Here is a 67,206-nt window from a genome sequence, read left to right on the forward strand (position 1 = left end):
GGATAACACGCAGTGCACTGGTCCTAGCTGAATAGCCATGATTTGTAATGTATGTATTTGGCTAGAAGAAGACAGTAGAGGGCAGCACTGCAGCAATGTGGCTACCATACCTCCTCAAATCACTGAGGTGACAGTTCCTCCTTTGTACATCATCCTTTTACAGTTCCATACAGCACACACACACAGCCTGGGAACTAATTACATATGTATATGTTACAGACAAAAGTATAAATTCTAGGTATTTTATACAATGCCTATGTAAGCTGTATAATGTCAAGTTAATCTATATAATGCCTGGACTGTTTTAGTTGTAGTAAGAAATAGACATATCCTATGGAAAAATTCTGATATCCATTGCACCCTTTGTATGCAAATTCCAAAATCAACTCACCTGAGGCCTGTTCCTGATCACTATACAAACTTGGGAGACAGGCTGTGAGAATCTTAGAACTGCAATACTGTTTGGAAACACTAAACTAACTCCAGCACTACCACAACCCTAACCCTCTACACCAAGTCAATACCCACATTGGTAAAACAGACCCTGTCTCTGACAAAGGACGACTTAAATAATGTGAGTCTATTTGAACATGACATACAGCTGACTGGAAGACAAACTGCCTATCTCCTTAAATTGCACAGAATATGAGTTGGGAATGCGAATTCAGAGCAGGATGCAGTAGATATCAATTTTCATGAAATAGTCTTGTGTTTTTTTTTTATAGAATATGTCTTTCATATATAGCAGCTTTTATAACTTACTCAACTAGCAGAACTGTGGATGTTTTATGTCAGGATGCGGAAGAATTTGTCCCTGCTGATTCTCCACTTCTCCTACCAGTGCTGATAACACAGGAGAGTGGTAAATCAAACAGCGCTGTGTTTTTTTGTAACACATGTTCTTATTTGGCAGATATGATGTTTAGTGCTTGTATTAGAAACTAAAATAGCAGTATTACATCTCTTCTTCTAGTTCCTGCCTGCACACGTCTGCTAGTAAGGGGAGCAGGTTATTTCTTTGTAGTGCAGATTAGTTTGCTTTTGTGGAAAGGGAATTGTATTGTCTAGAAATGGCCACACCACAAACAAGGTATAAGAAGAGGCATCATTTTTTTACTTTTTTTTTTTTCAATATCACACCCCTAAAGCCAGGGCCCAACAAGGTACAAAGGAAAGAAACTTAAAAAAAACCCCTTTACTTTAAATCCTCCTCTGCCACCGCACTTAAACCACTTCTGCCCACAGCCCACTGAGTTCCTAGCTCTGCGGTCCACTCTGGTACACCCCCAGACCTGCAACAGCTTTCCAACAGGTATGACTTAGTATGTAACACTAGGCAGCAGAAATGGCTCAGCATATTATACAAGGCTCTAGATATGCCCTGCTAGTTATTGACTGAACTGAAAACTGTAGCACAAGCATATGCAATCATCCCCAGTTCAATGAACATATACAAGGCACAATTTGTAAGGCAAAATTATGAGCTGCGTAAAAAATATGCGTTTCCATACTGCACATGCGCAGGAAAAATGCATTCGCATACGTCAGTATGGAGATTTTGTAGCATTTTCCACTTACGACACCTTACATTTTGAGAGGTAAAGCGCTGGAGGGAATGGGTGGCCAAGACTAGGCAGCATTCAACAAGGGCATGTTCACATAATTGTGACTGAAGTACAACTGGACACATCAATACACCTGTCAGGAGGCGTATGTCCTGTGAGGGCTGGTTCAATGAGACCCAATGATGAGGATTACAATCAGCAGCACTATCCAGGCTGATTGCTTATTGACCGCTATTGCTGATGTTATATGAAGTTTCGACCACCTATTCACATTATTTAATTGATATTTCCATTTCTAGTGAAGAAAGGAAGTCTCGCATATGATTTTTAAAGAGGAAAACAACTGATATTCATATTTAATGTAATTTGTATTTGAGTTTGAATTAATTAGATTATATTTGGTAAATGTGACTTTCATAATAATGAAAGTCACAACACTATTCTCTCCTGTGTGTATGGCTCTTCATTACATTATGATGTTGGGTACAAATATGGTAAATTAACTTTCACATTTACTTCTAACACTGTCAAGCCATATTTATACACTATCTCTATACTTTAACTACACTGTCGTGGGGGTGTAAGTACACACACTTCTCATTTCTGATGTAAACCTATGCTAGTGATGTAGAGCAGGACGAATCTTTAATGCATGTAAATGTCCTTTTCATATGTGCATCTACCTCATGTTCGGGGTGCAAGTACATCCAACTCTGCATGAGCCCCTTAATGTGTAAAAGCAAACAACTGCTGGTTCTGCAGAATGCTAATCTGACCGTTACAGGACTACCACAATAGTATTTTATGAGCTGATGAAAATGTTTGTTTTGGAGGCAGTTCCTGCAGGAAATTGTGTGTGTCTATAAAGCCCACACTGGTGTCTCCTTTTTCCAGGACTGTGTATTGTTTTGACAGATGGGAGACTCGCACATGCAGGGCAGGCTGTGGTAAGACAGAGGAAGAAGCTGTGAAACACAGAGTTAAATGGAGGGGGCAGCAGTGGCATAGTCTGTAACATGGAGAAGGGAGGCAAAGGAAGAGGCTGCCGCATGCAAATGTGGAGACTGTCACATGTGGAAGGTTGTAGGAGATAGTGGGAGAGGCTGTCACATGTGGAAGGTTGTGGGAGATAGTGGGAGAGGCTGTCACATGTGGAAGGTTGTGGGAGATAGTGGGAAATGCTGTCACATGGGGAAGGACTGGGAGACAGAAGATTAGGCTATCACACGCAGCAGTAGAGGCAGTGGGTAGGCTGTCACATGTAGGAGGAGGGGTAGACAGAAGGAGAGGCTGTTACATGGGAAGTGGCAGCCACACGCGGACAGGCAGACAGGGAGAAGCTTTCATGTGTGGAGGGAAGGGAGTGAGAGACAGAGGGAGAGGCTTTCTCCCATGGATGAAGAAGCAGTTACATGAGGAGAGGGACAGAGGAGGAGACAGCCATATGTGGAGGGGTGGTAAGGAGACAGAGATTGTCACAAACTGAGGGTGAGACAGAGGGAGAGGTTGCAACACACAGAGGGGAGGGAGAAAACGTTACATATTGAGGGGCAGACAGTAGGAAAGGCTAGTGGGCAGGGGTCTGGTGGCCGGTAATCTCTGTTACCCCAAAATTGTGGGCATACTGATGGGTTAGCTGGTGGCGGGGCACCCTGTGTGAGCACCCATCCTCACCATGATATGGTAAAAAGTTGGTGAAAAAAGTGGTGGGCAAACTAGTGAGCTGCCTGGTAAGTGGGGTATCCTGTGCTGAGCGCTCTTCATCCCCAGACAGCCAAAAAGCAAAGCTGGTGAGTTGCTGGCAGATAGAGAACTCTATCCTAAAGTATTCTTCTTCCCATGACAGCCCAACAGCATAAGCAAAAGTGGGATGGTGGGCTGGTGGGCTATCCAGAGGGTGGAGCACACTGTGCTACACAAGTTTTCTTTCAATGGCCTGGATGGTGGACAAGTGGGTAGGCCGTTGGAGCAGGCGCCCTCCTGCCGCTCTTACTGCATTCTGTCAGTCCTTCCCACCAGGCCACATACTAAAAAGTATCTGCTTTGTCAAGAGATCACTGGAGATAGACCAGGAACGGTTTATTAACAACATAAGGCTGGTATGCGCTTAACAGAAGAGAGGAGAGCATGACAACCAGAGACCTGGGACTGAGGGGAGGAGGTTCTCGTATCCCCTGATAATCTAGGAAGCATTTAAGGGACCGACTTCCACAAGAGCAAAGTACATCATGAGCAGGCCCGGCGCTCCCATTAGGCAACGTTAGGCAGTTGCCTAGGGCGCCGGGCTCTGAAGGGCGCCACAGGATTAAAAAGCAGGTATACTTTATACTGTAAAACTGTGCGGCGACCGCGGGCATACCTTCCACGGCCGCCGCACAGCTATGGATCACCATCGCCGCAACGGCCCCCTACAACAGCTCATGGGGCGGGTGCACCTCCGTCTCCTCCACTCCCCCTCCCCTCACTGACTGTCGGGCGTGACATCATCATCAGGGCCCGACAGTGTCAGTGAGGGACGGGACCCTGCAGAGAGGAGCAGCGTTATGGAGTATGAGGTAAGGAAAGTCCTGGGGGTGGCTATTTTGGGGGTGGGTGGCGGATTTATTTTGGAGGGGGGGCGGATTTCAAAATTGCGCCTAGGGCGCCGGGGATCCTAGCACCGGCCCTGATCATGAGAGAGAGAATATGAGTGAAATGGGACTGATTTGAGGGAGAAAGTACTTCAGAATGTGACAGGATGATGGATAGGAGAGATCAGTCAGGGGGAATATAAAGCAATGACTCACAATATAACAGCATGACTGAGAGACACAACATCTGATTGAGTGACCCAGTGACATCCTGCTGTATACAGAGAGGCAGCAAACATGTGAAATGTTACCACTTCAGAGGAGGGGTGAGCAGGTCTGAGAGAACACTATCCAGTATAGGTCAGGAACCAAACAGGTGAATAGTCATGCCCACAAGTAAAGGTTATGTTACCTAATTAAGAATTATCAGATTTTTGCCATGTTGAGTATTGAATTTTATGGTAATTTACTATAGAAGTCATGCCAGGACAGCGCATTAGACAGGAGGCTATCCCGGCAATGACTCTTTTCTAATGACTTCGGATTCTGACCCAAAGTCTTTACTGTGTATGCGCAGTTTCCATTTGCATTAAACAGTGCAGGTTAGAGCAGCAACGCTGCTGGAGAGGGATCTGAAGATCCCTCTGCTGTAATGCTCTCCCTATAGGCTTGAATCACTAACGCCATCTTCAAATGGCGAAACCATCCGGGTCTTGATAAAATTACTCACTCCATAGTCCCCATTGAGTATTATGGGAACTGCGTTATAATGTGCTACTTTGCCTAATGCAGGAGTTATTCAATATCTCCTGCATTAGGCTTTTCTTAAATCAACATTTTACTTAAAAATGTCTAAATGATGCAGAAAAAATAGTTCCCGCATAGTCTAGAGCTTCATAAATAGGCCCCATAGTCCTAAATCGCATGTGTGTGGGACCCTTTGTTCACTTATGTCCAGAGCCAAGAGCTAGCTAGGGCAGAGAAGAAAGCCCAGGTAAGCAGGGCCGGTGCATTGTTTCTTGGCACCCTAGTCAAACAATCACCCAGCCCAACCTCCCCGCCGAATACCCACACTTTACTTTTGTAAAAAAAACTAACCACCGTTTCCAAATGTTAGATTTCAAAACAAAGCAAAAAAACAACCAAAATCTTATGACAATAAGCTGGAAACAGCCCCACCCCTCTCCCCACACATTACACAAATGCCTCCTTCCCTCACATTACAGTATTACCACTGCCACCCCTCTACCTACACATTACATGCAGGCTGACAAATTTTAACACAGCAGTGCCACGTCATCCCCCTCATAGTCATTAAATCCTTTAGCCTTATCATAACAACCCCATCAACATCATTGACCTCTTTATAATCATTAACTCCCTCAACACCATAATTAATTTACACCAACATCATAAAAAAAAAAAAGATTTTTGTACTTACGTTAAATCTCTTTCTCTGATTCCATCTGGGGGACACTGGTACCATGGGGTTGTATGAGGGCGCATGGAGTTGGCACTTAAATAGTTAACAACTAAGTGTGCTGCTGACTCCTCCCCTCTGCAACCCCACAGACCTCAGTAATACTAAAGTCCCAAGAAAAGGGCTCAACAACTAACTGTAGAAAAGCAAAAGGGAAGGAACGCAGTGTCCCCCAGATGGAATCGGAGAAAGAGATTAAACGTAAGTACAAAAATCTTCTTTTCTCCTTCATCCACTCTGGGGGACACTGCTACCATGGGGACCTTCTAAAGTAGCCCCTAAGGAAGGGAAATCTCTGGTCTATTAGCCCGCAAAACACTGTGGCCGAAACTGGCGCACGCAGACGCAAAATTGCTGAACTGGCAAAACCTCGTAAAGGTATGAACTGAGGACCAGGTCGCCGCTCTACCCAGCTGATCTGCAGATGCTCCATGGCGAGCAGCCCAGTAAGCTCCCACCGCACAGGTAGAGTGCACCGTGAGAATCTAATGCACAGGTAGTTTTATACACACATAAGCAAGCTTAATCATAGATCTAATCCGACGAGCAATGGTCTGCTTGGTGGACAGCCAACCTCTCCTATGAAGTTCGTAAAGAACAAAAAGAAAGTCAGTCCTGCAACCAGCAGAAGTCCTGTCCACATAAACCCATAAAGCCCGGACCACGTCCAGACTAACAGAGGAAAAAGGCGCATTATCTTCTCTAAAGACCGGAACCACTATCTCATGATTTAAATAAAAAACAGGAACCACCCTAGGCAAGAAAATAGGTACGGTCCTATGAACCGTCCTTTTCTCATGGAACACCAGATAAAGAACCTTACGGGACAAGGCTCCAAGCTCCTACACACGTTGAGTAGATCCATTTTCGAATGAAGGCCGTTGAAGAACCTCAATAACAAGTTTCAAATCCCACGGGGCTAATGGAGGAACATTGGGAGAGCCAACCGAGCCAATTCGGTGCCACCAAAATGATCGTCAAACCTTCCAACAGTACTCGACCTTAGAACCCGCGGAATCATCGGAATCGGTGAAAAGTGATATCCTGAACAGGAGTCCCACCTCATGGACATTAACTCCACCACCACAGCCAGAGAAACTATGGTTCTTGCGCAGAATTTTGGAACCTAGTGATTGTGTCTGGATGCCATCAGAACCAGATCTGGCAGGCCCCATTTCCAGACTAACTCCTGAAACACCTGAGGATGCAGTTCCCATTCTCCCAGAAGAATTGCATGCCTGCTGAGATAATCCGCTTTTAGTTGTTCACTCCGGGAATAAACACTGCCGAAATTGCTGGAACAGATGAGGTTGAAAAAAGACACCAGTCCATCAAGTTCAACCTATTTTGGATCTCCTGTGATCCTGCACTTATATTTGAAATTGATCCAGAGTAAGCAACCGCCAATCTGTAGAGAAGGTTCTGGAAAACGATCTTCTGAAAAGTGGTGTCCATTATTAATCCTAGAAACCTCATCCTCTGTGAGGGCATCCATTGGGATCTAGAATAATTGATTATCCAACCGTGTTGCTCCAGAATTCAAATAGACAGGGGCAGATGCTAATAGAGAAAAGGACCTAACAAGTCTTTGAGGAGAAAATAGTCCAAATGCAGAATAATGTTTTCTCCCAAGGCACGTAAACGTTCTGCCATTACTGCCATAATCTTTGTGAAAACACTCTGGGCTGTGGAAAGCCAAAGGGAAAAGCCCTGAATTGATAATGGTAGCTTCCAACTGTAAAAAGTAAGGACTGATCCCATCCGAAACTTGTCTACTCGTAGATGTTGGTTTAGCCCCCTTGAGGTGAAGAATGATCGAAATGAACCGTCCTGTTTGGGCACCAAGAACAGGTTTGAACAAAGCCCCTGGTGTTTCTGCCACTCTGGACATGATCCCCAAAATCCAAATATTTTAGGTGGACACCGCCCACAGATATTTGAATAATTGTAGGTGACCCCCTACCTCCGCAGTCGCGAGGAGAGGAAGGTCCCGTCATGCGGATTAGTATTTTTTTTTAGATCTTGGGATTTGGACGCCTTCTGGAGTAAGCATCTCTACCCGTATACGACTGTCCTCGAGTTGCAAGGAGTCTACCGCTATTGGCGGGCTGAACTCACAGGAAAGGATTTCCAAGAACACCTAAAACACGGAGTTCGTGATTTAGGGACATTCACCGGCAGGAATGTATTTTTACCTCCAGTTGCCTGGCTAATCATACTGTCCAGTTCCGGACCAAACATGAAAAGTTTCAGTTAAGCGCGTATATATAGCATTATGTGTTTATATAAATACACATACACATCTCCTAACTCTACAGGGATAAACCCAGAGTTGTACCCAACACAATCCTATGTTAATATATATAACAGAATAATCCTCACAATAGAAGAATCTCAACAATAAGTTGATAACTATGTGAAGGAATTAGTAAATATTCTATTTGTACAGATATGTGTAAGGCAAAACTGATATAAGGTACTCATCCCTCCAGAACCATGTCTAGGGCAGAGTACCTGTAGATAGAAAGCAACCTGTCTGGCAGACACAGTATACTGCTGATAGAGAGCAGCCTGTCAGTTACACACAGTATATACTGCTTATCAGTAACAGTGATACCCGTGGTACCCACAGATAGAGAGCAGCCTGCCAGTCACACACAGTATATACTGCTGATAGAGAGCAGCCTGCCAGTCACACACAGTATATACTGCTGATAGAGAGCAGCCTGCCAGTCACACACAGTATATACTGCTGATAGAGAGCAGCCTGTCAGTCACACATAGTATATACTGCTGATAGAGAGCAGCCAGTCAGTCACACACAGTATATACTGCTGATAGAGAGCAGCCTGTCAGTCACACACAGTATATACTGCGGATAGAGAGCAGCCTGTCAGTGACACACAGTATATACTGCTGATAGAGAGCAGCCTGTCAGCCACAAACAGTATATACTGCTTATCAGTAGCAGTGATACCCGTAGTACCCACAGATAGAAAGCAGCCTGCCAGTTACACACAGAAAATACTGCTGATAGAGAGCAGCCTGTCAGTCACACACAGTATATACTGCTGATAGAGAGCAGCCTGTCAGTCACACACAGTATATAATGCTGATCAGTGCTTGTGAAGTAAAACTGCTCAGGAGTTTCTTCAACTGTCTACTGTCCAGTTCTGTGAATTGGCTTCAAGGAACATACCAATTTGTGAAGGGGGAGCAGTCCTATAGGAAAATGACATGCTCCTCCTCAGTCTTTATATGTAATTATTTAAAAAGAAACAGACAGGTCATAAACAATCACACCACAGAGATAATAGACAGTATAATCACTTTTGTTATGACCCTCGCTAATGCCTCAAAACAGTATGGAAATTAATCTCTGAATAGTAAATTTAATATCTCAATCATTGACTGAACACTCATGTAAAATACTGTCTCCATTAACTTTAGAGCTTCTAGAATAAAACTAAACTGTAGTTAGATATATATAGACAGTTTTCTCTCTATTACCACAAGGAGCCTCATTAACTAGTTATTCCCCAGTGGGGTACTTAGCTGCTGAGGACAGATTCACACTGTGCACAAATGGCCCCCTGGTCTGTTTGACCCACAGGTCATCTGACAGAACATTGTGAACAGGTATAAAATTCTGCACAAGAATTCTAGTTCATGTACAGTAAAATATTTACTAGTTCTGACTCTAGATAATAGCCTCAAAACAGTAATATAAATATCTGAGGTAATATTATTATTATTATTAATATTTATTTATAAGGCGCCACAAGGCATCCGCAGCGCCGCACAGAGACAAACAAAACTACAACACAATGGGAGACAGCACAGTACAGTAAACACAGCAACTCAGTAAGCTCAATGCACAGCTAGAGAGGGCGGGGAAGGGGGAGGGAGGATCTGCAAACGACGGGGCCCAAGAAGGAGGGCGCGGAAGACAGGGAGACCCCCAGGGGGGAGGAGGGAGCGAGAGTGGACGTGGGGTGGAGGACCCTCGAGGAGGAGGGCTAAGTAGCTGGAGAGCAGAGTTAGAAGTGGTGGAAACAGGAGGAGAGATGGCCCTGCTCAGAGGAGCGTACAATCAGCGTACAGCCGCATAGCGTTGTCACTGCCCGCAGTCTGAAGATTATAAGATTCTTTTGTTGGTCTTCTGTTTCTTTTCTTTTTTAAAAATAAAAACGGAACATAGTTCCATTAGAAACCTAAGAGCAAAAAAATGTTAATCAACACTTATCCTCACCTAACATTACTAGAATAGAACAAGAAAAATAATAAATCCTAAACTAAACAGCCAAGCAGTACTAAACACAGCCCAACTCCTTGGGCACTTAAACAAGACTGGGGTCTGTGGGGTTGCAGAGGGGAGGAGTCAGCTGCAAACTTAGTTGTGAACTATTTAAGTGCCAACTCCATGCGTCCTCATACAACCCCATGGTAGCAGTGTCCCCCGAGTGGATGAAGAAGAAATCCCATTTATAATCATTATCCCTTAATTATTAACTCCCTCAACCTCATCAAAACACCCCATTAATGCTCACCTTTATCATTAGCTTCCTCATTCTGTCTAACCCCCTCAACATAAACTTTTTACCAAGTAGATTAAATTCCCTGTCCATCCCCATTTGCAGGGGCAGGCTGGGCCAGTGGGTAGGGGGGCATATGTCCCCCGGGACGGACAGTAGAATTGTACTTTGGGCCACCTGGTGGTCCAGTGGTAATGCGATGGAGACAGCCTTTGCGGTCTGTGCAGGGGCTGTCACATCGTGTAGGGGGCATCATTCATTCACAGAATATTGTACTACAGCTTGTAGTACAATATTCTGTGAATGGATGATGTCCCCGCAGTGAGTACTATGCGATGTGACAGCCCCTGCACAGCCCGCAAAGGCTGTCTCCATCGCATCTCTGTAGCAGCTTCACATCACTGGGTCACGTGACTGCAGTGGTCACATGGTACACAGTGTAGGTGGGCTGATGGAGTTCTGTGGTAGTGTGCAGGTGCTGCAGCATTTCTTTTTGTTCCTGGAGTCTCTCGTGTAGAAAAAAGGTAAGAGGAAGGGGTACTGTGATAGGGGAGCTAGCGTGTGTGAGGGGGGGGTGATTGAAGCTGCAGGGTATAGGGGGACATGTGTGGCTTAAGGTGCTGGGGGCAGGGGGGAGGCATGTGTGGCTAATGGTGCTGGGGTAGAGGGGGGCATGTGTGGCTAATGGTGCCGGGGGCAGAGGGGGGCATGTGTGGTTAAAGGTGCTGGGGGAAGACATGTGTGGGTAAAGGTGCTGGGGCAGAAGGGGGGCATGTGTGGCTAATGGTACTGGGCAGAGGTGGGGTGTGACTAAAGCATGTGGGCAGAAGGGGGAGGCATGTGTGACTAAAGCATGTGGGCATAAAGGGAGGGCCTAATTATAAAACGTGGGTGATATATTGATTTAATGCCGGGGATTGTTAAACTTTTCTAAATTTCATGTACCCATTTTTTGTTTACCAAATAGGGCCTCCAAGGATCCAGACAAGCAGCAACTAAGCTAAAGTAACAAGCAGCCACAAGTGGTGAAAGTGACAAGAACAGGTAGGAGAGAGCAGGACAGTCTGAAAACTGTCCTAAATCTGTTGGGACAGTCCAGAATTTGGGTGACTGTCTCACTTAGGACAGTTGGGAGGTATGTACCGCTTCACGGTGTACTGCTCGTGAAGGCAGAACTGTGTGCACCTAACAGTATTGCACACAGTATTGCCTGTGCATTTGTCTAAAATGATAACCATGCTACATCATAGGAGGTTACACTGTCTAAAGTGCCCAGGCCCCCCAGCTCTGGCCATGGGCATAAAAATATATATATATGGATTAAGCAACACTAAAATAGACTCTTTTTATATAGATAAATATATATTGTACCAAAAACCACCCTTTAAGGATGGGCCGCTACTTATGGGCCAATGCTGTGTGCTTGTCCCTAGGGCTAAAGTCTGCCAGCCCTCCACTTCCCTCTTGCCTATTGCTACTCCGTCCTTCTTGTAATAATCAGAGGGGAACTGATCACATGCCAGTTCCCTTCTGTGTGCTTTCTCTCCCACTGCACACTCTGCAGTCCAGAGATGATACAGCTGCCTGTTAGTGTGACCAGGCAGCTGGGAACAGAAAGTGTCTGTGTTCTGCGTGCCAGCTGCGCTCCTTCACCCATGAGCGCTGGAGAGATTTCTTCTTTATGAGTTGGCGGGTCGCCTCCAAAAGCCTGGCGCCCTATGCAGCTGCCTAAAGCTGCCGAATGCTAGAGCCGGTCCTACAGGTATGGAGGTGCATTACCTACCCATGCACCCCAGGACCACACACAGTAATAGGGGGTTACATATGTAAAGTGTAGAACCCCTATGTGAATGAATGAAGGAATGAAACACATTTAGTTACTAATGACATGTGTTGTGTGCAGTAAATCTGTAAGCATTGCAGCAATGATGACAGTCAGTACCTGGCGAAAGACACTTGGTTATAGGGATAGATATTTATATAAGCATTGTACTTGAATGTTGCTTAGTGAGCTTCTCTTGATAACGGTAATATGAAGTTCTGCCACCTCTTGGTATGTATTTCCTTAACACTCTCCTCCTTAAATTTATCCAAAACATACATCCTTGGGACAGGCCCAAGTTCCATCACACTTGAGGCCTCCCGACACAGACATCTGTTTTAACTTTCTTAATAAATATTTTTCCAGTAAGAGATTTGTAGAGTTACCATTAGTCAAGGCCGGACTGGCCATCTGGCACTTCTGGCATTTGCCAGAAGGGCCGATGGCTTTATGGGCCGGTCCGGTACCCTGCCAAGCGATCATGTGAGTATTTGTATACTCACATGATCGCGGCGCCGGAGCCCCCTGCCCTCACTCTCGAATTTTTATTTGTAACTTTTTTTTTTTTTTAATCCTTTTTTTTGCACAGCAGGGGGGGCGGGGGCATTGGCGCCACGATCATGTGAGTATACAAATACTTACATGATCACGGCGCCGGTGTCCCTCTTCTCCCCCCTCCTGTTTGTACTGAATGTTGGACATTCCTCACTAAACGCCCGACATTCAGTAAGGAACGGCGCACGAAAGAGAAGAAAGAAGAGAGAAAAGAGAAGAAAATAAAATAAAATAAAGATGAAAGAAGGCAATACAGAGGTAAGTAAAAGAGTGGAGGAACACAGAGAGGCACAGGGGGATGAAGAAGGGGGGGAGAGATACGAGGCAGATGAAGAAGTGGGGGGAGAGATAAAAGGCACAGGGTAATGAAGAAAGGGGGGATAAAAGGCACAAGGGGATGAAGAAAGGGAGCGGGAGAGAGATACAAGGCACAGGGGATGAAGAAAGGGAGGAAGCGATAAAAGGCACAGGGGGATGAAGAAAGGGGGGGAGAGAGATAAAAGGCACATGGGGATGAAGAAAGGGGGGATAAAAGACACGGGGATGAAGAAGGGGCGGCAGCATGGCACAGGGTGATGAAGGGCAAAAGCAGCATGGCAGAGTGTGATGAAGGGGGGGAAGCAGCATAGAGGGCGCAGTGCGATCATAAGGGGGCATAGCGTGGTTGTGATGAAGGGGCACAGTAATGTGTGTGCGATGGCACAGGGACCTTTTGGCAATGTACTGTGTGTGAGGTAGATTGTGGCTAATTAATTGGTGGTATTTTGTTTGCGGGCTAATGGTGGGGCAATGTAATAGTGCGAACTATTAATTTAAGGGTTTGGGGGCTATTGAATGTGGGGGTGAGTTTGGGGAGAATGAGGTCTCTATTAAATGTGACTATGAATTTAATGGCAGTGATGGATGTAGGAAATAGGTATATTTATGAAATGTAAATACTATTAATTTATTGCTGGGGCTGTATGTAGGGAGGGAAATAGGTTTATTTATTAAATGGAAATACTATTATTTTAATGTTGGGGCTGGAGTGAGGCCTAATTTTAAAATGTGGGTGCTATATTGATTTAACAGCGGTGCTAGTGGGAGTTTTCTAAATTTCATGTACCCATTTTTTTTTCCAAATAGGGCCCCCAACATTCCAGGATCCAGACAAGCAGCAACTGATCTAAAGACACCAGCAGCCACAAATGGTGACAATGACAAGACAGGTAGCAGAGAGCAGGACTGTCTGCCAACTGTCCTGAATTTGGTGGGTGACTGTCCTGCAGCGGCACACAGTTTTTTCCTGCTCATCAACAGAGATGGGCGTGTATGCTTCAAATGCCAGGGCTGATATTTAGTCCCAGTCCGGCCCTGCCCTTAGTATTGCCCTGGATACAACATACACAGATTTTCTGGTTACATATAAAAGATAAACTAGGCATTACAATTACACATGGTTTTAATATGAAATGACAGATGTTTTAAAATACTTTAGACTAGAGGCAGATTTAACAGATTAGATTGTTCCATGTATGTTGTTCCCAATATGCAAATGTAGACTGGATTGTGTGTTTAGCCAGCGGATAATAAGTGCTGTGCAGGAATAAGAAGTCTGGTCAGTTATTATAGATCACACTTGGGTGCTGTGTATAATAGGGAGAGAAGCAGTTGGCACTATCCAAAAAAAAGTGTTTCTTGAAGGGAATTTAACAGGACAACAGACACAAAAAAATGCTTTTAATTATGTCAGTGGCTCTGAGTGGATTAAGATTTGCTTAAAATGTTTTTTTAAGTAGCCTTAAGTAGTGAGCCAATGTGTTGGCTCACATATACATCTCTCGGGTTCCTCTAGTATATATACCCAGTTCTGTTTTCCCAGTGATATGGCAGGAAAAGGATACCCAGACCACAGTGTCCATTATCACTTTTACTACTTAATATGATCACCATCATCTATTTATTTATATAGCGCCACTAATTCCGCAGAGCTGTACTGTACTGACTCATTCACATCAGTCCCTGCCCCATTGGAGCTTACAGTCTAAATCCCCCAACATACACACACAGACCGAGAGAGACTAAGGGCAATTTAATAGCAGCCAATTAACCTACCAGTATGTTTTTGGAGTGTGGGAAGATACCGGAGCACCCGGAGAAAACCCACGCAAACATGGAGAGAACATACAAACTACACACACTTAAGGCCATGGTCGGGAATTGAACTCATGACCTCAGTGCTGTGAGGCAGTAGTACTAACCATTAAGCCACCATGCTGCCCACTGTGATTGTGATTATGGAGCCACTGCCTAGGTACCTCTTAGCATGCTCACCCTAACTTCATGAAGTTAGGGTGAGCTCCATGGACATCAGGTAGGACTTTCTGCAGGTGAGATTTTGTTTATTGTTGAGCAGCCAGTAACTAATGCATCTTTTTGTCAAGTTTGTGGTTTCTACTGGTTTCAAGATTAATACCATCAAGCATCAAAGGTTATCCCTAAAGCTGATCTGGCCATAGATAGAGGGTTATAATTGGCATGAACTTGATTATTATTTTGGGAATGAGATCCCACACTTCAATACAGGACTGCTGCTTGGATCTCTGACGCCCCACCCCATTTGGGGCTGAACTGCACATGTACTGTTGTCCCACATCCCCCCATTTATTCTGAAATCTGCTTTCTTCTGAGAGGGGACTCGGATATTAAGAGGGCTCATCGCCCACGCTGAAAAAAAAAATGAATTGCAGGTTGGCTCGGCGCCCCGGTAAAAGTAGCGCCCTCCTGGAGCGCTTACCGTGCTTCCCTTCTACCAGCCCTGCTTCTGTATATTAGTTGAATTAAGATCTACTGACAGACACAGTCATTAAGCAGTTGAATTACTGGACTTCGTTGGTTCTTTTATGGGGGTAGTTTTCTCTGATTATTATATCTTTGGTAAGGTTTATTTGAAGAGGAGTAAATCTCCACAACATTAGAGACTACAATCTTGCTAGTAATTTCATCTCTCACTTTTAGACAAGTGAAAGGTGGAAGGTACTGACAGTTTTTCTATTGTGTCCTTAGTGAGCACTGATACAACCATGAGTGTTGACATGTCATCTGCATTGCAAACCATTCCATTTGACTGCCATCATTAGAAACTAAACAAGTTCTAACATAGAGGTTTTTGAGGAGGTAGTTTGCATACATTATTTGGACTTCAGGTATAATGTTTTCCTTGGACACCCCCAGTGGTAAGTCTATGTTTTCAGGAATTCATATGATGGACGGGGATCAATGGGCTTTAATATTTTTTAATATTATTTTCTTCTCTCAAGTCTACAATTTCTCTCTCCAAGCTGCCCATTTTATTCACCATTTGCAGGTTAAAGTCAAGATTTAAGAACCTCCCTGAGGGCTATGAAGTTTGATTGTCAGGCGCCGTGCCCGCTTACTCCCTGAAAGCCAGGGAAGGTCAACCTTCTCTCTCGAGCCGCATGTCCTGTTACTAAGCAACAGGACATCTTCTTCTCCTTGTTGGGCCGGCGCTAGTGCGCCCTATAGCGTCCTCGTTGCCAAGCAACGAGGATGCCGCTTGTGGCTCCTGACGACGGTCAGCTGTTCCTGATCGCCCATTCCACTGTCTACCAATCAGGGCTCCTCTCTATCTAAGTTAGGTTCTGGCACCAGTAGGGTGCCAGAGTATCTAGGTCTTCCTATGCTCCAACGTTCCTGCCTGTTTACCTGCTCTCTGCCTGACCTCCTGTGCACTGACCCGGCTTCCTCTGGTTCTGCTCCTGGATCTCCTTTTGGCCTGGCTGCACTTATTGGAACTGACCCCTGGCTTCCTGACTCTGAATTGTTTTCTCCTTTGGTATCTTGTTTCCCCGCACGGTTTGACCTCTGCCTGTGCGATCACACCAGTTCATCCACCACTTCGCTGATAGCTAACTTGGAGGGCCGCGACATGCACGCCTCTTGCAGCAAACTTCAAACTCCCTTGCGGGGGTCCCTGGCGAAAGTCGGAGGCGTGATAGACTCCGCGCCTCCTAGCTTAGCAGCGCTGATACCAGCAAGTGGCCTTCAGTCCAAATTATTTTCTGACATTGATAATACATTGACAGCTAGTACGACTAAAATATCATTGTCAACTTTAAACAAAGAGACCTACCTCCACTAAATCTTTTCTGGGACCAAATATTGAGAAATGGCCTTTGAATCAGAAATTGTATTGATAAAACAAACGGATGGACAAGATTCTGAAATTGTGTGCCCACTGAGGTAAGGAGAGAGGCCAACTGGAGGATGCTCCATAAAATATTATTACCCAAATAATAATTAATAATTATTATTATTATTATTATTATTATTATTATTATAGCTTCTCTACGATCCCTATCAGACTCCATTTGGATATATCTTTTTTTATTGCTGTTCAGTAGTTCCATTCTGTCTGCCGGACTAAGGATCCAGTAATATGCTGGTAAATTACTCAGACTACCACAGCACTCCTTACCACCAATCCAGGTTTTCCTCACTATGCATGCGTACAATCCATTCAGCCTGTGAATGGAGTTTCATTGCAGAAAGCTCAATGCCAACACACTGGAGAGTTTAAACTTCCACCCACTACCGAGTTATCTTACATCGGGGCTCAGGCAAACTTGCCGTTTGGTCAGGTAAGAGCTGCCGGCCGGATCTTCCAAGTGGCCTCAGTTGTTTATTCTTTGGAATAATAAATTGGTAGTTTGAAGTGTGTATGTGCTCAGGAATTTTTGTGGTACCATTGAATTATTGAATCTCGCAATTGAAGCTTACAGTCGTTGATAGGAAGATCTGACTGGCAACCTTCAATACTGAAATGTACTGATACTGTTATAGTATTTCACTATTCACAAGAGCTTATGTTAGCTACATTATTTTAGGGTTTCTTTTTAATTTTTATTTTATGTATGTGGTATTTTTATGTCTGTTTATGTGTATTTTGTGATTCAGTATTAAATCACTTTCATTAATTGAGGCTTGTGAGATATTGTCCCTGATTATGTGTGTTCGGGACCAATCCATTTTAATTTATTTTTCTCTGTTGCTTTTGAGTGCTTTTTTCTGTGATTTATCTAAGGAGGGTTGTGGGCTCCTGTTTTGCAGCACTTATCCATTCTAAATGTATTTATATTTATTTTTAATTGTGCGCCTTATAGAGGTATTATTTTTATTTTTGCATCAATGTGCCTGATTTCATGAAATGCACATGGAATTTACATATGAATACCATGGCAGCACATGTAGCATCTTCTGGGGGTAGAAGCTGGATGGATCAAGGTACATGAATGAAAATCAAGGGGTAGAGAAGGTGCATTTAGGGGGGCTCTCCCTGTTTAGCGAGGGGGCACAGAGCATTTTTGTAACTCTAGAATGACTTGAATCTAACATGTCTTTGAAGCCCTTGGCCTGTACGTTTAATGGGATACCTTTACACCTAGGCATGCCTTATATAGGAAGCTACATTTTAACCAATGTAACAAACACACAATAGTGGCAGAAAGTATAGACAACCCTTTTATTATGGTTTATTTAAGACATAAATGAAGGCATACTGAGCAGTAGTGTAGGAGAAATGGAAAAGTGGAGAATAATAAAGGGAGTGGTCCTAGTTGGATGGATTAGGAAGTGATGTTTTAACTCTTTCCAACATATCAGAAATATGTCCATCCAGTCAGTACTGCAATCCCACAAAAGATTGGGTGAGTTTCCAAAACTGAAATGTGGGTGTGTACCTGGCGTGTGGCCAGAATATCTGCCCTTTGTAAGTGACCTTCAGTGGCAGAAAACTGACATGGGAGGAGCTTCAGCTGTAATTAAGAGGGGGGGGAGCGCAGATTTAATTTTTAAAAGAGCTGCAGTGAAGTAGAAACCGAATTTGACAGCAGAAAAGAACCGACAGGTCCTGCAGTACTCTGCGCAGTTTTGTGCTTTAGATCTCATGCATTGTTGCATTCTTTGACTGTATAAGTCCGCACCACAACTACTGGGGGACAATACCAGGCATCAACATTTATGTTTAAAAAAAAAATAAAAAATCTTCCTTATGTTACTTTTGAATCTTCCTCTCTTCAATTTAAATGTGTCCCCCCTGGTCCTAGATGTCCCTTTATTTTTAAAAAAATATTGTCTGCCCAATAATGAATACCTTTAATTTATGAATGCATTTATCACATCAGCACTGTTCCATCTCTCCAATAAGTTGTACAGGAGTCAGGCTAACTGTATACAATGTATATTCCCTTCATGCCTCATGTCATGTAAAGCACTACGGAATTTGCTGGCGCTATATAAATAAATGTTGATGATGTCATAAAATTAAATTTGGTAGTTTACTGGTATTTTGATAGTGGGGAAGTATCTTAACAATACATAAGTTAATAAAAATAGCCAAAACTGATGGGTTGTGTGTCCCTGTGGTGTATCTCATGTACTATAGATGATGAGTGCTTTGACACTGGGACCAGGAGTGTAGGTATAGGAGAAGGGAGGGGAAGTTGGCTGGGAGATAGGGCTGATGCCCTTGTCTGCATCCCCTAGAATGTTGCTGCACGAGATAGGAATGAGCCTGTGTATGTCCCATTTGTATCTGAGTGAGAGCCCTTCTGTCACTCTCAGTCAGTAAGTCCACCTGGCTCTCTGCAAGGCTTCATATACCCTTTAAATGTCAAATGAAAGTTTGCATGAGCCACTGGGATGACCAAAACATTACAGCTTATTGCTCTGACCTTATCTGCAAGGCCACTGACCAAACACCAAAATTGTGCCTTAATCGTCTCAGTTAATTTTCCTATTAGTAAACTAAATATAACATGCAGTAATTGCATTAAGAAACTAAACCCAAAGATTCAAATGAGTGTTATTATATACACTGTACACATAGGATCCCATTTTTGTTGAACCTTTCCCCCTCCCTCCTAGCTCCTTCTATCCTCTATCTTAGTGTTTGTTTTATTGGAGCCTGGGGTGTTCTTTTGATCAACTCAATCTCTCTCTGGCACTTGAGTCCTGATTGGCTAAAGGGTTTAGAGGGAAAATCTTTAATTAAGTAGATAATCTCTTCTTAGTAGGTTTGCAGCTCCATTTCTCTACCTCCTTGGTTCTCACTTGGGATCCCTTACTGGTCCTGACTTAAACTTGCAGAAGAACAGCCTTTGCTTTTAGTATCTCAGGATTTTCCAGTCTTGGATTATGTTGTATATTGGCTGCCTCTTGGTCATCTTCCTCCTACTTCCAGTCCATTTTTGCAATTCTTGGTAAGTACCGATGAGCATCAACTGCCACTTAAGCAAATCTTATGGCATGTTAGGATTCACCAATATGTATAAACTCAGAGCACAATCTGAGCATGGCTCACAATCAAAAGTGAAATAACTCTGTTACCAACCAAGTTGTTATAAAACTTTTTACTTGTACGTGTCCATTGTCTTTAGATGTATTATTGATACACAGATACTTTCTGGATGTTTTGGAAACAAAATAAATCAATATTATTAATAATTACAATAACAGTAATAATAAATTATATATATATATATATATATATATATATATATATATATATAATACATCTTTATATTTAGAGGAAATTGTTGTGAGAACTGATTTGCTTACACCTTTCTCACTTCTAGACACTTGCTGGGGTTTTAGCATGTGATGCACGGTCACGAAAGAAAGGAGTCAAAATTTTGTTTCACTATGAAATGTGTTCTTTCATTTATGTTTTATTGTATTTTGCCTGTGCTTGCTATCGAACTCTGGAAATCAGTAGCTAGGATTATACAGGCACTCCGGATGGATTAGATATAATAATAACTTAGAACATATTTCACCAAAACATATATAAAGTACATGAGAAAATAGTTATTGACTAATATGTAGAATTAAACTGACCAAGGTTATAGTTGCTTCATTACTAAACTATTACATTTGATATAGATAGCACCACAATATATTTCAATTCTAGCTTCCCATAACTTTGCGTTTGCGTGACTCCTTGGATTTAGATAAATATATATCTATGATTAAACATTAAACATTTCAAAATAAATGGAAAAAAACAAACACTTAATTGCATTGCATATGGTTTAAAATATTTAGATGACAGTGAATACTCAGAATTATTTTTTTCAACTTCATTTTATTTAAATATTCTTTAAAACACCTTAGTTTATTTTTTTATTATGAAAAACAAAAACATATACATAAAAGTTTGCAGGCAAGTATAAAAAATTCAAATACACAAAACTTAACAACAAACAACAACAGAAATTACAAGTAATAGCAGAATAAAACTATACCGACATCAAGATATGTGGATCATGGACATTTACAAAATAGAATCTAGTTTCTTACACACAAGTTTAATTTATCTCACTATGTCAGAGTGTTATTAGTTATTGACTGTCATGTTTCTTTGTATCTGAGTTGCTAAATATATTCATAATAATTCCTAAGCACATGAATGTTAAACACATTAAACCAAAATGTTTATTTAGCATTTCAATATTTTCAAATTTTCCTATGTTCTCAATATCACTGTGACTTATTTGTGATGTTTATTTTCTTTAAGGACAGATCAACCTTTATGAATTAGTGAATGCAGTTGTATGGCATTAGTATTAGGAAGACATATATAGTATTTTAGAGGAATTGGTGCCTCCTTATTACAGATAATTATGCACAAAAACCCACAACATCTCATAAGTAGTTTAGCTAGTCCTAACCTGCCCTAGCACTGGAAGTTTTTCTTTGTTGATGCCATATTTTACAGCTTAAAATACCAACCCTATCTAGCGAAAACAAACAAAATATGCGCAGAACTTAAAATGATGCATACTTAAATAATACATAGGTAAGTGTACTTTGTCTAAATGACTAGGGCAGTGGATGAATAAAGCTTCTCTAATAAGCTGATTTGTTCTTTCTGACCATTTTGGTCAATTGTGATTGTTTAGAAGGACTCAGTGGCTGTATTGAATCTCTAATGACGGTAATGTCCATGTGGTTGCAATTTGTATCTCAGCATGTACAAAACTGTATTTGGACATGTACAAGGTAAAATGACATACGTAATTGATGGTATATTGCACAGAAGCCCTGCCTAATCATCTGCTCATTCTGTGCTGCCTATGATATAGAGCATAGAAGCCCTGCAGAATCATCTGCTCATGTCTGTACTGCCTATGACCCATTCAATGTGCCGTCCTCCATAGCAACTGTTTACCTTTATACAGTAAAAGAAAATAAAAAGATATTTGGCTAAAAACAAGCCATTTGTAGTAGAAGAAACTGTATTCTATGGGGCGTATTCAATTGTTCAAAGATACCGCCGCGTTAAAACTACTACCGTTATTACGGTAGTAGTTAGCTGGATTTCAGCTCGTGGCTCAGGGAGCCGCGAGCTGAAATCCAGCGAGAAAATTACCGTAGTAACGTTTTTTCTGCGCACTATTACCGTAATAATGCTAATAGTGCGCGGACTGCGGGATTTTTGGCGTTTCCGCCGACAATTGAATACGCCCCTATATGTCTGATGCTATTTTTGCCACATGCGTTGTCTCATTTGAGCTCAGAAATCTGAAGCTTCAACTTAATTTCTTGAAGTATATGAGCAATTATCATAGGATATATTTTGTATCTTAGTCAGGAGACAGAGGATGATAATAAATCACCCAGGGTAATTTCTTTATCTGTCTGCACAGGTCACCATGTTTTTTGTGTAGAGGATTTAAAATGATGTGACCCAGTAATAATAGCGAGGACCACATACCAAAGTCCTTTGACTGAGAATCTCCAGAAAGTTCAGCATTATTATTAGCTTGGAATGTCTGGAAAATGTATAGAATCTCTGAGATGCAATTTCAAACACTCAATTATAATTGGCCTGAAAACCTAAATGATCAGGAATCCACCTTAGGTCAAAAACTGAGCCAACGGCTTCAAACTATGCTCATCTCATTATTGACTCCATGGGTGTGAATTTAGTAGTAAGTTACCTAATGTTTTGGTTTGTTGTGATGTTTATGCATCAGCTGGCACTATTCTCAGTATTCTATCTGGAGAATTTGCCAAACTGGGAAATAGTTTTTTTACCGTTCCAAAGCCTGAAAATGAAAACATAACATTATTGAGGTTGTTTGTTACTAGCGTTTTAGCACTAAAAACAGCATGTTTCTGGGTCCCAAAGATGTTTGTTTTTAATATGAATGAACATGTGTTTACAGGCATACTAATTACTTTAAGTATTTTCCACTGATAAAAGATAAGATTTTCCTCAGTTTACGACAGTCGTAAAAAAAAACAGGCCCTCTTCTGGAAAACCAGATATGAGGTGTCTTCTGCTTTGGTACCTGATGATAACAATCAGATGCTTCCTGGAAATACCTAACACTTCTGTGACCTTTTGTGCTCTTTGCTAAGAGAAGAGTATATGTGATGTTAAATACTTTTCTGGCAAAAAAGTATTATAGGAGTGATACCTTTATTAGCTAACCAAAAAAAAAGATTTATATTTGCTAACTAATCATAGCACAGAGGCCCCTTCACTGAACTAAAATTATAATAAAATAAAGTTTTGCTACACATTCTAAGAGTAGAGTGAAATCATTGCCTGTAAATCAAATAGTAGGTGTGCTACTAAGATGATTCTAAGATGATACAGAACCAAGGAAAACAATATAACTATTACGCAGAAATGGGATAAACATTCTACAGAGAATGATTTGGTTAAGGATGCCCACTAACTCATTCGGCATTCTTTGGAAAGGATCACCAAAACATGGTGATGCTTATTTTAATAGGCAAAATTAAGTATAATTGAAAGCTTGTAATTTTCATCATCTTCATCACCATTTATTTATATAATTTTATTAAATGTTATATATTATATTATTTTCCAATGATGCTCCAAATCTTCATTATGTTTTATTGCTGAGCCAGTAATACTGCAGCTAAATAGTGATGATTTACAAAAAACGTTTTTATCTTGTCTGGCTGAAAAATCTGTGTTTCCACGTGAACATTGATTAATATTTACAGATTGAGTAATACATTTACATTCAGTTACCTATTTATATCATGTTTGCTATTTGTTCCGGGAAAAGTACCCATTTCAGTTTTATATTATTGCCTGTTCTCTGCTTTGATGGCAGCTGCTTTCCAATGTCAGCGGCATTCTATATAAGGGAGGGTGAGTGGAGAGATTCAGCATACAGTCTAGATTAGTAGCCAACATGTGAATATAACATCAAGAGTACCTGTTGGTGCTGTATTGTTGCATGCAAGCACAGCCTACTCGATGCTGTCTAAGCAGACCTCGGTGCATGACATTATAACCAAGTTGTATAGTGATCATGTCATGTTACCTAAAGTCCTTCTGTTTGCTTCTGAAATACTTTTAAAAAATATTAATATGAGAATAAAACTGGAGAGTGCAAAGTGCACAATGTGCATAGAATCTGAATGATTGTAATGTAGATATGTTCAGTATTTAAAACATAAGGACATTTCCTGGGAAAAATACTTCCAGGGCCAAATTTTTAAATACTTGGGATGTCAGGGGCAGGCTGGTCTGGGGGGCCGGTCCCAAAGTGGGCTATATTCTTGCTCCCCAATCTAAAATTTGCCAGCTCTTGTAAATGTGCAACAGTTTGCAACTACATTTTAGAAATTACAAGGAATAGAGGAATAAAACTGTATTTTTTTGTCCTTGAAACTTAAATGCTTTTGATTTAAATTAAATTCTATAAATGTCCATTTTGTGTAAAATGTTTCACTTTTAAGACAGTTTGTGACACAATAAAAACTAATTTGTAAAGGTTCAGTATAATTATATATTTCCTATTTTCCCGGAAACAGTCCTGAGGTCTGATTCATTAAGGAACTTAAGCAAGAATTTGAGTAAGTTTTCTAACTCAAGTTTTCTGGACAAAACCATGTTGCATTGGAGAGGGAGGTCAATTTAAAATGTGATGGCAGATTTATAGTTGGGGGTAGGGCATGTCCTAGATCAACTTTAAAGTTCAGTGTAAAAATAAAGCTATCCAGTATTTGTGTGCTACATGAAAAAACAGCCAGTATATAACTTATGTGCAAAATAATAAACTAATTTGCACCCCTTGCATTGTAACATGGTTTTGTCCAGAAAACTTACTCAAATTCTTGCCTAAGTTCCTTAAGGAATTAGGCCCCTGGTGCTTAAATACTTGTCCCTTGAAATTCTTCTTCTTATTATTCTTATTATTATTGTTGTATATTTATAGGGCATCACAAGGACAGTTTTTAAATATGTCTCCATTTTTAAAGACTGTCCAAATGCATGGTATAATTACTCTCCTTCTGCATCAGATACAGTATTTATGTCACTACATTTCCATTTGGATGCAGTGACTAAATTAGTGCACTTTTTTGTTTTACTTTGCATACAGAAAATTGTACACTAAAGTTTACATGGCAGCACAGTGGCTAAGTGGTTAACACTTCTGCCTCACAGCAATGGGGTCATGAGTTCAATTCCCGACCATGGCCTTATCTGTGAGGAGTTTGTATGTTCTCCCCATGTTTACGTGGGGTTCCTCCCGGTGCTCTGGTTTCCTCCCACACTCCAAAAACATACTGGTAGGCTAATTGGCTGTTATCGAATTGACCCTATTCTGTGTGTGTGTTTGTTAGGGAATTTAGACTGTAAGCTCCAATGGAGCAGGGACTGATGTGAATGAGTTCTCTGTATAGCGCTGTGGAATTAGTGGCGCTATATAAATAAATGGTGATGATGATGGTTAACTGTCATTCATTTACCAGAATGAACATTAATCTTCTGTAAAAGTAAGGGGAGAAAAGGTCATGCCAGTCTACAACATAGTTAGATAATACTTGACGACTTTCCTGGAATGTTCAGGAGACTCACTAAATACGGTCCGAGTCTGGCAATCTCCTTGAAGCTGGGCTAGAAGGAGAGGCGGTCAGCAGACCCCAGCCTGATGATGTGATTCACATCAAAACTCTCATCCCACTGTGGCACAATGTCGTAACACCATTCTGTTGTGTTTGAGGCATTATGATGTAACCCACGTCAACAGTCCCACCCACCCAACTTCACTGAGGCAAGCTCTGAAATATCGGCAACTATGAGGTAGATATTTTACATCCCAGCTCTGTCTGACTCGTGATAATTAACTTTATCATCTTTGATGCCAGACTTAAATAACTTATAAACTTATAAAACTGATACATTGGGGGAGATTCAATTCAGCGCAAGGTGCCAATGAACTTTGACGTTCGGATGCGCATGTTTCCGCCATTTATGGTAAGAAATCTTCTTTTTCTGCACACCACTATGGCACGCGAGGGAAAATAAGTGGACATTTCATTCAGAAAATCTAGGCAACATGTCTCCCCGGACTGTTTCGAAGACGCTGTGTTGAGTTGAATCTCCCACATTGTATGTTAACTTTGCCATGGGTACTGTACTTAACAAAGTCTGTATACATTGCTGTAATAAAATGGTCAGAGCAGCTGTTAAAAAAATAATGTCTAAGTCATTTTGCAGATGGTTCATGCCTTGCTTTATAGGGACACTTCTTATATATTAGTAAGTGCAGCTTTCAGTGCTTTCACTTTGATAAACTTTACTGGAACTTCTTGCTGAGACCCTGTTGTTGTGACAAAGCTTAATCAATACACATTAGTGAATTAGCAAGTTAGATGAAGCTGCTGATGATGTTCAAAAAGGCATGCGTGATCACAGGCTGTGCTAATGTGTTTGCACAGACCTGGAAGGTCTTGTAGGAATGTGTTAATTGGACATAATATTGAACAAAAAGGGAGACAGAGATAGTGGATGTTATACAAAAGCAGAGATAGCCAGAGTTCAATTCTCCAAGTAATAGTCCAGTGTAAAATTGCAAATGTATTATGAGGACTTTTTTTTGTCACAGGATTTTTTTTGGTGCACTATAAGCCCCTACTATGCAGTAGTTCTGCAAGTAGCTGCTTGCTCTTGCAACCAATGGAATGCTGGCACTTGTAGTTCTACAAGCACTGCATACACAAGCGGTTTATTGTTGCCAGGCCAGTAGTGTCACAGAAAAAAATATTGATTTAACTATATTAACTACATATTACTCCAACACCCACCAGCAGGGATGTTGGGAGGAGCTGTAGTGTTTTCATCATGGGGCTGTTTTCTTCTAGGTGGGGGCCGCATTTTTTGAGGGAATTCAGCCCTGTGCTAAGACTGTGTGACATGTACACCCCATGCTGCACGTTAGAGTCGAACTGTGACATATAGGGCGACCACCGGGGGACTGCAACGGTAGGGGCCCACAAGTGGGGGTGTGGCCAGCCACCATAGAGGCGAGACACCAGACAATAGAAGGGGAGTAGTCAGTCCCATGGTTAGCGGCATAGTGTAGTATATAAAGAAATGCAGTGTATATAAAGAGTGCATAGTCTAGGCCCCACCCCTTAGATCGGGACAAAGTCTTGCCCCACTAGAAACATAACAGTTGGCAGACTGTCCTGCTCTCTCCTACCTGTTCTTGGAGCGTTCACTACCTGCTGCTGCTGATGTCTTAAGCTCAGTTGCTCTCTGGATCCTGGAATATTGGAGTCCTGTTTGGAAAAAGGGATAGGTATATTAAACATGGAAAGCCAAGACAGGGGGCTCCTTGTCTCAAAGTAGTTACACAATTAACCTGTCCATACACATACTATTACTACCCTTAGTGAGAACATTCAGTGACACCCCCGACCTTGGCTCCATGGGAAGTACCCTTGCTGCAGATCAGGAGTTGTCTAAAATCTAGTCAAGTGCAGGTGTTCCAGTTGTGCATTTAGATAGAGAGATTATATATTATTATTATTATTATTATTATTATTATTATTAATAATAATAATATTAATACCAGTAATGAAACCAACAAATAAACATTCATATTATACAACACAGTACTGCCCTTAAACAATATTATGCCACAGAGTAATGCCCCCAAACAATATGCCACACAGTAGTGCCCCAGTTCAATTTATGCCACAATTCATATTATGCCACACAGTAATGCCCCCAAACAATATTATGCCACACAGTAATGCCTCCAAACAATCTTATGCCACACAGTAATGCCTCCAAACAATCTTATGCCACACAGTAGTGCCCCCAAACAATAATATGCCACACAGTAGTGCCCCAGTGCAATGTATGCCACAATTCATATTATGTCACACAGTAATGCCCCCAAACAATATTATGCCACACAGTAGTGCCCCCAAACAATATTATGCCACACAGTAGTGTTCCCAAATATTGTTATGCCACACAGTAGTGACCCCAAACAATATTATGCCACACAGTAATGCCCCCAAACAATCTCATGCCACACAGTAGTGCCCCCAAACAATAATATGCCACACAGTAGTGCCCCAGTGCAATGTATGCCACAATTCATATTATGTCACACAGTAATGCCCCCAAACAATATTATGCCACACAGTAGTGCCCCCAAACAATATTATGCCACACAGTAGTGTTCCCAAATATTGTTATGCCACACAGTAGTGCCCCCAAACAATATTATGCCACACAGTAGTGCGCCCAAACAATGTTATGCCACACACTAGTGCCCCTCAACCTTCACTGTTACAATGAGAGTCTGCAGCTGTACTGACTTGTGGCCAAAACAACAATGGCTGGCTACTGAGTCTTCCATCTTGCTCCTCTGGGCAGCAGCTCCTCCTCCGTGGGCGGATCTTCTTCCACGTGACACGTCATTGCCGGCAACAACAAGGTGCAGAAAGCCGCGCCTTGGCTTTCTGTAAGTAAAATTGCTCATGGCGAGTGGTCCTCTGCTGCTTGGCCCCACCAACGAAGCAGACAGGGCTATCAAGCATCAGGGGCCCACAGGGGAATACCCCGGAAGACCAGTCCGACGTTATGCATGTTTCCCTGCTTTAGTGTCACCAGCCCAGCATGTTACAGCTTAGTGCTGGTAGCCTATGCTGCTTGTCCCCTCAAAATCATTGTTACCAGCCCAGGTCATGAACACTAGTGCTGGAAGCACATTTATTAAGTATTTTTTTTTATATTGATATGGTTATCAGCACAGATCTTGCTCTAGTGGTCTAGCACCCGCAAGAGAAACACCTCCGGGCATGTCTGCAGCTGTCTCCATCCCTAATAGAAGGCAAGTATGTAAGCACGCTTTTACTGCACTTGCCCTATGTTAAAACTCCTCTTCCCTCCCATTTGCCAGGTGCCACATTTGTGCATGTGCAGTACAGAAAAAAGCATATTTTACGCTTAAAAACTGTGCTTGTGTCCACAACTCTAAATGGCCCCCAAACAGTTTAAACCTTGAGTAAATAGAGTATCCTGTGTTGCTTTGATCATGTGTGGTTGAATATGACAAAATGCTGCAGACATTTAAACAGACATGTTTATGTCACACTGCCCGAGATAAAATATAGACCTATTTATTCATGTACAATTTATGACACAACAATGGTTATTTACTAACATTGCAAATCTGTACTAAGACATTTGTTTTTATTCTATAACCTGCACTAGACAGGTAGAAAAAAATCGATGACTGTTGTTAAGGCTTTAGTTGCAGATTTGTACAACAGTCAGTGATTATTTGGTTTAGTGCAGGTTAGAGAATAAAAGCAAATGACTTTGAGCAATGTTAAATGTCTCATTGTTTGTATGTTCTCCCCGTGTTTGCTTGGGTTTCCTCTGGGTGCTCCGGTTTCCTCCCACACTCCAAAAAACATACTGGTAGGTTAATTGGCTGCTAACAAATTAACCCTAGTTTGTGTAACTGTCTGTGTCTGTCTGTCTGTCTGTCTGTCTGTCTGTCTGAGTGGGTTATGGAATTTAGACTATAATCCCCCATGGGGTAGGGACCGATGTGAGCGAGTTCTCTGTACGGCGCTGCGGAATCAGTGGCGCTATATAAATAAATGGTAAATAATAATAAAAATTGACCTTTTGGCTGCCCTTTTGGAGCGACCATCTCTGGTTGGGACCCAATCTCTTGTTCCTTCACTTGCATCTATAGTCAGAGTCTGATTTAAATAATTGGTGCTTTTAGGCACGCAACCTTTAGCACCTTAAGGCCTCATATTTACTTGTCATAATTCTTTACACAGAATATTCGCTAGCTATGCCCTCATTACAGTTTACTTTGGTTTGCATGTAGGAAAAAAAAAGTTTGACATATGGTCTGCGAAGGAAAGAGTGTCTCCTCAATGTTAGTCAATGTTTACTATAAAGTCACTATATTAAGTAAAAAGTGTATACTGGTTGGTGACTAAGATGAAGACAAATTAATAAACTACTGTAATAATATTCTAAGGGTCCGATTCTATTGTGTTCACTGTCGGAACCTCACATAAGAAGACTCAGCGGGATGTACGGTAGCTGAAACATCGCTGATATTTCTTGCACAAAATCAGTGATGTTGCAGATACTGTTAACCCGGAAATCTGCACTGTATTGAATCTGCTCTTAAGAATGTACTGTGACTGAGAAATGTACAGACTAAATCATCATCCCCATCATTTATTTATATAGCACTAGCAAATTCCGTAGCACTTTACAGACTAAATGGACTTCATCTCCTACTACATAAGCTCTAACAGGCAGAGCCCTTTAACCTTTTGTTTAATTGTTTTGTTAATGATTTTTTTAATCATGATATCTTCAAGCTTTTCTCCCTACTTGTACATTGCCATTGAAAATGTTTGTACTATATAATTAAATGATAGTAACACAACTGTGTCTATTGAGCCTATTTACTATAATGTGGCGACAACAAAGATTTTCTTTCACTGCTTATCATCATACTTGCCAACTCTCCTGGAATGTCCGGGAGATTTCCAAAATCCGGGTAGGTCTCCCGGACTATCGGGAGAGCCAGCAAGACTCCCGCATCCCGCAACAAAACGTTTCCGATGCTGGAGGACAAAATGAAGTGATTGACCGCACCCCGCCACCCGCCCTCTAGTCACGCATCCTGTCCGGGATCTCCCAGACTTCACTATTTAAAAGTAGACACATATGCTTATCACCACAATTTACTTCACTAAAGCGGCTGAGTATAACTGGCTGGCAGCGGTAAAAGGAGTATTACCGCTTTGTCAATGGGTCTTGGATACATCTGCTTACCAAAGACACTGACTTGGGCGTTTATTTTCAATAGTTAAAAAAAATAAAGTGTTAAAAAAATATAAGAAAAATATAAAATAAATATTTTGCAGCCATTCCTGTTAGAAAAATGATTTATTTAAATAATTGCTATTAATTTCCCCTGTTGTCCCTATCTTGAGGTTTGTGGCAGTACTCGTACTATCATGATCCTTCTTAAATAGGCTTTCCCATGGAAGCTTTCACTGTGATAAGCCCAGCGAATCTCTGTGCAGATTAAATAGATAAATAGGTGGAACAATAAATATACCCCTATATCTGTATGGAATACTGCCTACTTGTATGTAGAAAACCTGATCACTAGTGTACTTTACATGAACCTTTCCGTAGACAGATGGTAGATTAGCAATCCAACCAGGGAAAGAAATCCTGGCTATCACAACCAAGTAATGTTTGTTTATGTGGAGTCTAGAACAAGGATATGTGGTCGCTTCAAAGCTTCCATTCACTTTAACACAGTCCAATTGCAGATTAGGGGATATTGGTATTTGCATTACACCCCTAACACCCCCACCCCCCTTCAGATTCACTCCATTCCAGGTGTGATTGGGCTTAGAGTTAATAGGATTATGATAATGTTGACTGGCCACTAGCCTCAATGTTTTTCCACATGTTCTTTATCCTTTTTTGTCCGGTGGTATCAGAGGTTACCTCTTCAAATTAATCCCTCTGGTATCCTGTTTGGTCCTAAATTGCTATATAGGAATACAGCCTTTAGCTTTTCCCAACCTAAATACGTTTGGTTTGAAGAGGTCATATGAAGTACTTGGAATAGCCTTTAAATGGAAACTCACACGAAAAAAAAGTAGAATTAGGCCAGTCTGTAATGGCTGCTCCCGCTTCTTTCAACATCCTGTTTAAGAAAAGCTCCATAGAAATGGTTACCAAGTAACCTCAAAAATACGCGGTGTTCGTGTTTTAATTTTAAGCCTCTTGATAATTAAATTGTGTTTGGAACGTGCTTTGAGACAAGAGTTTGACACAACTGAAAGTTGTGTTTCATCCACTGTAGGGCTGAACCACGCCAAGTCTTGTGGCCCAGTGACAAGCCGCATTGTATGAGAGTGCCTGACTAATTATCAGTATAGCAATAAGAAGAAAAAAAAAACCCAGTCATTGCCACATCCTTGTAGTCTTATTAAAAAAACTATTTTTAAAAAAAAAAGTATGTTAAATTAACTTAATATTTGCTGTTTGGTTTTTTTCTGCGATCGTTGAAAATGAAAGCCCTGGTTTTCCCAATGAGATTTATTTTTCCCTTATGATAAAGCATGGTAATGAAGGGTCTATTTATTATTAGATTATCGCAGGGATAGAAAATCTATTATTGCCACCATTTACCAAGAAAACAATGCCAGAGCAGCTGAGTGATACTATCTGGAGATACTGGCTGTCAGCGGTACAAGTATTCTAAAGCTGGGTGCACATTACAAAAAGTTCTCCTGATGCCATATCAGTAATCATTTTACCAACGACTGGAAAAAAAAAAGTCCCGATCAGCATGCAGATTCATGCGTACACACTATACATGTTTTACAAGATTTACTCTCAGATCTGTGCTCTTCATCTATCATAACCATCAGCTGAAAAGATCCTTAAGGAATCAGGCCCATGATCTTAACAGGCGTGGGCTGGCAAGTTTCAGCCCGGGCGGCGCACAGGCGGCCGCATCACATGACACGCGATGTGGCCGTGTCATCATGACGCGGCCGCATTGCTTGTCATGTGATGCGGCCGCCTGTGCACTGATGCGGCCGCAGAGTGGACAAGTGATGCGGCCGCCGGTAATATTGAGCCAATTTGTCATCCACTGGGGGAGGGGGGGGGGGGGGGAATGGATTGGCCGTCCCGAACAGCCGTTAGACTGAGCAGCCCGGGGGCCTGATGCCCCCCGGCCCAGTCCGCCCCTGGATTTTAAATTAAGAAATATCTTATTTAAGTCTTCTGGACAAAACCATGTTACAATGCAAGGGGTGAAAATTAGTTTTCTGTTTTGCACATAAGTTAAATACTGACTGTTTTTTCATGTAGCACACAAATACTTGATAGCTTATTTGTACACTGAAATTTAAAGTTGATATTTGGTGGCTACATGAAAAAACAGTCAGTATTTAACTTATGTGCAAAACAGAAAACTAATTTTCACCCCTTGCATTGTAACATGGTCTTGTCCAGGAGACTTAAATAAGATACTTCTTCATTTAAGTTCCTTAATGAATCAGGTCCCATGACTGTAAACTCTATGTAGATCCTCATTGTGAGTGCATACACACTGCAGGATTGGAAGGATGGGAAATGACAGACACAATAACTGTCTGAAAAGCCTGTAGTGTGTACCCAGCATTCATGTTCGCCAGCTAGTCTTGGTTTATCTACACATGCAGGACCCGGCCTGCTGGTTCACACATGCGCAGTGGAATTGTAAGCCTGGACTTGGGCTTCCAGTTCCACTTACAAAAAATGTAAATAAATTGTTGAAAAATATTAAAGAAATAGGTGCGCGTAAAAAAAATAAATTCTATTGTTCATATTTGAAAAAATGCTTTATTGAAATAACTAAATTCTTAGGTGGTGACAGCGATTGAAGGATTGCAGATTGCTAAATAATGTTCCCTATACTTTACTTTCACGATAGCCTTGCATAGATAGGGAGAAGCTCTATTTACCTGATCTCCGCTTTTCTCAGCCAGACCCTTATTCTTAGCAGTTTCCTCCCAGCCAGTACTTTGTTTAGATAATTTGAATTTTTACAATATAATGATCCCCTTTTCTGTACTAGGATTTCTCAACCTGTGCTGTGTGTTCTCAGTGTGGTAACTGCTATTCAAGTTGTACATTCACTTGTTCAATGTAACTCTCCAATGCAGAGCGGTTGTCCCATGCTCCTTATAACGAAGTCCAATAACGTATGCAGAAAGGCATTGTATGAACCATGTTATTTTCTTCTCTTCTGCTTATGAAAAATGCCACACATTCCAATTTTCCCCAACGTGCACACACACAAGCTTTACTTTACCTGAGTAGGTCCTATTCAGATATTTATATGGTTATCAGAGCAGTGTATGAAGTCGTCATATATTACAACCCTTGATTAGGTTACCATTAATTATATGAATACCATATGAAGAATTGCCATAGCTCACCCTGCCTCACTTCAGAACCGGTCGCCCTAATCAGCTCCATGACCTTATTCATTATCCCTTCCCAGTTGTGTCACCTAAGTATTGTAATGATGATTTTTATGGAGTGCTGAAATGAGATCAGATTTCCCAGTGGCAATTCTTGGCATAACTATTAAGCCTTGTTGGTTGGTTCTCTTTTTATATTTTCTACATATGCCTCTTCTCCAGTGAATATTGTGAAGGATATCATTTTTAGCATATTATTGGTGTTTTGAGTCAGAAAAAAATAGTTTATCCCTCCCTGCCTCTTCCCATAATTTTTATTTTGGATCATATATGAACCTGCGTATTTAGACTAACATGCTACTCTTGCCGTGCCGCATCAAAGCTTAGATGTGATTGGTCATAGATGATTACTGTTATTTGTTTGTTGTTATTTTTCAGTTTTACTTAAATACTTTTTGGCATATTCATGTATTTTCCTGGTCAAATTATTATTACTATTATTCATACATAAAGATCTAGCCACTAAAGGGGCAAATCTCCCTGTATTGCAATTGCCTTCAGTGAGTATAATCAGTGGGGGTTATTAACTAGCCAAATGCAAATATCTGGGTGTAGGACATGTGCCATCTAGTGGATCCATCTTCAAGTGCAAGATATGATATAATCATCATCATCATCATTTATTTATATAAAGCGCCACTGATTCCGCAGCACTGTACAGAGAACTCATTCACATCAGTCCCTGCCCCATTGGAGCTTACAGTCTAAATTCCCTAACACGCACACAGAGAGCGAGAGTATAGGGTCAATTTTGATAGCAGCCAATTAACCTACCAGTATGGTTTTTGGAGTGTGGAAGGAAACCGGAGCACCCAGAGGAAACCCACACAAACACAGGGAGAACATACAAACTCCACACAGATAATCCTTTAAAAATAACAGTAATTAAAAGTATACTATAAAGCAATCAAGTGATATCATTCACTAGAGACGGGGGACTGGGGAGATTTGGATCTTTTCCGCTCACTATGTTTGCTCACTGCTATTTTTTGAAGCAATTGCTTCTTTCATGTATTGCTCTGTGAAAAAATTTCCTCAATTTCCAACAATTATTTAAAATGTTGCTCTTCATCCAAACCTTTTCATAAGTAAAATTCAGGCATAATACAAGTGAGGCAAACAAAGAAATATAATGAGGAATGTACAACTCAGCAAAATATTGATTTAGAGCGTAACCAGTAAAACGCGGTAAAGCACAATAGATCACATAAATATAAACCACGCATGCGCTAATAAAGTGGTTGCAATTGGTTCTTAGCCCCCAAAAAACATTGTGTTATCTTAGTGACTAAGATATTACATAAGAATATATTTATACCAAGCCTACTATACCCAGCAGTATAATATCACCATTACTGTAGTGTATAGAACAGTGTCCTCAGCATAGTTTAATTATTAAAATCATCAGTATAAAGAATACACATAGAACACATGCCACTAATTTGTGATATAAGACAAGACAGTACATGATGACACCCTGTACTTATAATGTACACTATAGTTGCCTACTCTGCCGGAATGTCCGGGAGACTCCTGAATTTTTGGAAGTTCTCCCAGACTCCCGAGAGAGCAGGCAAAAATCCTGGTTCCAGCTGTCGCTGTTCTGGGTGGGGGTGGTGGCTAAATGCGACATTGTGGCCCCGCCCCGCCCCCTGCTGCGATTGGCTAAAATTGCATAAGATTGACAGGGGCAGAGCCTAACAGCGCACCACGCGTGGCCAAGCCCCCCTAGACGGACCTCCCTCCCGGAGAGCTGCCTCCAAGAGTAGGCAAGTATGATGTACACAGCATGCATCCACTATTAAAATGTGCATCAAGAGTAGTCAATTTGTGGGTGAAAAAATAAATGAATAATAGTCATAGTGATACCTAACGCCCTAGGAGACTGCTTAGGTTTGACTAGTTGTGTTGGACCTGCATAGTTCCCATTCCTGATGGCTAGACCCCGTTCCTGGTGGATAATTTTCTCACCTTACCTCACAGTGCTTCTCCTTAAAATTAACAAGCCCACTGTATCCTGAAACTGGTGCCAGATTGCAATCTTGTCCGACGCTCCCTTTCATTTCCTGAGTTGGATTCTGTTGGTGCTCCAAATAGAGCTCTATCGGCCAGCAGTAGCGCAAGATATTCCAGATTTATTCCATATTGCTATGGCCATGTTTTGTGACGTAAGGCTGTATTAATCCTGAGAGATAGTTGATTGTGGTAAAAGTGCTGCAAAAGGAAGAAACTCGTTTTTATTTTATTTTCCCGATTTTTTTCATATTATGAGAACTGTGTTGGGCAAATGGTGGTCTTTCTGACCAGTGTAACTCCCTCTCCTTGGTTCTCTTTCTAGTGATTATATCAAAGAAAGGCATTAGTAGCAGGATAATCTGTGTCTAGCCTACTGTTTGAGCTGCATGAACACTGCATGCTGGTGGTCTCAATTGATACTGTGATACACTGGTAACCCTGATAAATATAATGTTGCCCACCACTATATTAGAATAACCAGAGCCACTTCAAGGCACTTTCATGAAACTCAACTGTGTGATAGGTTTCAAAAAAGAAACACACATGCACTCGCTGCAAGCATGAAAATTCACAAAAAAAGTTAAATAGTAGATATTTTCCTTTGATTAGCTGACCAATTTGTCACGAACAGCACTCACCTGAGTCTGCGTGATGCGTGTGTGACCCAGGGTTAACCAAAACACAACCACCTGGTCTGTCTAAAATGATTAAATCCTTCCCTATCTATGCCACACACTAGCTTTGCGATACTAATTATGCCACCACCAAGATTTTTTCTGACAATAGCTGACACTCTTATTTAGGAAGCCTTCGGTTCTCCCTAGCATTAATCTAACACAATTTACTTTAATCAGAGTTCACATAAACCACAATGTTCGCCCCGTTTCAATTATGTAGCGTCTGGACCAAACTGTCGCGTGAATTCGTAAGAACACAGAGACTTGAACGTATTAAGTGTTATTTAATATGGAAAATACATCCACAATGCTTAAGATAAAACAGATAATAAAAGGCATACAAATATAATGCAATTGTTTCTTATAAAATAAAAAGGATAAAACACAGAATTGATACCTCACTTATAATCAAGGTTCTGTTGCTGGGAGAAGCAGGAAAAATGGGACCTCTTCAATATCGAATTGACTCCCTCAGAGTGAATTAGGGAATTCACTCTGTGTGTTAGGGAATTTAGACTGTAAGCTCCAATGGGGCAGGGACTGATTTGAATGAGTTCTCTGGACAGCGCTGCGGAATCAGTGGCGCTATATAAATAAATGGTGATGATGATGATTATGATTTTCCTGAACAGATCAAATACCTGTGGGAAGTGTTGGAAAAACAGATGTATGGATTAACTGTTTTGAGGATTGCTGCACTTTTGTTTCATCAATACAAAAACATCAAACTAACAGTTGTAGCTGTCTGCCAAGTTCTAGTGTATGGAAGAGGGAAGGGGGGGGGGGGGGGGTCACTGTCTTTTCACACTTACTTCATACATGTCAATTGACACACAATGGCACACCTTAAAATATATAGGTGATATTGCACCCCTTACTGAGAAATATAACACTTTTATCAGTACAAGAAATTATGTGGCCATGTAATTTCAAAATAATAACACAGGCTCATTTGCAAACTAAAAAACTGAGGACTGGCCTTGCCTTTTAATTGGTGCAATTGCGCCTATTTGTCCGCCAAGTGTAGTGTAGCACTCCTCCACCTCAGAGTACATGGAGAAATCAAATTCTATTGTGCACATAACATACTGTCCTCCCTCCTGGAAAAACAGGGGACACATACCACAATGCGCCTTCTCATCCCTTTATTTCATTTAAATGATCTTGTCCTGCAAAGCCAAATATTGGGTTTTTTTGCGTGTGGTTGCGTAAGTGGTGGCAGTTATGCTCTTCCATCATGCCCATCAAGGTACCCATCTGCCACACTCCTCCCATCATAAGGGGCAAAAAGTAGATGTGTGATATCATAAAACAGCAGAGCAGGAGAGTGTGAAGGAATAAGTAGAGAAAATCCTTGGATAACTGAAATAGTATATTTGTAAGACTTTTTATAATATATAGTAATAAATACATAAGCAAAGTTAGTGTTTGACTGGCAGTTCTGTGTTTTTTTCCAGCCAGGAAAATGCAGCATATGGAAGTTAATTTAGTGACAATCAGATATGGAAAAAGGTAGATCCCCCGTCCTATGTGAAGTACTGAAGCTCTTTTGTGTGGCAGGAAGTACTTCACATAAACTGGGGTGATGTAAGATAAATGTATATATTTATACACACTATTTGATATACCCGGCGTTGGCCCGGGTTTAAATCTTCAAGTTATTAATATGAGTTGGATGTAACTGTCAATATTTTAAAAATAGTTAGCAGCTTTTCCAACACACTCATGAGGTGGCTGCCCAGTGTTGTTTTTATTTTTATAGTAAATGTCATCCAAATCAATCCAGTGTAAGTCCTAGAACAGGCTCCCCAGCATACACCAACAGGAGATCCTACTGGGACCCTAACCTCCTAGTATGTCTTCTGGGATACAATGTTACCAGTCGATGAAGTTTTCGTCCAAATCCACCTAGTAGAAGGCTCAGAACAGGATCCTCAAGTCAAAATTCTGGTCAGTGTACACCAATGGGAGGTCCAACCGGGACCCTAACCACCCTAAAACCTGCCCAGGATCCAACTGGACCACCTTGCAATGGTTTCCTCCCAATTGGTGCATGGGTGTCCGAATGCATAACCGGAAAGACAAATAGACCAATGATTTTTATCTATAAGATGTATATACCGATTAACCACATTAAAACCACCTGCCTAATATTGTGTATCCACAAGACCTCTCAAGGTGTCTTGTGGTATCTGGCACCAAGACATTAGCAGCAGATTCTTTAAGTCCTGTAATTGTGAGGTGAGGCCTCCATGGTTTTTCCAGCACATCCCACAGATGCTCGATCAGATTGAGATCTGGGGAATTTGGAGGCCTAGTCAACACCTTGAACTCTTTGTCATGTTCCTCAAACCATTCCTGAACAATTTTTGCAGTGTGGCCAAGCGCATTATCCTACTTAAAGAGGCCAGTGTCATCAGGGGTGCCATGAAGGGGTGTACTTGGTCTGCAACAATGTTTATGTAGGTGGTACGTGTCAAAGTAACATCCACATGAATGCCAGGACCCAAGATTTCCCAGCAGAACATTGTCCAAAGCATCACAGTGCCTCTGTCGATTTGCCTTCGTCCCATAGTGCATCCTGGTGCCATCTCTTCCCCAGGTAAATGATGCACACGCAACCGGCCGTTCACATGATGTAAAAGAAAATGTGATTCATCAGACCAGGCCACCTTCTTCCATTACACCATGGTCCAGTTCTGATACTCAAGTGCCATTATAGGTGCTTTCGGTAGTGGACAGGGGTCAGCATGGGCACTCTGCGGCTACGCAGCAAGCGGTGATACTCTGTGTGTTCTAAACTCTTTCTATCATACCCAGCATTACCTTATTCAGCAAAGTGTGTTAAAGTAGCTCTTCTGTGGGATTGGACCAGATGGACTAGCCTTCACTCCCCATACGCATCAGTCAGCTTTGGGTGCCCATGACCCTGTCACCGGTTCACCAATTGGCCTTCTTAGGACCACTCTTGGTAGGTACTAACCACTGCATACCGAAAACACACCACAAGACCTGCTGTTTTGGAGATGCTCTGACCCAGTCGTCTATCCATCACAATTTGGCCATTGTCAAAGTCGCTTAGATCCCTGCACCTGCCCATGTTTCTTGCCTCTTGTGGCTGATCGGTGTGTGTATGTGTATATGTTATATATATATATATATATATATATATATATATATATATATATATATATATATATATATATATACATACATACACACACACACACACAGGAGTGGTATAAAAAAAGTAAGTGGATGGAATTTAAGGGGGGTATTCAATTGTTCCTCCGGGCGCCGCAAGAACGAGCGCGTTGAAACTATTACCGTTTATACGGTAATTACTCGATGAAATTCAGCGAGTAAACTACTGTATTAACGGTTTTTACGCGCAAGTTTACCATATAAATGGTAATAGTTTTAACGCGCTCGTTCCGGCGGCGCCCGGAGGAACAATTGAATACCCCCCTTAGTTTTATAACTTTATATATATATATATATATATATAAACATAAATATATAAAGTTATAAAAGTTATAAAACTATAAAATTACTTCCACTCACTTTTTTTATATCACTTCTGTGTGTGTATATATGTATATACATTTATATATTTTATTATATATAGCAATATAGACACACTAGATAAGACAAGTGAAAGAAGAATTCCTGGTATGTCCTGAATGGTAAAGCTGGAGTTTGTTTCTTTCAATTAATGTCTTGCTCTGTCTCTTGCAGGTCAGTGAACAATTTTCTGATGACCGGCCCCAAGGTAAGAGACATTCCTTTGATCTACTTGTAGACTTAGTAAATTGATGTCTGGCTTGTGTGAGATCTCATTTATAATCTGCAATAGGGTTATGGATTTGTCTTGTGTTGTACCTACACTTGTACATTTAGACCTGAAGCATTTTGTTGAATATTCATTTATATCAATGTCTACCGAAAAAACCTCTCTTAGTCTAGTTAGTTGAGGACTGTACTATTTTTAGGGTTCTATTTTAGGAGATGCAACTGTCATACCTTTGCACTGTTCCTTTTTTTTGTTTGTTTTTTTTAGAAAATGTTAATCTATTCTGCTTTCTAATTCATCCTTCTATTAAATTTAATCTAGAAACATTTATACAGTTACTAAATCTAACATGATTGTACCCTGAGCATCATGAATCAAAAAGAAAATGTGCCCTTTCCCAAGCTCATATGTCTACTTTGTCCTCCGCACCACTCCTCCTACCCTTCACAGCCATTTAAAAGTGGTGTGCAGAAATAACTCCCGTGGCTGTGGGGAGGGAGGGTAGCTTTTAATACAATCTTTTCACACATTTATGAAAACTGGAATAGTATTTTTTTATAAATACAATTGTGGTGCTAAGAGCACAGTTTATGTTTTTATACCTGCCCCCCCCCCCCCCCCTTTGTGTCTGAAAATCAGCTAAGTTCTGGCAGTATCTATATATACAGGAATATAGTGTGACTATTTACAGTAATCTTGAATGTTTCTCTGTCTGTAGGTATGTTCAGCGTTATATCATGATTTTTGAAATTAGTATAATTATCATGCAAATGTAATTGTCTGTATCAAAAATGGGCAAACGCTTTACTTCATTTGAATCTAATTTTCTAGCATGCTTTGAAGATGAGCAGGTGTGCACAATAGGTAGATCTGGGGTAATACATCTTGAAACACACACTGAGAATTGCTTTCAAACATTAAAAGGTTATATTAGCAATAGGGACCATATTTAAGGGAAAAAAAAAATGTTACTTGAAGAGTCAAAAGTAGTCAGTTACTAAGAAGTGTTTCCTCTCTAAACAACTATATTATTATTATTATTATTGTCATTTCAGAGTTCAAAGTATTAATATTAGCATAAACAATGATACACAGTTATTCTTTATTCTTTCAACATTTCGATTACATCCCATTGGGATTGAGTCCTCCAGTCAGGACTGTCCCTCCTAAATCTGGACAGTTAGGAGCTATTTTAATGCCAGACCTGAAATGTTCTCTCTTTCAACTGACATATTAATCTAATTCTAATTTCTAGCAGATTTTGAGATTATAAACTGTGCGTTTTACATGTTTAACAGGATATGATTGGATTTCCTATGTCACTTTTCTTTTAGGCTTATCTAATCTACTCAAGCAGTGTGGCAGCTGGAGCACAGAGTGGTATTGAGGAGTGTAAGTACCAGTTTGCCTGGGATCGGTGGAACTGTCCTGAGAGAACACTGCAACTCTCCAGCCATAGTGGACTTCGCAGTGGTAAGAGGCATTTATCAATTGTTTATAGCACCTGAATGTGAAGCTTTCTTTCCCAAGTTGCTATAGTTTCTTCTTTGAACATGTATGTCACTTTAATTCACCAAAACAAACTTGTTAAATTTTGACATTGGGTTTTTGTGTTCTTGCCTTGGAGGCAACAACTTTTAAACGACTGAACAAAAAAAAAAAATTTTTAAAATGTGTTCGGAAGTCACATTGATAACTCCAAGATGCTTAAAATTTTAGCATATTGGCACATTCTGGAGAGTCATTTCTTGGAATAATATGCAGCAAGTCTTTTTTGGTTATTTTTCCATAGTGGTGGTTTGCCATTTCTACTCAGAGGTTCTACACAATATTTATCTTCTAATCAACTGGACTTTCCTTCACCTTAATGGATAACTCCTTTTTGGTACTGCTCAAATTAAGCAAGTCTTCATTAACAAATTTCCAACTAGGTTCAAAATAAATTGATTGGGGTTAAAAAAAACCTCAATTTCCCAAGTATCCTCTTTTCCAGACTGGAACCCCCATTCTACAGGATCTTCTACAACAGGCAGCAGCCTCTATGAATCTGGACCTACTTCTCCAGTCTGGAGCATTCATTTCAACAGGATCCTCTTCTCTAGACTGGAATCTCAATACAACCGGACTTTCTTATCTCGTCTCCAGATTCCATTTCCACCGAATTACCCACCACTTGGAGCCTCTCTTTCTACAGGATTCATTTCTCCAGGTTAGAATTATTATGTCTTTTAGTAGGATCATTTCTCCAGATTTTAGTCTCGTTGCAGAGTCTATTCCGTATGGTGCTTTGGTAATTCCTTCATATATTTTATGTTCCTCAGTATTTTAATTCTGAGTTTCTTCTTAGCTCTACTTCTCAGAAAGTTTAAAATTGTACAAAGTTCCAAGATTCATGATAAACAATATACAATAGTCACATGCAGACCAAATCTTCTCAAGTAAACATTTATTGTTTAGAATGACATTTGTAGTGTTCATGTGCCATGGAAGACATCACAGAAGTTGATCATAAAACGTTTATGTCAAGTGCCCTTGACACAAGTGTTTATTCTTTTTGTTACAAATTAGTCTATTCATTTAGTTTAAACATATTACACGTGGAAATAATAAACTTGTTTTAGGACTTCTAATCTTTAAAATATAGCCACAGTGCTATCATTATTGGAAACGTTCCTTTTTCAGTACCCCGGTAAATTGAGCAGACTTGTTCCATGATCAAACATTCTCTGGAATGATGATAAAGTCATGTTCAGGCTCCCTTGGTGCTAAAACTAGCAAAATCTTACTTCACAGCAAGAAATCACCTGATTTCTGTTTGTGAGCTGTGACTATCCACAAACATGAGGTTCCAGGTAAATGGCGATTAGGATCCAGCATGTTGAAACACCACATAAATGTTTCATTTAAGGTAATTACCGCACATCCTGTGACTGCTGACGCTGATGGAGTCTACACTGCGAAGGAGAAATCCTGTTCTACTTCTGTTCTGCTGCTAATCAGGAATATATCTTATGGCTGCTCCCCTGCTTCTACCATTTCTTTGATGCGACAAAATGGTCATCAGTCACCTGTATGAATGATACAGCTACAATTCTTACAGAGGCAACTAGACAAGAAGAGGGGAGAAAAAAAAAGAAGGGAGACCATGAGTTGAGCTTGAAACAAACTTTATTACATTCAGTGTTCAGCTTTGATTCATCCAGGCCTGTAACTTCTAAGGATCATATCTCCCCAACAATCCTTTCCTTGGCTGCACAGATTTTATTGAGGCAAAAATGGGAGTGTCCTGCTGATCAGGGTGTGGTCAAGGAGCGTCAGCACGACCAATGCAAATTGCAGGCACAAGTGTGTCCCGATTTATTTATTTTATTTATATTGTAGGTGTTGGCAAGTATAATTGTTTCCTATTTTATTAGAAATATTTTTTTTGCTAAAGAATTCAAGAGAAAAATAGTCTGAATAACGATCAATAGCAAAAAAAAAAGGGACTGGTTTTGAAAAACATAGATATTTGGCAGCCGTTATAGGTCCAACCATATCCAAATGCAATATGTAAACATGTATTATTAAATGTGTCTTTTGGGTAGAAATGTGTGCCCAGTGCTTGCCATAATCCTGAACTTGCTCATAAACTCTCATGTATTTGAAAATGGTCAAGCAAAACAGTGATATGGATTATTTTCTCTATGATGTATAACTTTCAGTGCTAACTTGTGATTTTGGTCAAATATAAATAGCAGCATTAAATTGAGCCAACATTCAGGGCACTTTTTGTGTGGCCTGTGGCAACGTTCATCTGTGAAAATATCGCATTGAATTGCCAAAATCTTGAAACATTTCATATTACACAATCTAATAATTATAGTCCACGATCAACAGGGGAAACGTAGTGTAATGTGTCTTTTATGTAATCTGATCTGTATGGTTTATTCGAAGCTTGCATTCTATATTGGTTCTTGTTGCAATATTTACTGTGGGTGTCCATCTTGTTTTTTTAGGAGATAAAAATATGTAGGACAGATATTTTCTGTGCATAAACAGTGACAGCTCATTTATCAATGCTAATGATAAGGAGCATGGGGTTAATTGCAAAAAGCATGGCTAATAAAGCTACATATAAAGTATAGCAGTATTTTTCTATTACTATGACATGCTATTCCCCTGGATATGTGTCTTGTTAAGTAGTTACACTAATCATCAGGAAACTGATAACATTGTTTTTATTGGCTTAAGGTTGTAACTGGTTAAGGAAAAGCCACAATGCAACTTCTATAATATAGAGTTTTAGTATGTCCGACTACTGGTCTCAGGAATCCTGGTTGGGTATGCTGCCACTCATAGAACTACAAGCGCCAGCACTACCGTGGTGACCACAGCATACTGGCTTTGGTTTTTCCTTGCTAAATGGGACCAGCCCAGCCTATCACAGCCTGGTGCTGGGTGCAGCTTTCGCCCTATGATGTGATTGTCCCCACATTATCTTTAATCGGGCGAGGCTATGAGTGCTGGTACTCTTTTCACTTTGGGCTGGGGGCCTAATCTGTGCTTTTATATATTTTCTCTTTTTATTTAATACACATTAAAAATGACGGTCATGATGATGATGATGACTGGTGTATCTTCTATGTGATCACATCAAGATACACTTAGGGGCAGATTAAATTTTTCTTTAAAACAACGCAGCTGTGGGATTTGTATGAGGCCCATAGAGTCCCACCATTGAAGTCTAACCCATTTACTAGAGAAAATAAACCCCTTTGTCATTCTATTGGATTGTAACAGAGAATAACTACAACTTAGATATATAGGAAAAATAAATAAATAAAACATTTGTACTTCTGTTTCTGTGTTCTAGCAAACCGGGAAACTGCCTTTGTCCATGCTATAAGCTCGGCTGGAGTAATGTATACACTGACCAGGAACTGCAGCCTCGGAGACTTCGATAATTGTGGTTGTGATGATTCCAGAAACGGACAGCTGGGTAAGAAATGGGATGGCGCTTTATTGGTCTCTGTGGTCCAAACAGCTTATGTTCTGTCCAGCTAACAGCAATATCACTAGAAATAGTGTTATGTGGGACTTTAGATTCCACATATGTATTGTATGTATCCCGCAGTGTATTGTGTCTGTCAGAGCAGAGTGTACCCTGCCCTGTATTCAATAAGAGGCATTTCTTCAGTTCTGCTTCTAGTTGACGACAGACGTGCGTATTCACCAATGACGTATGTTTTATTTAAAAAAAAATGCAGAATACATTTGATTTGCGTGCCTTAATGTATCAGGCCCTATATTTCCAAACACTCTAGAACACAAGCATTTTTTTATTTTGTTCCATTAATTTATATATTGGTATAACATTGTCAGTACAGTGTAATATTAGTATATTATACCTAACAATAAAAGACTGTGAATATGTGTGCTTTGATAGCATAAACTGATTGTTATTAACAGGGATGTTCGGGCTCGGTTTTCTGAAAACCAAGCCCACCCGAACTTAGGGGATCCGAGTAGGCTGCGAGCCGGCTCAGTACTTCCGCGCGTCCTCGGCTCTGAATCAAGGCAAAACGTCATTGTTACGTTGTCGGATCTCGCAGGTTTTGTATTCCATAAGTGCCTCGCTCCCCAGGAGATCCAGCGCCATTACTCACACAGAAACAGGGGTAGCAGTGTTCTTGTCACTCTCCAGTCTCCAGTACCATTGCTCAGTGTCATTGCTCACATAGAAACAGGGGTAGCAGTGTTCTTGTCACTCTCCAGTCTCCAGCACCATTACTCACATAGAAACAGGGGTAGCAGTGTTCTTGTCACTCTCCAGTCTCCAGTACCATTGCTCAGTGTCATGGCTCACACAGAAACAGGGGAAGCAGTGTTCTTGTCACTTTCCAGTCTCCAGTACCATTGCTCAGTGTCATTGCTCACACAGAAACAGGGGAAGCAGTGTTCTTGTCACTTTCCAGTCTCCAGTACCATTGCTCACAAAGAAACAGGGGTAGCAGTGTTCTTGTCACTCTCCAGTACCATTGCTCAGTGTCATTGCTCACACAGAAACAGGGGAAGCAGTGTTCTTGTCACTCTCCAGTCTCCAGTACCATTGCTCACACAGAAACAAGGGTAGCAGTGTTCTTGTCACTCTCCAGTCTCCAGTACCATTGCTCAGTGTCATGGCTCACACAGAAACAGGGGTAGCAGTGTTCTTGTCACTCTCCAGTACCATTGCACACACAGAAACAGGGGTAGCAGTGTTCTTGTCACTTGACAAAAATTGACTGGAAATTAATATTATTGAGGTTAATAATAGTGTAGGGATAAAAAAGAGCCAAATCGGGATCCAAAACCAAAACACGCTAGGACGGTTTTGCTAAAACCAAAACCCGAAGTTAATCCAGATCCAAGACTAAAACCAAAACATTGGGGTCAGTGAACATCTCTAGCTATTAATGGGATTGCACACGTTTCTGCTTCTTTTAGTTACTACTTTGGATAAACATAACAATGTATATAATAACACATACGGGTATGGATTTTGATCTTTCAATTTTCAGTTTAAAAAATATCTTCCAACATGAATAAGTGGGAACCCAATACCATGAAAAAAGAATGTTTGTTGTGTAACATAATTATAAGAAGAATTTTAGTATTTACCATTTCCCCTTCTTTTTAGGCTATTATTATGGATTTACAAAAATATTGCCACCTTTGCAGTTGTTTTTTAATAATGCATCATTTTGTCCAGAAAATTGTTGAAGTGAAGTGATAGCTTATACCACACAGAAATCCTTAAATGGGCTGGACAAAAACGTTTTAGTAATAATTAGACTTCAGGCAGGCGATTCTCCTTCACTTTGAAACTGAATTCAGCTGTGGTGAGTATGAAGCGCAAGCAATTTAAAAATCAGTCATTAAATCAGCTTGAATAGAGAAAATGACTCATTCTCCAGTTTTGCGTCACTGTGTGTTCTGCAGTGAGCAAGAAGAAAGTCTGAGTCTCAGGTCTGAGGTCAGACAGAAGACTGTAGCCAAGCATGGACAATCGCATGGCTACAAAGCAATTTCCAGAGACCTTGATGTTCCCCTTTCCACCATGCGTAATGTTATTAGGAAATTTAAAGCTTATGGCACTGTAGCCAACTGCCCTGGAAATAGAAAACTTGATTGAAAAATATAGCTCAGGATTGTTCAAATGGTGGGGAAAGCAATCCTCTCAAACAGATTCAGGCAGACCTTCAGACACAAGATATAATAGTTTCAACTTGCACCATCCATCTCCACCTTAATGAACGGGTCTTATATGAAAGGAGGCCCATGAGGTCCCCCCAGCTATATGACAGACATAAGAAAGTCCGACTTTAGTTAACCAAACATCTGAACAAGCCAAACTCCTTCTGGGAGAATGTCCTGTAGACAGATGAGACGAAATTAGAGCTTTTTGGTAAAGCATATCATCCCTATGTTTACAGAAAACAAAAAGAAAAGGACACTGTCCCTACAGTCAAACATGGAGGAGATTCAGGGATGTTTTGGGGATGCTGTGCTGCACTTGGCACTGGGTGTCTTGAATGTGTGTAAGGCATCATGAAATCACCATATGATTATGGAGCACAATATTGAACCCAGTGTCAGAAAGCTGGATTTCCATTGAAGGTTGTGGGTCCTTCAGCAGGACAATGACCGGAAACACACTTCAGAAAGCACCAGGAATTTTTCAAGACAAGATGTTGGACTGTTCTGAAGTGGCTAGCAAGCAGTCCAGATGGCAATCTTATAGAGCACGTGTGGAGAGATCAGAGAAGACACCTTCACATCTGGGAGAACTGGAGCAGGCTGCACAAGAAGAGTGGAACAAACTGCCAGGAGAGAGGTGCAGAAAGCTCATCTGTGGCTATAGGAAGCGGTTGAATACAGTTATTTTGACCAAAAGCTGTGCTATCAAATATAGTCTAGGGTGTCAATAGTTTTGTCAATGCCATTTCTTTTCATTTTCTGATTTGAAAGGATATACAGTATTACATTCAAATTCAAAAACAAAGGTTCTGTAACAGAGAAAGGATTGTGAAGACCAATTACGGTTGTTAATTTCACCCTATGTTTAGAGTAAATACAAAATGTGAGTTTTCTGAAACAAGTGCAAGGGTGCCAATATATTTGTCCATGATTGGTTGATTCTGAACTACCATGGCAACAACAGTCACATAATGTAGTAAGTGGAGATTTTGGAATATGCCTCTGAGCTCTGTCTGCTACTCTCTCGGCCATCCCAGAATATGCAGAGAGCAGTAAGTCTGTATCTGTGTACAGATTGACAGTGTCTGTGTCCAGAAGCATCTTTTTGTTTGTTGACAAGAGAGCTTTTGAAAGGGAGATAATGATTTGTAGAAGCTACGAAAAATGTAGACGGTAGAAGGTAAGAAAAATTATTATCAGGTCCATGCTGAAAAGGTACTTAAAATGCTATTTAACGAAAAAATAATCTAACTGGGATTAAATGTTTGCACAAGTCATTTGTTAATCAGCCTAAACAACTGCACTGCAATGCATTGTTGTGAACAGATGTAGCCATTCACATTTATCCTCAGATTTATGGCCTTTGTGCACTAAAGTGTAAAGTCTTGTCCACACATATATCCAGTATTCTATTTTTACTCCACTAGAGCAAGTATTTTGTCCCCTCACTTTAACTAGTAACCTCTATATGATAGGTGGAACATGGCTGAAATCAGAGGCGGAACTAACAGGTTGTGTGCCCTGGTGCAAAAATTTGCTTTAAGTGGACGCCAGCGGTTCGGCAGTGGGCCCTATTGCCATGCACCAGCGCACAGCTGGTGGTTCCACCACTGGCTGAATTCTATTAGTCAAATTATCATATACAATAGAGTATATAGAGCTGTGAAGTTCTGCCACTGTCTAAGTCTAACTGCTATGGGGCTTTAGATGTGAGTGGTGCTTGTTTTTGCTATGGGTCCCAGTACTTTTGGTTCACTCTTTTGTGAGCATGAGTTTGGCTCATGTGCAGTGTAGTGAATGGGCCACCTCACTTCCTATCCCCATAGCAGATACACCGCTGGAAGTGGCGATAGTTCTGCTTTTGTTCTACATACTCTATTGTAGAACATCATTTTTTTTAATAGAAGTCAGCTGTACTTACATATTTAAAGAATATATGCATAGCGACGGGGAAGACGGGACTGCAGTGCAGTTACTTATTGCAAGCCCAACCTAGGCTGTGCGCAAATCCTCAGGGGTGTGACCATACAGACCAGTAGGAAGCTATTGATCTGCACAATCACTCTCACGCCAACCACAGTCCGGCTCTTATTGGACCAGAGCACCATCAGCTTAACCCCACCTTATCACTGCCAACGGGACCTTAGGGGATGGCCATGCACTTATACACACCCAATGTCCTCTGTGCATATATGCAGCTCTCTTTATATAAATACTGTGATGGTACTGCATTATATTGGGGGGATGTGACGGGTGAACTTCAATCAGAGATTGCAATATAATGGAGGTTATTTACAAGCCAAAATATCTGGGCACGGAGCCTTTTGTTTTACGCAAATGCATCAGGTCTTTGTCCTTGTGCATAGCAAGCCCATTATTATTATTAATATTATTTATTATTATAATTGATTTGTAAGGCACCAGAGTACTCTGGGTGGGGGGAAAGCAAAGCATAAATAAAAGAGGGACATACAAGGAAGGCGAATAAATGTAGACGTGAAAAGAAAAGGTGTCTCCTAGCCTGACCACTACTGACCTCATGGGTATTGCCAACACCAATGATCTCAGGTGCTCATTTGAAGTGTAACTGACAATAGTAATGAGAGTCCAGTTGCTGAGATTGACAGGTGCTGTAAAGATTAAACACAATGCAAAATGTTATAACCATATGTATTCTATTAAGAGGTATGTTTTACATGATGTCAATGAATACATATCATATTACTGGTCAGACTACCCTGTGCCTTTAAGTCTAGTTTCTCATCTGTACTAAATACATTTGTCCATATACATTGACATTTATAAAAACTTTGAAAGGCATAGATTGAAAGCTCTTTTCTATGAAATGTTATTCGCTTCCACTTTAACATATTCATTGACTTGTATTGTTTTCCTTCTTGCAGGAGGACAAGGGTGGCTGTGGGGAGGCTGCAGTGACAATGTGGGTTTTGGAGAGGCCATATCTAAGCAGTTTGTGGATGCATTAGAGACGGGACAAGATGCAAGAGCGGCCATGAATCTCCATAATAACGAGGCGGGAAGGAAGGTATAGTTATACTCTGAATGTATATTGATATTGAAAATTGTATGTAATAAAAACAAATAGAATAAACATATCCAGTAAGTAAGAATACAATCAATATATAAAATACAATACAAAATAGTAGTGGTTAAGAGTTACAGGAAAAGAAGTAGATTTAAGTTTCATGATGCTATTTACGTCTTGTGGTGCTACAAAAAGGTTTTAACATGGCTGCTGTACTTAATTGTCTATAAGAACAGTGATATGAACATATATTCTGCCACATGTACCTCCAAAAAAGAACTGCTGCAATTGGGATCCTGAGAGTATTGATAGCCTGTCCTTTGTCTCAATTGTCCTTCAAAAATTCCAGATTTATATCTGGGCAGTTCTAGGATTTTCACCCTTCTGACTTCCCCAGAATGAAAATGAAAAAGTATCATACTTTTGGGTCTTTATCATTGTGTTAATGACACTTTCTGAAAATTCTTTTCTACACACATTGAACTAATTGTCCACACCTTCAGGCACAAGCCCAGCAAATTGTACCCTAGTGCTGCACATCCTGTCTGTTTGGCAAAGGTCAGGGTTCTTCCAATGTCATGTTCAGTGCTAAGGGAAACCAAGGTGTTAATGGTTAAAATGGGTAGCATTGCTTTGACCTTCATCTCTTCCAGATTGATTTTTCTTGTAAAGTCCACTGTGACATTGTCCTCTCCAGCTACATGAATCAGAGATTGAAAGTAGATTCAGTTACTCCCATTGAAGTACTTTCATTGCTTCTTGTATCAATTTTTTGGTTCCTTTGATTGAGGAACGTCACTACTGTTCTGTTGTCTCACTGCCCTTGCAGATGTTCCTGTGAAACTCGTCTCTGAAAAGCTTGCATTCCTTGCCAGACAGATTTAATTCCCAGAAAATTTGGGGGAAAACTCATTTTGTAATCTTTCCATCTCCCTTCAGTCGCTCCTTTAAGAGTGCTGCACACCCGAATTTGTGCATCTGTGGTTATACAAATATAGTTTGGTTTCTGTAGACATATCATCATCATTTATTTATTTAGCGCCACTAAGTCCGCAGCGCTGTACAGCGCTGAATTTCTGATCTTTGAAATCTATAGAGGTCATGAAATCTCTATAGCTGCAAGCACAGAATCCATGCAAAATATGTTACTTCTGATTAGTTGGTTGAAGTTTTGATCTAATATAGTCCTGCAGGTACTCATTGTTTTTTGAGCAGAGGAACTTCAGTAATGACACTTAGCAGATCCAGTTTTTGACTGTTGTCTGATTTTGGACCTCTCTGGAATTTGCAAGACTAAAAATATATACATTGTTTGTATTTCTCTTAATTCCATTCGAGAAGCCATTACTGAGGTTTTGTTGAGCACACTGGTACTCTAATTCAGATCCAGGTTTGTTTTAACAAAGCTAGTCTGTCCCCTACTTATGATCCCTGGACTCATTGACCTTCATTGTGAGATAGAACTTTTGTTGCTTCTTAAAATCTTGCCTTTTTAGATGTTTTGAGAGCAGTGTGCCTAGTATACTCTCTCAGCCAGCAATGCGTTTATGAACCTATATTACTGTCACACGCCGGTCCCATAAATAGGTGCCGGCGTTGTGACTTTCATCTAGGAACGGTAATTGAGCTTACTCCTGCTTCTGAGACACTATTTTTACACAGGTGTTCCTTGCTACCTTGTTCTGGACCTCCTCCCGATTCTCATTTGTTCTGGAGTATTATTTAAACTATCCATGGTCCTTGGCTTGTTGCCTGTTCTTCGTGTTACTCAGTCTGCATTAGGATCTGGCTGCCAGTACTTGACCTCCTGTTTGTCCACCGCTGTTCACCTGCACGCTGAACTTCTACAGTGAATTATTTGCTGCACCTGTGGCTAATCCTACGGCTCAAGTTTCCATTTCTTCCCGGCTGGGGCAACATCGCTACTACTTCATGGATAAATCTACTGCCGAAGGTACCTGTCACTTGTAGTTCCACGCTGGGCTTGTCTGAAACTCCTCTCCGCTGTTCACCTGCACGCTGAACTTCTACGGTGAATTACTTGCTGCACCTGTGGCTAATCCTACGGCTCAAGTTTCCATATCTACCCGGCTGGTGCAACATCGCTACTACTTCATTGATGTGTCTCCTGCTGAACTTACCTGTCATCTGTAGTTCCACGCACGGCTCAGATACACTTCGCTCCTCTGCTACTTCTAGGTAACGAACTGTTTGATGTACTTATGCTCATTCTTGTCATTTGGGATTGTCATCTGTAGAACCAACAAGTTCAACGCTTATTGCTTTTTATAAAGAGAATTACCGTGATACCAGTAACCCACCTGCTACATTGAATCATTGTTGTTTTCGGATCAGCCAGTTCTACATTATCACTCTGTCTGGACTATTGCTGTACCAGTGATTCACATCTATCTGCCATGTGTTACGTTATTGGATCCAAGCATTCTCCATTTATCATCCTTGCGTTTGAACTGTTGTTTTACTCGTCCCATGCCGTTGTCAAGGGTTACCAACTATGAAGTAGCATGATGTATCTGCATTTTGTACTCTGACCAATTTGCCGTGTTTTGTATCTGCCGATATATATATATATTCTTCATTCTATTGTACCATCAGCCAATACATTACTTTGCAGCATTACCACTATCTCCAGTGTTATTATTATTACTAGCGATGCTTGTGAGCCGTGAACTTTTAATCCTGTGAATATCATCATCCTCATTGTTCATTGTGTGTTGCCCCCACTACCCTCTGCTAGTTCTTGTCTGGGAGACCGCGACCTGCGGAATAGGAGCAGCGGAGTCCATATTCCCTTGCGCGGATCCCTGGTGAATACCTCCTATCCGTTAGACTCCGCATTCCTGACTGGGCAAGTCCTATCTAAACAGAGGCAAGGGATCTACAAAATCATTCAGAGTCGTGACAGTAAGAACAGGCCCTAATGTCGGATCCTCCGGTGGAGCCTTCCGCAAAGGATATGCTACAGCATCTTGTTGCTCGAGTTGAACATCAGGACAATACACAGCGCCAGTTGCTACAATGCCTTCAGACACTTGCTGGTCGTCTGGATACGCTTCAAGCAATTCAACCAGCAGTATCAGTTTCTCCTCCTGAGCAACCTTCGGGACATCAGGCCTCCCTTGTGACTTCCTCAACGCTCAGGTTACCTACTCCGGCCAAGTTTGATGGGGACCCTAAATTTTGTTGTGGCTTTCTCAATCAGTGTTCAATTCAGTTGGAACTTCAACCGAAAATTTTTCCTACTGATAGGTCTAAAGTTACATATGTGGTCTCCTTATTCAATGGCCAAGCCTTAGCCTGGGCTTCCCCACTGTGGGAGAGGGATGATCCCCTTCTTTCTGATTATGCTTCCTTTTTGCTGATTTTCCGTCGGATTTTCGATGAACCTGGTCGGCTCTCCTCTGCCTCCATGGGTATACTCCGTTTACACCAAGGGAATCATTCAGTGGCGCAATATGTCATTGAATTCCGCGTGTCATGTGATGCGGCCGCCTGTGCGCCCCCCGGGCTGAAACTTGCCAGCCCGCGCCTGGCCTCTCTCCACTGGCATATTTCCATCACCATTACTAAAGAAAGCCTCATTTCACCCATAATTCTCTACCCTTTCCCTAAAACTACTTGAGCGAATGTTTACAACCACTTATTTCACCTTTACTAATCTCACTCTATTTTCAAGTCTCTGCATTCGGGCATCTGCCTCAAATATTCCACAGAGCGCACTCACAAAATGATCAGTGATCGCCTTACAACAAAGTTTAAGGGTAATTTTCCATAATTAAACCCCTGACCCTCTTTCCTGCTTTCAACACTGTTAGGTCACCCCTCTTCTTGTGCACAACCTACACTCCATTGGCCTTTGTGACACAGTTATTTCCCGGTTCGCTTCCTACCTATCGAACTGCTCTCTACTCCCACTATATATTGTGGTCCCTCTGCTTTTCTCACTGTACACCTTTTCTGTTGGAGAACTATTTTGTTCATTTGGCCTCCCATAGCACCTCTATCTACACGAACATCCAAATCTACCTCTCCTTCACTAACTTCTACCCTTCTGTATTATCTTTTGTATCTAACTGTCTCTCTGCTATCTCCGCATGGATGTCTCAAAGTTACCCAAAATGTTTAACATATCCAAAACGGAACTTATCTTCCCCACCACTCTGAAAATGCCTACATTGGTTCCGTGTCCTTCAGAATCCAGTTGAATTTACTCACCCTTATCTACAAAGCGCTCAACACCGCCACTTCATACATATCAGATCTCATCTCAAAATAATCTCCCAAGCACCCTCTTAGATCTACCGCTGACCCGTGCTTTGTCTCTTGTAGCCACCTCTCACCCCGCCTCATCTATATTACCCACACTAATGCACCATCACAACTTGTTCATTTGTTCCTCTCATTTCAGCTGTGTCAATTATAATGTAAGCTCTCTTTCATAAGGCGATACTCCCTACTCTTTGTATGTCCTGTTTTCCCCACTTTCCAGCACTGTGGAACACTGACACTGTACAAATCAATGATAATAATAGTAATCTGTATGTTGTGCTGCATATGCTATTAGTAAAATGTGACCCTGTTTAACAATTATTACTGTACTTAAATCTTCCCTCTCACACAGGCAGTGAAGAGCACTATGAAGAGGACATGTAAGTGTCATGGGGTATCTGGAAGCTGCACTACCCAAACTTGTTGGCTTCAGCTGCCTGAGTTTAGAGAGGTGGGCTATTATTTAAAAGAAAAATATCACAAAGCCCTAAAAGTGGATCTGCTGCAGGGAGCAGGTAACAGTGCAGCGAGCAGAGGCGCCATAGCTGAAACGTTCAGCTCTATATCCAAGAAAGAACTTGTTCATCTGGAAGACTCCCCAGATTACTGCCTGGAGAACAAGACGCTGGGACTTCTGGGTACAGAAGGCAGGGAATGCCTGAAGAGAGGCAAGACGCTCAGCAAGTGGGAAAAGAGAAGCTGTAAGCGTCTTTGTGGAGACTGTGGCTTGGTTGTGGAGGAGAGAAGAGCAGACATGGTCTCCAGCTGTAACTGCAAGTTTCACTGGTGTTGCGCTGTTAAGTGTGAGCAGTGCAGGAAAAGTGTAACCAAATACTTCTGTGTCAAAAAGGAAAAGCGTGAGAGGAGTGGAGGCGGCATTGTTCGCAAGAAGGAAGCAAAACTAAAAAAGACATTTTAAACCCTCTCTCATAACTACTTCATATGTAGCTGAACACTAAGAATAGATTTGCCTAACTGGTGAGCCTATAGAATGATATGGTTTCCGCCAATAGTTACCAATTGGACTAATGCACAAGTGAAAACATGCAATGGATGCTGTATTGCGCTAAAAACAGAATTTTAATTAATATATTTTTAGGTTTTTCACTTATTTTAATTTAAACAGCTCTTAAATCGCTCTTAAAATCCAGTTGTGTTGTACTTGGTGATAGAGCCGTTTTCTATCACTTTTCAAAGCCTCCATGGTTGCAAAAAAAAAAAAAGCTTTGCTTAGAAACCGGTCTTTTAGCAAAACAGTCTGTCATTGGACTTCAATTCCCAGCATGCTTTATCAATCATCATGCTGGGAGCGTTGGCTCAACTGCTGCAGTCGTCTAAAAATAAACAATGCCCGACAGTTGCACAGTGTGCCGCAGGCATTGTTTAGGAACTCTAAAACTGAATTACAGGCTAAGTAAAGAAATCCACTCTGAAGTCTCAATAATCTCTTTTCAGACCTAGGACTGTTAAACGCACAAATATAATCCAAAAGGTATTTGATGCAGATAAGAGTTCTTAGGTATAGACAGGAAAACCCCAAGATAAATAAAAAAAAAAATAATGTCACTATACATGTCATCCAATTTATTTTCAGGTCAAACTGTCCCAGACCTAACCATATCTACCAGTATTATTTTGTATACACCAGTAGGTTATAAAAACACACTAGGAGGAGCATAAATCATCAATAACAAAAACAATTTAATTGAGACTATTGGCTACAACACTGATAAGCCATGATAATCAATCGAATATCCTTTTTTTAGGAGTCTAGTCACACTAAAATGTCTAAAATGCATTTATATTTCATTTTACACAGCAGATTAAAATTGTGATTTAATGTTAATTTTCATTTAAAATTGTATAAAAGAGAAATCCCACCCGTCGTAAAGGGCTCAAAAAATATATTATTTGCCAACTTTACCAAATGCTCTTTGGTATAAACAACACTTTATTACTCTTACTTGAATATATCATTCTGTTTTTATTGAACAATTTAGACATTTGGCCACTTGTTGTGTAAATTGTCACTTGTTATTTCTTAATTTGCTGGTCACGGTCACCAAGGGAATCTTATTGCAGTTTCCTATTACTAACCACTAATAATTGTCCTAAGAGAGATTGAGAAAATGTCTTAATGAATTTGTATATAGAAAGTGAAGCACTTTGTAAGTTTAATTTATTGCACAGGTACTGAAGTGTATACATAACACAAGTGTGTCAATTCAGTACTAATAAGTACTTGATTACTGTGCTGCATTGAAGTCAATGGCATGCTATGTTGGGTGTATGTTTTATATCCTATATCTGGCGTACTGGCAGCAACAGTTGTAGAGGTTACTGAACTTTGCGCAATTTATGCTGATATTGTGTGCTGCACAAACAGACTTTTAACAATCATTTAATAGGAAGTTAAGACTCGACACTCCGTGTAATATGTAATGTAGAGGTACAACTCTCCGACATGATGGCAAGCTACTGGCTGAGCATTCTGGGAGTTGTAGCTCAACAAAACATGGTCGGGTTGCCTGAACCCGATGTATGCATAAGTGTCTGTGTAAGCTTGTAAAGATATGTAGGATGTTTATAAATAACTAAAATATTACTGTTTCTGTATGTTTTGTAGAAAATGCAATAAAATCAGCACCAACCTGCTTTTTTTAAATATACTTATGGCTGAAATTTGTTTTTCTTTCATTCCACATAAATTAGAAACATTAAATTAAAATTCATATCCAACAACATAAAAAACAAATGTCTAATTTAATGATTTATGTGTGTTAGAAATGTTATGAAATAGTTTTATCTCATGGTATTTCTGCATTCATCTATCAAAACCATTATTTATTGCAACAGTCCATCAATGGAAAGGACAGCACTGCTGTGTAGTTTATGTGAGTAATATAAATATATATACACACACACTACTTGGCTGTGTGGACTGTCCTATAGCTGATCGTACCAGCATGGTGTCTGGCCTTGGACGAGAGGTGCCATTCTTCTTGAGGACTTGTCAATGTCACTTACAGGTCTTCCCTGTCCACCTTCCTCCTCATATAAAAGATTATTATTTATCAATGACCTCACCACTGGCTGCGGATAGCCAAATGAGCCAGTTGTTCTGCAGTGTACTGATTGAAAACCAGGGGTTTAATGGGACGGAGACCTTGTGCCATGTCTCTGTGCTACTGGCACCACCTAGAAACATGCAGTAACCAGAATAGTCTCTGTGAGCTAAATTAAAGCTCTCCTGTAGTGTGATCTGACAACATCACACAATGTCCACTCCCACAATGCCTAGCGGGTACTGGTAAATGCAGACATTGAGCAGCACAGATTCTACACACAGTGCTTTCACATTTATATTCCTCCAAACACCGATAACAGAGGAATCAATTGAGGTTAGAGTCCCTTTAATTTATCATCTTTGGTAAAACAACTTAACAACTGTCTGGCTGCCCATTACCTTTCTACGTTGTCACTGCACCCCTATTGCTGTGATACATATGTGGCGGGCAGCAAATTTTTCCATGTGCACCACAATTATTGGCCCATGCTATAAGTGAATACTGTGTGCAGAAGTCTGAGGACCTCCTCACACACTGTTGAGTAGAAGCTATGGCTTAGGAATAGGGATAAGGATTCCTTTAATAGGGAAGTTTCGGTCTGGACCTGCCATGAATACTTAACAAAATGATCACTTACAGCGCTGAAAGGGTCACACATACAGGAATGCCAGCATCAAACAGAAAGCTGTAACATAAAATGAAATAGACATAGGGCAATACAGTCCCAACAGTTGAATGGGGTATCCACAATATTAAGGCAGATAGACCCGCTTCCAGATGTGTTCCAGATAGTCAAATAAAGGATAACCACGTGAAGGGGCCCCCCCTTAGTTGTATGCTTACAAGCTAATTTCTTTGAATACAGCACATCAATCAAAGCTCGATAGGGATGTTAGTCGCTGACTTCACCGCATGCTCCAACAAGAAAACATGTACAAAAAAATAAAATCATAGCATAATACCATTTATTAAATGACAGTAAATGTCTAAAAAATCCACAGAGCTAGTCTGCTTCTAGGTGCGTACCTCAAGGCAAAATAAATACAGCATGTACGTTGTAACAAGGATAATACCCCAAAGTCCAAACGGCTTGTAGCTGCTGCCGCTGCCCTCTGGTCGTCCCAGCAGTCGTTTCCCTGTTAAACCAACGCGTTTCGAATCACGGAGATTCTTTGTCAAGGTGTAAGCATACAACTAAGGGGGGCCCCTTCACGTGGTTATCCTTTATTTGACTATCTGGAACACATCTGGAAGCGGGTCTATCTGCCTTAATATTGTGGATACCCCATTCAACTGTTGGGACTGTATTGCCCTATGTCTATTTCATTTTATGTTACAGCTTTCCGTTTGATGCTGGCATTCCTGTATGTGTGACCCTTTCAGCGCTGTGAGTGATCATTTTGTTATGTATATCTGTTTGGGGAAGCAGGTGGCTCCTCTTATGATGACTTAGGCTGCTTTTTGGTTATCATTAGCGCTCATTCTTGATATTATCAATATATATCTGCCATGAATACTATCACTCTGACATCAAGTTGCAGCTAGCATACATGGGCGACCTGATGAACTTCAAGCTCTGCAGATGCAGCCTACTAACTTTCAAAAGAGTTGCACATTGCCCTCAATATCAGTAATAATTTAAAATAATACACATAACCACACATCTGGCCTTCTCTCTCTTACTCTGCTCCTGTTTTATCCCTCCCCGTGGGCACATTGGAGCTGCGAGCTGAAATCCAGCAAGAGATTACGTATTAACTGTATTAGTTTTTCCACGGCGGAACCCGCCGACAATTGAATATGTCCCATTATAATAAGAGTTGAATAAATGTATATTGTATAAATGTATATCACAATAAAGTTACATTACTACATGCGCCCAGAAACCACAATATACATTTATCCAAAAATAAAAATATTTTTTCTAAACAAAGCAGCGTCAAAGTTACATCCACACCCTCAAAGCTACGCTTGCCACAAAATACCCTTAGATCCCACATATACTCTAACTCCCTATCTGACTCCACGTCCCTAACACCCCACATCCCCCTTGCACTACTAATAAACTAATGAGCCCTAATTAATAACTAAAGGCCACTAATTAACAATTCATACTTCATCCCCATAAAGGGGAGATAATTTGGTGCTGACTGCACTGTACTCAATTTATTCAATAGCAGTCAGAGCTGGGGCATAAACCTGAAAGATGTGGGGCCAGCAGGCGAAGGTTCATCATGCCGCCTGTTGCCCATCAATGTGCTAGGAGATCCAGATAACATTAGATCCAATAATGTTAGTGTGCAGGGTAGATCATCAGACTCTTTCCCCACTATTAGTATATGTAAAAGTAAAAATAATAAAACAAATATTAGAAATAAAAAAATAAACATTGTTAATAAAAACAAACTAATACAACAACATTATTGTTTCAACTATTCTACCAAAAGGAAACTCTCTCAGATAAAAAAAATTATAAAGTTAATTTTAAGAAATAAAAGAGTTATTAAAATGCACACACCAAATGTGAAAATTGGCCTGGTCATGAAGGCGAGCGGTGGGGAAAGACATCAAGTTTATAAGAAGAAAATTACATCCATTCATATACTCCTTCGTTCATATGGGAATCCCAGGCAAAGAAAACCTGGCATTGTAAGACATGGTATTGTAAGACTAGGGGGGCATATTCAATTGTTGGCGTTACACGGAAAAGTAATGCGGCGTGCGCACTATTAACGTCATAGTGCGCGTAATTACCGTTATTGCGGTACCTTTAACGCTGGATTTCAGCTCGCAGCAGTAATAACGGTAATACTTTTAACGCCGCGGGACAATCAAACAATTGAATATGCCTCTAAAAGCTATATATCCACTGGTTTCTTTAGTGATAACCAATTTAATCAAAAACAGTAGCTGGAACCGAAAAGTGAGTCTCATTTGCAAACCACACTGCAAAATGCCTCTGGATGGTCCTCCCACTGCACATCAATGTGCATGCCTAATGGCTGCTTTCAGGAGATGTCTCTGCAAACTAGAAGTGCATCCAGATGTGGGTATAGGCAGAAATATCTCAATCATGTTCACATCCTCCTTCTCTTCTATATGCATCATGATATGTTCTCTGAATATAGAAGCTTTTCCAATGAGTTTGGGATATCATTACAGAGTGCTCCCATGAGAGTTCCCAATCTGAACATCTATTCTTATTGAGCCAGCTACACTGTTATTAGGAGATAAAGGAAGGAGTGCCACGAATGGAGAATACTCCTGTGGAAGAGGGACAGGCAGGCGGGATAGCGAAACTGCTAGTTCTTGATCAATCCCTGGGAGTTTTGCCCTCACCTAAAAACTTTACTTAAGACATCTCAGTAGTTGAGCTCACAATAAAGTCACTACTGGATTTAATGTAGCCGACAGTGTGTTCAAAGCCTCCTTCACCACTTATTGGACCTGAATATTGTTCTGCAGTTCCACCCCCCCCCCCCCCAATAGCTCTACCACCACTAATACTGGAAACTACAGTGCAACATTGAGAGTTAAACCTGCTTGTACCAACTCTGAAGGTCATCTCTCAGCACATCATTGTTCTGCAATAAAATGCTCCAAACCTTATGCTCCCTGCTTCAACTATGAAGATGGCAAACTTTTTCTTTACTCCAAAATGTTTAGCCATTTTTCTCTTCAAGAAAAGATAGCCATACCTTTGTGTATATTTTCACTAGTGAGCCTTATGAAACTAGTGGGGTGACCTGACCACCCCACTAGTTGCAGCAATTATTTGGTTGCAGAAAACACACCTCATAGGCATAATCCTACCTGCAAAAGCCAAGTGTCCTAATAAAGTCTGTAATCACTGTAGCAAAACTTTGTTAACTGCAAGAGTGTGGATGAAGCCCTTTAGCTCCCCAAACTCCTGCTCTGGTAAGAAAAATAGCTGCAGAACTGTCCCAATTTCTTGCCTAGAAATGTCAGCAGTGGGCCTACAAGTTTTACTTGTGCTTATGGCATCCCGAGATCCCTGACATGCTAACATATCCCCCCAAACTAAGGACCCTCTGGGCCCGTAAACAGAAAATAGACCAGGTAATAGGAATAAGCTGAACTCTTCAAACAACTTGCAGGATACTGCATAGACCATGGAAAGGCACCTGTCTAAAAAGTAACTCCCATCAAATTTGCATCCAAGCAAATAAAAAGAAGAAGAGTGTATGAGGTGCAAAGAGCCACTTTATGTCAGTCTTTGCCGTTAATGCTCTTTTATTGCATTTTTTGTACTGCATTGTCAAAATAGGTATATACTGCCCTGCGTAACTCAGCGTCAATGGCATTGCTGACTGAACGCCCCTCTGGGTAAGAAAGGTGGTGAATCACTCTGAATGCCTCAGGCTCTTTTTCTGAAATTCTCCCAATGGTGAGACCCTCAATCCAGCAACTGTGAACCATCAAACAGACCCACAATTCTCCCTAAAGACATCTTTCTCCAATTTTTTTTGCACCACTTCTCTGCGTTCCAATGCTGATCACAAGTTCCTAAAATCCCTGAGCAAATCCTTACTTTAAAAGGATGTTCAATTTTCTTATTAAAATAGCACTCTAGCCCCAGCCCCATCCTCTCCACCTGTAATGGTGTTCCCACTGCTCTCTTAATTTATCGAAAACATCTATTGGACAGATGAAGATTGCAGCAGGCAGAGCATTCATACTGGTAATGGCACATTGTCCCTCTCCTACACTGATCCTCATTGAATACCCAGCACCTTTTGCTCAAGTCAATTGCTTAGTTTCTTGAAAGCCATCAGCCATTACCTAAAAGGGGGGGTGTTTGCCAGACATTAGAAACAGCCACCAGTCTATAATCCCTGCAGGTCTCCAATGTATGTACATATTTAATCAGGGACAAGCATTCGTGTGGTGTCTTCTCCCCAGTACTGCAGTTATGGCCAAAAGTTTTGAGAATGACACAAATATTTTTCACGAAGTCTGCGGCCTTTTATGATGGCAATTTCCATATACTCCAGAATGTAATGAAGAGCGATCAGATGAATTGCAATTAAGTCCCACTTTGCCATGACAATGAACTTTATCCAAAAAACAACATTTCTACTGCATTTCAGCCCTGTCACAAAAGGACCAGCTGATATCAGGTCAGTGATTCTCTCGTTAACACAGATGAGAGTGTTGATGAGGACAAGGCTAAAGATCACTCTGTCATGCTAATAGACTTAGAATAACAGACTGGAAGATTTAAAAGGAGGGTGGTAATTTAAATCATTGCTCTTCCTCTGTTAACCATGGTTACCTGCAATGAAACACATGCAGTCATCATTGCTTTGCACAAAAAGGGCTTCACAGGCAAGGAAGGATATTGCTGCTAGTAAGATTGCACCCAAATCAACCATTTATCGGATCATCAAGAACTTCAAGGAGAGAGGTTCAATAGTTGTGAAGATGGCTTCAGGGCGCCCAAGAACGTTCAGTAAGCGCCAGGACAGTCTACTAAAGTTGATTCAGCCACAAGATCGGGGCACCAACAGCAGATGAATATGCTCTCCTGAACCGAAAGGCCCTACTCACAGAGCACCAGTGGAACCAGTGACACTACTGCGGGCATGACCAGTTGGCCGACTTCTATTGTGTTCTTTCACACACAAATTTATATATGCTTGTAAGACATGAGTGACAGGCTTTAGGCTTCTCCATTTAAGACGGGTGAGCATGGATAGGTTGGTAAAGATTTTGGCTTAAGCACTTAAATTCTAAAATATTATCTCTTGCAGCTATACTGCCTCCTTAAAGTAATAATCACGGAGATGAACTATAGTATCAATTAAGAAATATGAGTGAGTAAAATAGTAAAAGGTATAAGATAGAGGTTTCTTATTTTCCTATGTTTTATTGACTTGAAATCATTACTTATAACAATTTGTTTTTGACTCATCCATTAGCAATAGCCTTTTTTCTTGACAGTGGAAGCAGCAGCGACTCAAATTGAATATAGAAATTGTGCATATGATTTTAACGTCATTGTTTTTTTTTTATAAATGTTTCACATAATATTCAAGACGCACATGGTATGTTTGGACATAGTGCTTGAGTGGCTGAGATAAAATTAAATCCAACAAATTATAAAAGAACAACTATATGAAAGAAGGTGATATGACAAAAATACAAGCAATACAATTAAACATAAAACTGATCCACATGAACAATGTTATTCTCACAAAAAAGAAAACGCAGTGGTGCAGAGTACCAGAGATATCAAACCACCACTCCATCTGGACAGAGGTGCTGACAGCAACGTTCATATTCCCGCTTGATCTGTGGCTACATCTCTTGTAAACAAAGTGTTAGATGCAAGAATCAGAGAAGAAAAAAGCCAGCCCTTGGTAAATCCCATTATATATGGTGCCAGCTGCTTGGCGATATAAATTCCCTATACGTATACAAGACAAAAAAACACTGTTGCTGTCAGTGCTTGTCCTTAACACTGTATATGTGTGTATCGTCAAAATGAAAACATGAGGCATTGGTTCATATTTTGATCAAAGCATTTAAGCCTGCACCCAGCGTCAATGGTGCCAACCTCTGTGAGGCTCCTTCTTATACCTATGGATTTACTCATAATACATGGTGGTTTTAAAATAGTATGATAGTAAACATTATAGGCATGATTCAAGTTTATTCGCACGTCCATTTGTGTAGTGTATTATGCATAAAACTGCTCTGCGCATGCTCTGAAATGGACATACACCAATGAACGCATTTACATGCAATTCATATTCGAACGCAAATGACATTTACTACTGCCTATGACTTGAGAGGCGAAACAGGGGAGAGAATGGATGGACTAACGTAGGCCATGTACAGTAAGGTTGCCAAGGGCATTCCTGACGCAGTTGCGGCCGATTCAAGTCCTGGGTCTTGCCTAAGTATGCATGGTATCAGCTGTATCATGTTCACCAGCTACGGGGCAGGTGTAAGTGTCCACTATTAGTGAATCATGACACAGCAAAGTCTTTGTTGTAAACACTACAACATATGCGAGCCACTAGCTAGGATAGATCATGTGTTTGCAAGTAAAATGGACTATAAAAAGGCATTGTTTGTAAGTATGCATTAAAAGCAAAATCCATATTTTATTAAAGATTATACTATTAACAGTTAATTTATTTTTACCTTATATTGCACATGTGCTTGTACGTATACTTCGGTCTATTCTTTCTACATATGGCAGAGCGCACTTAAGCCCAGATTCAAATGGAAATGCATCTTGAGATGCGGGTGGATATGAATACAGTCGGAACTACGCTCAAAATCTGTGCTTTTTTTCTTTTTTTAAACGTAACTTCTATGCAAGTTGCATTCAGACTTGAATCAGGTCTTATATGCTCCATTCAGTATATGAAAACAATGAATAATAATCTCATACAATATTCTATATTTTCGCTTCCATAAGTGGAGAGAACATATCTATGGAAGGCAACTCTTTCGTGCAGAATCTACTTTCAACTAAATTGCACTGAATGCTTTATGACCCATATGGGACAGACCCCAATATTAACTACATTTCCCACACCCCTCTACCATTCCACAGAGCTTGTTTAACAAACACCATGGCAGCCACATAGCATAGTCTCCCATTAACAAATGCATTGCCCAGACTGCTACAGACACATTGCACAGGCCTACAGTGGCAGAGAGAAGTGGAGAGCACTGAAAGTAAGCAGGAAGAAAGTAATGTGGAAACGAGAAGAGGGAAGAGAGTCTGGAGATAATACAAGTAGAGTAGAGTGTGCAATGAGGCATGTGCGCACATATATTTTATTTAACATTACAAAAACTAACAAAAGTAAACACAAATCAATCATAAAAAAAGAGAAGAAACAGTATAAAGTAAAGTATTGTTAAGTAATAAATACCCAAGACTAAGTCTAATAGAATCACAAAAAGCCACTTAACCTAAAACATAAATTGCTGCAATATAAAAAATGAATCTTGTAATAAGCATAAAATACCTAGCTGGAGTTATGTCACAGGCTATTTACATTTTCTGTGCAGCTGACTGCAATCTATTGCCAGACATATAACAATGCTGGCTGCAGTTTTGTTCAATAGGAAATATCTGGTGTGCATACAAGAAAATCTCTCACAATGGATCAAAACATTATCTCACTAATCGTTTATTCAGATAAACTACTGTGAATGTTACCAGCGGCTCTTACATAAGAGCCACTTGTATGTTAGATTTAAGAGTCTTTTTTAAAGGCACAAGAAATGAATGCACTTTAAACAAATTTAAATGTGTTGCACTCAGGACTACATTATTAAACATTTCGGCTCTAATTTGGAAATTCCAATTTTTAAAGAAACATAAAAACACAAATTAATTTGCATATCAAGTGCAATTAAGCCAAATTTGTGATTAAATAATGGTAGAAATTAGTGCTCTTTAAAGAGATATTTATTTTTAACAGGCATTGGATATAAGTAGGAATAGTTCCTTCATTGACAAAGGCTGGGTGCACACTACAAGCTTTTCACCTAATTAGTTGGCCAATCACATTATAAACGACCATATAGCCAGATACCCCATTAGTGTGTACGCTCCAACTATGAACGATTATCATTCTAAAGTACATTGTATCATTTGATTTTATAAACAGACTAAAAATATTTTTCAATGATGGAACAATGTTGTTCCAATTCTGCAGTGTGTATGCACTCACCATTGGCAGTGTAGGCAGATCCACATACAGTTTACAGCAGGGGTGTCCACAGGGCCGGTGCTAGCCTCCATGGCGCCCTAGGCATTTTTACAAAATCGGCGCCCCAGCCCCCACCCCGCAACAATCGGCGCCCTCCTCACCCCTTCTTTCCTTACCTCACCACCGCCGCCTCTCTGCTCCGTCTCCTCCCCTCCACTCACTGACACTAGTGAGTGGAGGGGAGGAGACGGAGCAGAGAGGCGGCGGTGGTGAGCAATAGCCTCTTCCCCCCTCCCCCGTGCATCTGAATGCTGTGCGGCGGCCGTGACAGGTATGGTCAGCGGTCGCCGCACAGTTTTAAAGTAATTTTCATTCTGGAGGGCGCCCTCCAGAGCCCGGCGCCCTAGGCAAGTGCCTAACCTTGCCTAATGGGAGCGCCGGGCCTGGGTGTCCAACCTTTTAGCTTTCCT

General features: G+C 40.8%; 1 protein-coding gene across 2 annotated transcripts; it reads left to right on the forward strand.

The window, feature by feature from the left end:
* The first annotated feature begins 19,617 nt into the window (after positions 1-19,617).
* Positions 19,618-57,635, forward strand: WNT8B (Wnt family member 8B). Of its 2 annotated transcripts, XM_075215203.1 has the most exons (7): positions 19,618-19,786; positions 40,355-40,388; positions 41,744-41,882; positions 42,403-42,618; positions 45,265-45,390; positions 50,534-50,676; positions 55,319-57,635. In XM_075215203.1, exons 1-7 carry the CDS (start codon positions 19,722-19,724, stop codon positions 55,883-55,885), a joined length of 1,290 nt encoding a protein of 429 aa, XP_075071304.1. In that variant the 5' UTR covers positions 19,618-19,721; the 3' UTR covers positions 55,886-57,635. The 2 variants fall into 2 exon arrangements, with proteins under 2 accessions (XP_075071304.1, XP_075071305.1); XM_075215204.1 differs by lacking the exon at positions 42,403-42,618.
* The last annotated feature ends 9,571 nt before the right edge of the window (positions 57,636-67,206 follow it).

Source organism: Mixophyes fleayi, chromosome 6, assembly GCF_038048845.1.
Source record: "Mixophyes fleayi isolate aMixFle1 chromosome 6, aMixFle1.hap1, whole genome shotgun sequence".
Taxonomy (NCBI): domain Eukaryota; kingdom Metazoa; phylum Chordata; class Amphibia; order Anura; family Limnodynastidae; genus Mixophyes; species Mixophyes fleayi.

What these genes read in the sequence shown, in the direction of transcription:
- WNT8B (XM_075215203.1), top strand. Translation starts at nt 19,722, where the DNA reads ATGTTGTATATTGGCTGCCTCTTGGTCATCTTCCTCCTACTTCCAGTC. An exon ending in CCATAGTGGACTTCGCAGTG is followed by an intron (nt 41,883 to 42,402) that starts GTAAGAGGCATT and finishes CCTCTTTTCCAG; the next exon opens with ACTGGAACCCCCATTCTACA. An exon ending in ATAACGAGGCGGGAAGGAAG is followed by an intron (nt 50,677 to 55,318) that starts GTATAGTTATAC and finishes CCTCTCACACAG; the next exon opens with GCAGTGAAGAGCACTATGAA.